This window comes from Amaranthus tricolor, chromosome 1, assembly GCF_026212465.1.
Source record: "Amaranthus tricolor cultivar Red isolate AtriRed21 chromosome 1, ASM2621246v1, whole genome shotgun sequence".
Lineage (NCBI taxonomy): Eukaryota > Viridiplantae > Streptophyta > Magnoliopsida > Caryophyllales > Amaranthaceae > Amaranthus > Amaranthus tricolor.
In genome coordinates, this window is record NC_080047.1 from 40,389,108 (window position 1) to 40,461,196 (window position 72,089).

Consider the following 72,089-nt stretch of genomic DNA (forward strand, 5'->3'; position numbering starts at 1 on the left):
TTTGCCATCAGGGTTGAACTGTTTGCAGAACGGATTCCCTTGTAACACTGGTGTTGAATGTTGTAAGTATATATTTAGTTCTTTTTTGGCCTTTGGTTTGCCTGTTGTTTGTTGGGAAATTTAAAAAACTTTATGTAGTGACTAAAGCTTATCAGGCATAGACACTAGACTGTAAGAAGAAACATTTCTAATTCAGCCGGCGGACACAAATTTATCTGTTTTCACTTATAATTAATGTCTTAGGCATCAATGAGATATTGAGGTAGCAGCTGCTCTTGATATATTTCTAATCTTATATTCTTATGAAGACGGGTTTCAGAAGAGAATAAGCCACTTATTTTTTGTGCCAAGCAGTACTAAGTGGGCTGTCAGCAATGTTGGATTCCCAGCATCAAACAACAATGTCACTTATACATTAGACATTCCGCGCCAATTTGCTAGCCAAGACTCTGAATTATTTCAACAGCTAGACTGTCAGCTGGATCCCTACGGTATTATGGACTTGGGCTTCAGTCTGGTAATTACAGCGTGCTCCTACAGTTTGCAGAGAATCAAATTGAAGACAATGGTACATGGAAAAGTCTTGGAAGGCGTGTGTTTGATATCCTTATTCAGGTAACAGTTAGAACTTGTGTTTTAAGAGATTGTTCTGATGACATTGTTTGTGCAGCTTACTACTGTTTCTTGTAGCCTAACTTATTGTTGTTGTAAACCAGGGAAATCGGGTGGAAAGAGATTTTGACATACGCAAGGCGGGTGGGGGTCGTTCGTATAAACCTGTTCAGAGAAACTATACTGCTCGGGTGACTGGAAAGTTTCTTGAAATACATCTTTTCTGGGCTGGAAAAGGAACATGCTGCATACCTGTCCAGGGAGCTTATGGACCTTTGATATCAGCTCTCAGCGTTACTACATGTAATTTAATGTTCATTTGGTAGGATAGTATTTCTATCTGTTTATTTCAATTTTCATGAAGTAATCAACTACCTTCTGATTTGCAGTGTTTCAACCAAGACCTATAAGCTGGTATGTCTTATAGGTCTTTTAAAAGAAAAAAGAGATTGCGTGCAGCACAAGATGGTATGTCTAGTATAATTTTTATTTTACTAATATATCTCTTTATAACAATGCCAATCATATGAACCTTGAAGTAAGTTATTACTCTAGAATCAACTTTCCAAGCTAAAGAGTCCAAAATAATGTCCATATGATTTTATATAACTTGCATTGGCCAAAACATCTGCAATCACTTCTGTTAGTATTTAGTAGATTAACAAGGAAATCCATTTGCAGAGTTGGCAGGCATCGATGCCAAAGCATATAGTTATGCTGAACTGAAGTCAGCAACTGGAGATTTCGACCCTTCAAACAAGCTTGGTGAAGGAGGCTTTGGATGTGTCTATAAGGTAAACTAATGTACCTGTTAATAAACTTGTGCTATGTCTGTAATTACAGGGAATCCTGAATGGAAATGTAGTTGCAGTCAAACAGTTGGCTGTAACATCTCATCAAAGTGAAAGACCAATTTGTAACAGAAATAGCTACGATATCTGCAGTACAGCACTGAAATCTTGTAAAGTTAAATGGATGTTGCATTGATGGGCAAAAGCGTTTTGGCTTTATACAAATTTTAGTAAATCCTTAAGCCTCATATGGGCAAGATTAAGTTCTATTGCTAGTAAATGTTTCACTAAAAACAATTTACAGGTGTTTCTGATTCTGATCATTATGAAGAATTAAAGATAATCATTACTAAAGGTATGTTCTAGTATGTAGTATGCAGTAGTTATACTAGTCAACTTCACACTTTTTAGGATTGTCGATCAGATGAACATGAGCAACTTTCTTCTTAGATAATAAAAGTGTGAAATTTCTTGTAGTTTCTCAAGAACAAGAATTGCTTATCCTTTGTAATGTAACTAATTTCTAACAGCAACATTACATTCTTGTATCAGCCAAAGTGAATATAAAAGATTAAATTCTAATGTAAATCTTAAACTAAAGATTAAAGTTATTTGGATATGTTTAATATTTGATATTTTATTTGAATAAATAATATGAAGAGAATTTATATAAATATTAATAATGTAATATTTTTATTATCAACTGTAAATTTTCCTTATTGATTTTCCCATATATTTTAAGTATATTAAGATATAAAAGTCTAGTTATACTAATATTTAATTCCATGAAAAAAAAAATAACAAGTACTATGAAAATAGTAGGACTATAAGAACTATAAACACTCAGCTGGTCTTGGGAGCGACCGTTTCATACTGAGACCGCCCATTTCTCTCCCAAGCCCAATACCATTTACAAATTAAAAAAACAAAAGGAAATATAGAATAACGGCCATATTTGAAAACGTTATTCATGGAAATGTTTTTAAAACCGCCAAAAACTTCAAGCTCGACAATTATCTTCACAAATCTCTATAGATCTTCAAGAAACTATTAAGAACATCGACATTTCATCTGTAAAACTTCATAAATCTCTGCAATTGAGGATTTAATGAATGAATTCGACATAGAAATGATTTACAGAAATTACGAAAAGATGCATACGAAATTGAAGGTAATATCATGAAATATCGTATATAAAATATGATAATGTTCAAATGATATGTAAATTGACAATTTACTGATATACAGAGTTAAGGATTGATAGTGATCAAATGATGGAGGTTTATAACGTTGATGGTGAAATCGAAGAAGATAAATTCACGAAAAATAATGATTGATACAGGTACTTCGCAAAACACTATCTTCAATTCTATTATTATAGTATTCAGTTGTATGCATATAGTATTCAATAAGTCTTTGTTATTATATGTTCAAAAATGAATTAATCATAAAATTTCAAAATGTCAATTTAAATATCACAATTTTAATTCTAACATATTCAATTTGAACAAATATGTTGCAATATCTCTATTCAATAGGCATATTTATTTTTAAATCAATAATTAAAGATTATAAGTTCAAAATTGAGTTAGATTATAAAACATCAATGTCAAATTATATGTCACACATTTCCTATTAAGATGTTAAATTGGAACTAAATGATATACAATTGTAATTTTATATGTCACACTTTAACTTTATATGTTAAATTGAGAAATATCAATTGTAATTTTATATGTCACATTTTAACTTTTAACAAATTCAATTTGAACAAAATCGTATACAATATCTTTATAGACTTTGAATGGATATACTTATACTAAGATTAAATTAATCAATTAGAAAAAAATAATAAAACTAATTGTAACACTCCAAATTTTAAGGAATATAAATAATGATATTTTATTTAATTCTAATTTATATTGGATATTATAAAAATATTAATAATAAAAATAATGATAGTAATAATTATAATTTAAGTAATATAGATAACTATAAAGAAAGATATTATATAAATAATGGTAAAGAGTAAATAGGTAGTATTAAACTACCTCCTATTCAATTCATTAGTCCCATTTAGTTTTTCACACTTGTTGAGGCAACATTTTAACTTTTAATATCTCTAATTATTCTAAATTAAAAGTTATAAAAAATTGATATTAAGAATCTTTGTATTGAGACGAATTAAACAAGATCTTACATGACTATGTATTAACTAATAGACTAAGAATAAAATACAAATTAAGAATGATAAGTAAATAGTGAAAAAAAAATGGAACTAATAGGTAGAATAGGGGGGAGTATTAAAAAAAAAATACAAAACAAAAGCTAATGAAACACGGTTATATGGCATCTCCTTCACCGCCATTTTCTTATTTCCTCTTCCTACACAGTTATCTTCTCTCATTCTTTTCCTTCTTCATTTTACATCTTCAATCTTTATCTTTTATAATTAGTTTTGTGATCTTACTAGTATAATACTTCACATCTTCAAAGAGGCTAGAAAAAAAGTTTCTAAACTTGCGATCTTGGTGCGTTTGGGGCTACTTCAAGAGACGATTTTTCCCGAACTTTGATAGTTTTTAATCATCTTTGGTGTGGATACCGATTTCATTGAGGAGCCGTATTGATTGTGCTAGTTGGGTTGCTGTAATTTAAAAGTTTAGATTTCTTACTCGAATATTTATTAGTTACGAGAAAAGAGTACAAAGGTATGTATCTTTCTCTTTAGCTGAGATTGGTTTAAGGACAAGGAGATGCTCTTCTTAATATAGAAAGTGGTTTGAATAGTTTTAGAAAAGTTATAGATTGTTTAATGTCTTTAAATGGTTGGGATTACCTTTGTGGTGTCTCAAGGAATTGGAACCTCGTCGGGATAATCTTGACGCTACATAATAGTTGGGGTACGTTGATCAGTACCTCGGACTTAGATCTTCTGCTACGGTTTGGCCGTTTGTGGGGTCACACTAGGGATCTTTGACTAATAGTTATCCGGAGGGCCTAGCTAGCCCAATGGAAATAAAATTCGTTCCATTTCATAGATTTGATTGGTGATTCGAAGATTTTGAAAGGAAATGATTTATTAAAGAAAAAAGGAACAGTGTTTGATTTATGAAAACAAAAAACGAAGGAAAAGTGATTTTATAATGTATTTTTTTTATAGTATTGTGTTTGCAAAAGTAAATGATTTGTAATATACATGTAATGTATCCTATCTATATATATGTTTTGGATTCACAGTATGGAAACTAGCTCAGCCTGTTTGGCTGATATTACATGTCATTATACGCAGGTACCTAAAGATTAGAGTCGGGATACGAGCAGAGAGCTACGTCCATTCATTTTGTGTATAAAGTTATAATATTTCTTTCCGCCTTAGTTTTATGTATAATTAGTATTTTAATTTTTAAGACTTAAAGATGTAAATATTTATCTGCGCTAAATCTTTTCGGTTAGGTTGTAATAATTTAACTTAAGTTATGATTTAAATGCTGGATAGATAAGTTCCTTAGCGATTATTCTTAAAATAATCGTGGGATGACATGCTTGAAATTTCGAGTTAGGAGATGCGTTAGCAATTGAGCTATGTGGAGTTGAAAATTTGAAATATGGAATGAATATTTTGTTAAAACAAATTTATATTTTGAAGGTCAATCCTAAATTAGTAGAATTATTATATAATATAATATAGTTTAGTTATTCGAAATTGAGTGGTGTTACACTAATCAAATAGAAAAATAAATAAATTATAAACTCATAAACTAGTTCAATCTTTCTCCCTCTTTCCCTGTCTCTTCTCTCACTTCAATTTTTCCCTCAAAACCCCTTTCTGTATCTCACAAATCCACCTCTCTGCTGCACTCTCGCGGCTCCCTAACCACCGTCGTCCGCTGGTATGTACTCTTGTCTTGTCGTTTATTTTAATTTTTTTTTGATTATTGTAGGATTTGTTAAGGTTAAACAATTTTATTACTCTATGTTTCAAGATTTTTGAATTTTGGGGATGTTTGATTTTTAAGGTTTTGTTTTGGGAATGTTTTATTTTCCTGTTTAAACAAAAGCAAGAACAGAACACTCGAATTCCCTGATTCCCTCTCAATTCCTTCTCTTTCACTCTAACCCTAAAAACTCTACACAACTTTTCCTCCACCTCCACCGTCGCTGCCGCACTCCCGCACCACGCCACCGCCGGTTGCTCCTCCATCACAGACGAACACTCGAACTTGGTGCTGCGTTGCTGCTGCTGCTCCTAAAAATCGAAATTTTTGATTTTGTTTAAGGTATTTTCACTCTTTTATCCTAAATCCTAATATTAATCTTGTTCTAATCTTTAATCTTAGTGTTAATCTTAAATTCTTAATCTTGTTGACTTGTGGGTTGATTGCTGGAGTTGCTGGGTATTTTTAAATCTTGATTGTGGGTTGCTGGGTTCTTTTTGATTTTCAAATATATTTGATTTCAATTCAATAAGTTACTTGAAGACTTTGAAACTGAACAAAGAGACGCATTCAATAAATGATAGTCTTGGATTGTAAATCTGTGCTTTCAAGAAATTATTGACTTTGTTGAACAAACTATTACAGCTCTGTGCATTCAAGAAATGATTCACTATATTTGATTTCAATTCAATAAGTTACTTGACTTTGTTGAAAAAATCATGTGGTTTGCTTTGTTCTATCATTCATGAAATCTGATTATGTAGCTAAGAGGTTGTACCAGCAAGTATTATGCAGCTAGAAATGCACAGCAACTGTTTGTTCATATGCATCTTCATTTTTAGCATTTTTTTTAATGTGTTTGTAATTTGATTTTTAAATTTTTAATTGTGGTTTTTTGAATTTGAAGAGTTCAATCATGTCTAGTAGTGGGGCCAGTGGCTCTGATTCATGCAATATTAGTGGTGATGCTACAAATGAAGAGGGTGATTTCAATTCTTATCCTTTGTGGAAATATGTTGTTAAAGGGAACAAAATGAGTGGGGGTGGGGGTAATTATACTTGGCAATGCAACTTTTGCAAACAAATAAAGAGTGGTTCATATACTAGAGTTAAAGCACATTTGATGGGTCTTGCAAAAGGTGGAACTAATCAATGTCCTAATGTAACAAATGAGGATAGAATGCAAATGAGAAACTTAGAAAGACAAGTTGAGCAATATAAAGAATCCAGACAACCAATAAGACCACCACTTCCTAGTCAATCTTTGTTTTCTGAAACTTCTCTTTCACCAACTTCATATGGCAAGAATAGAAAATCTGATAACCCAATCACCAAAGCTTTTGATATACAAGCTCGAAACAATTTGGATGCTGAGATAGCAAGGATGTTTTTTACTGGAGGATTGTCTTTCAACCTTTGTCGAAACCCTTACTATATTAGTTCATACAGCTATGCTGCCACAAATAATATTCCTGGTTACAATAAAATGAGAACCACTTTGTTAGATAGAGAGAAAGATAATGTTGAAAAGCTTTTAGAACCAACAAAGGCTACTTGGAGGGAAAAAGGGTTAAGTATAGTGAGTGATGGGTGGAGTGATCCACAAAGGAGACTTTTAATTAACCTCATGGTGGCTTGTGTACATTCATAACAATCTTCGTTTGCTTTCAAGGACGGGTGAGGCTTATAACAAGGGAAGAACAAGGTTGTGGGATGTTGGAGGAGATGACTTTGGAAATCTAGAAGATTCTATTTGTCTTGGCATGGCGGATCTTTCTCTTGATGAGCCCGAGTTGGAAACTACTTTTGTATCGGAGGATGATGATGGGTGTCATATGGATGATGTGTGATGATCAAACTTAAATTTACCTATTTATTTGGTTTTCTTTGATTTGGTTTGTATGACTTATTTTAAATACTCATGTTGTTTATTTGGTACTTATTTGCATTTTATGTGATTTTTATGTTTTTAAAGTGTTTATTTACAAATATCAAATGAAAGATTGTAAAATTATCTTTAATTTGATATATTTATTATATTACCATTTTCGTGTCCCCGTGTTCGCCATTTTTAAGTTGGCGTTTTCCCGTACCCGTGTCGTGTCCGTGTCCGTGTCCGTGTCCGTGTCCCTTTTAGTGCAACCTTGCTCTTGTCTTGTCGTTTATTTTAATTTTTTATTGATTATTGTAGGATTTGTTAAGGTTATACAATTTTATTCCTCTATGTTTCAAGATTTTTGAATTTTGGGGATGTTTGATTTTTAAGGTTTTGTTTTGGGGATGTTTGATTTGATTTTTGCTATTTAGATGGTGATTGCTGTATGAGAGTGCTGTTTGTCCAAAGAACTATTTTGGCATAGTTGTTTAGATGATGAATATTATGTTAGTTTGATCTGAATTTAAGTTAATAGTTTGAGACAATGATATTTAACTTTTAAAGATCTTGATTTCATGGTAAGTAATGGTGCACTCTTAAAGTTGTGCTTGTTCATAATGGACTCCTTATTTCTATTCTATTGACCTGTGTTCTTTTTTAAAAAGGTGCTTTTTCCACGTTTCGGTGTCTCTCGAGTGCTCATTAGTGATAATGGGACCCACTTTATTGAGCACAAATTCGAGGCCCTTCTACGGAAATATGGTGTGCGACAGAGGTATGCTCTTTCCTACCATTCGCAAACTAGTGGTCGAGGTATCGAATCGTGAACATAAGTCCATACTTGAGAAAACGGTGGACAAGTCTGGAAAGAATTGGTCTGACAAGCCTGATGATGCCTTATGAGCTTATAGAACAACTTTTAAGACTTGTATCGAGACTACACCGTTTCGTTTGGTCTACGGGAAGCATTGTCACCTTCCCGTAGAGCTTGAGCATCGTGTTCACTGGGCGATTCGAACCCTCAACTATGATTTGAAAGACGCGGTGAAAGTGAAACATGGCTTCCTGATTTAAATGAGCTTGATGAGATTCGCCTAGATGCTTACGAGAATGCCAGAGTCTAGAAACAAAAGACAAAAAAATGCCTAGGCGTGAGTTTAGGGTAGGCGAGAAGGTTCTTGTTTACGATTCTTGCTAAAGACTATTTCTTGGCAATTTTTGGAACAAAACTATTTCTTTTTAATTTTAATCTTTCACGTATGGATTCTCCAAGTCTCATACATACCGGTTGAAAAATAAACAAGTCCCTTTTACATAGGAGCTCAAATAGCTAGTAAAAAGGATTAATTACCCATTACATCCTTATTCCTAAGATTAAGGAAAATTAAGTAAATCTCTAATCCTTATTCTTATGATATAAACAATCTCAATGTAGTTCACACATAAGAATTATACAAAATCTCCTCAATGACTTACTACTGCAAAGTGCAAACAACATTTTCCTCCTTGGAGATTTGGTTAAATGAGGGACTTGGGATAGTTATAAAATATCCACACATTTGTCAGAAAAACAGTAGACGGCTATAAAATATCTACACATTTATCAGAAAAATAATTATGATATAGGAATCAATCAAGCAAACAGGTCCAAAAGTATCATTTTCACTAAATATTAGGATAAATTAGAAAGTACCTGTTGACTAAGAGTTTAAGAACGTGTTGAACATGCACATCCCACAATATATATTCAGTAGGACTTTACAAAAAATCTCTGATAACACCCATTCGACATGTCGGAGTTCCAAATAATTTCCTCCCGGGGCGTGACGATAGTGATTAAAGACATTTCTAATAAATCTCAGCATGTCTATCACTTCGGCATCGATATACTTGATATAATCGCTAGCGTCTTGGACAGTTGGATATCTCAAAATGTGATCAAACACAGAACCCCGGGATATCTTGGCTTGCCATGATAACAGAACGCCTAAACGAAAATGGAATGCAGCTTTGAAACAACTAGTCAACTCCACCTTCATCAAGTCATCATTGACATACCGGTGATAAAGGTTGACATAAAATGCAACCCTTTCCTCCGCATCTCATAACGCCGGATAATTGCGTAAAACTAACGCTTTCAAACCTTTAGCATTGATTAGGGTAGCTCGTAACATTTTAGGCAACTCTAGCAACTCAGCATCGGGAGTACCACATTCGATATAAAGTCCTCCATGTCTTGGCTTAATCCAGCTGCACCCTCCTTTGGATTTATCAATTCCACCCAAAATTTAACTTTTTTGGAACCGACATGGTTTTCAACAAACTGAGAAATCTTATAATTTCTAAAATCATTCAACCCTCCATGAGGCTTATCACCAATTATATGATCAAGAATACAATTAACAAGTGCTTGTACAATTGCTAATGATTCTCTTGTTAATTTGTATGCATTCCAAGACCTATAATTGGGCAGATATCTCAATTCTACAGATTTGTGATTTTTATACCAAAAAGCTAATGAAAAAACTCCCTCGTAAAAATCAATTTCATCGCCCTTGATAAACTTTGGAAAATCATTTAAAACAGTAAGATTATCAATCACATTGGAACCGAAAACGACGGAAAATGGGTTATAAAAACGACATGTAAAGAAATCATCCCCATCCCAAATTACACCCTCCTCACCCACTTCAGCCACATCCTCTTCGATCGCCACACCCTCACCCTCCTCAGCCACTTCATCCTCCCTCTCCTCAGCCACTTCATCCTCCCTTTCCTCAGCCACTTCATCCTCACCCTTTTCTACTTCGTTCCCTTCCCATTCACTTTCATCATCCTCCCATACCTTAGACCAATCCACTAGATATTGTTCGTTTTCGGCCTTATTCTGCGCATATAACCATTTCTTATACATGGTTATACGCTGATTTTTTCTCACAACCTCAGTCATCCTCTTTCTATAGGAGGATTGTTTCTCAGCTGAAAAAGTGGAATAATAGTAAACATTCTCATCACTAAAATCAACCTTGTCTTTCAAAATTTCATTCAGTGCATTACCCCATTCCCCAACGCTAATTAACAAATATCTGTTCAACCATTCATGGGAAGAAGGCTTAACTAAAGGGACAGGAATATTTAATGTATCTAAAGTCTCATCAGAAGGAATTTCACAAGTAAAGTTTGCTATCTCAGCATCAGATACAGAGTCAATAAGCTTTGTTACCTGAGCCACCTTCTTCTACTTCGCTTTAGACTGCCTGTTTTTACCCATGATTAGTAGTTCGCGACTGAGCAGCGATTTTTAATAAAGATCAATGCTGTTGAGGATGAACGATGATGATGATGATGATTGTTGATGGTATTTGGTAAGGCGTGAAGCAGCAAAAAATCGAAGATTAATTTCTGCTAAATTAAATATCGGTTATGGGATTTGGGTTTTAATTTAGATGAGTGAGATGGGGTGAGAGAAAAGGGGGAATAACGGGTGTGCGGTGGACTGTGGGGGTGGTGTCGTTCGGTACCTGACGCACTAACGGTGAGTCGAGTACCGCTGGTGGTGGGAGTTTGTCGAGTGAGAGGTGAAAGGGAGGACAGAGAAACGGAAATAGGGTAATGCACTGAATGAAATTTTGAAAGAAGACAAGGTTGATTTTAGTGATGAGAATGTTTAGTTTTATTCCACTTTTTCAAATGAGAAACAATCCTCCTATAGAAAGAGGATGACTGAGGTTGTGAGGAAAAATCAGCGTATAACCATGTATAAGAAATGGTTATATGCGCAGAATAAGGCCGAAAACGAACAATATCTAGTGGATTGGCCTAAGGTATGGGAGGATGATGAAAGTGAATGGGAAGGGAACGAAGTAGAAAAGGGTGAGGATGAAGTAGCTGAGGAAAGGGAGGATGAAGTGGCTGAGGAGGGTGACGGTGTGGCGGTCGAAGAGGATGTGGCCGAAGTGGGTGAGGAGGGTGTAATTTGGGATGGGAATGATTTCTTTACTCGTCGTTTTTATAACCCATTTTCCGCCTTTTTCGGTTCCAGTGTGATTTATAATCATATTGTTTTAAATGATTTTCCAAAGTTTATCAACGGCGATGAAATTGATTTTTACGAGGGAGTTTTTTCATTAGCTTTTTGGTATAAAAATCACAAATCTGTAGAATTGAGATATCTGCCCAATTATAGGTCTTGGAATGCATACAAATTAACAAGAGAATCATTAGCAATTGTACAAGCACTTGTTAATTGTATTCTTGATCATATAATTGGTGATAAGCCTCATGGAGGGTTGAATGATTTTAGAAATTATAAGATTTCTCAGTTTGTTGAAAACCATGTCGGTTCCAAAAAAGTTAAATTTTGGGTGGATTTGATAAATCCAAAGGAGGGTGCAGCTGGATTAAGCCAAGACATGGAGGACTTTATAGATGTTTTGGACAAGTTATTCGAATGTGGTACTCCCGATGCTGAGTTGCTAGAGTTGCCTAAAATGTTACGAGCTACCCTAATTAATGCTAAAGGTTGGGAAGCGTTAGTTTTACGCAATTATCTGGCGTTATGGGATGCGGAGGAAAGGGTTGCATTTTATGTCAACCTTTATCACCGGTATGTCAATGATGACTTGATGAAGGTGGAGTTGACTAGTTGTTTCAAAGCTGCATTCCATTTTCGTTTAGGCGTTCTGTTATCTTGGCAAGCCAAGATATCCCGGGGTTCTGTGTTTGATCACATTTTGAGATATCCAATTGTCCAAGACGCTAGCGATTATATCAAGTATATCGATGCCGAAGTGATAGACATGCTGAGATTTATTAGAAATGTCTTTCATCACTATCGTCACGCCCCGGGAGGAAATTATTTGGAACTCCGACATGTCGAATGGGTGTTATCAGAGATTTTTTGTAAAGTCCTACTGAACATATATTGTGGGATGTGCATGTTCAACACGTTCTTAAACTCTTAGTCAACAGGTACTTTCTAATTTATCCTAATATTTAGTGAAAATGATACTTTTGGACCTGTTTGCTTGATTGATTCCTATATCATAATTGTTTTTCTGATAAATGTGTAGATATTTTATAGCCATCTACTGTTTTTTTTATAGCTATCCCAAGTCCCTCATTTAACCAAATCTCCAAGGAGGAAAATGTTGTTTGCACTTTGTCGTAGTAAGTCATTGAGGAGATTTTGTATAATGCTTATGTGTGAACTACATTGAGATTGTTTATAAATTGCAGTTGAAGAAGAAATCAGGCAGCTGGTAGCCGAGTCGGGAAAACTTAAAGAGCTTGTGAAGATGCATGATAAAAGCTGTTCCATGGTCCATCTCCGTGGTGGCTTTTAAGTTCTATGGTGCTATTTAGATGGTGATTGCTGTATGAGAGTGCTGTTTGTCCAAAGAACTATTTTGGCATAGTTGTTTAAATGATGAATATTATGTTAGTTTGATCTGAATTTAAGTTAATAGTTTGAGACAATGATATTTAACTTTTAAAGATCTTGATTTCATGGTAAGTAATGGTGCACTCTTAAAGTTGTGCTTGTTCATAATGGACTCCTTATTTCTATTCTATTGACCTGTGTTCTTTTTTAAAAAGGTGCTTTTTCCACGTTTCGGTGTCTCTCGAGTGCTCATTAGTGATAATGGGACCCACTTTATTGAGCACAAATTCGAGGCCCTTCTACGGAAATATGGTGTGCGACAGAGGTATGCTCTTTCCTACCATTCGCAAACTAGTGGTCGAGGTATCGAATCGTGAACATAAGTCCATACTTGAGAAAACGGTGGACAAGTCTGGAAAGAATTGGTCTGACAAGCCTGATGATGCCTTATGAGCTTATAGAACAACTTTTAAGACTTGTATCGAGACTACACCGTTTCGTTTGGTCTACGGGAAGCATTGTCACCTTCCCGTAGAGCTTGAGCATCGTGTTCACTGGGCGATTCGAACCCTCAACTATGATTTGAAAGACGCGGTGAAAGTGAAACATGGCTTCCTGATTTAAATGAGCTTGATGAGATTCGCCTAGATGCTTACGAGAATGCCAGAGTCTAGAAACAAAAGACAAAAAAATGCCTAGGCGTGAGTTTAGGGTAGGCGAGAAGGTTCTTGTTTACGATTCTTGCTAAAGACTATTTCTTGGCAATTTTTGGAACAAAACTATTTCTTTTTAATTTTAATCTTTCACGTATGGATTCTCCAAGTCTCATACATACCGGTTGAAAAATAAACAAGTCCCTTTTACATAGGAGCTCAAATAGCTAGTAAAAAGGATTAATTACCCATTACATCCTTATTCCTAAGATTAAGGAAAATTAAGTAAATCTCTAATCCTTATTCTTATGATATAAACAATCTCAATGTAGTTCACACATAAGAATTATACAAAATCTCCTCAATGACTTACTACTGCAAAGTGCAAACAACATTTTCCTCCTTGGAGATTTGGTTAAATGAGGGACTTGGGATAGTTATAAAATATCCACACATTTGTCAGAAAAACAGTAGACGGCTATAAAATATCTACACATTTATCAGAAAAATAATTATGATATAGGAATCAATCAAGCAAACAGGTCCAAAAGTATCATTTTCACTAAATATTAGGATAAATTAGAAAGTACCTGTTGACTAAGAGTTTAAGAACGTGTTGAACATGCACATCCCACAATATATATTCAGTAGGACTTTACAAAAAATCTCTGATAACACCCATTCGACATGTCGGAGTTCCAAATAATTTCCTCCCGGGGCGTGACGATAGTGATTAAAGACATTTCTAATAAATCTCAGCATGTCTATCACTTCGGCATCGATATACTTGATATAATCGCTAGCGTCTTGGACAGTTGGATATCTCAAAATGTGATCAAACACAGAACCCCGGGATATCTTGGCTTGCCATGATAACAGAACGCCTAAACGAAAATGGAATGCAGCTTTGAAACAACTAGTCAACTCCACCTTCATCAAGTCATCATTGACATACCGGTGATAAAGGTTGACATAAAATGCAACCCTTTCCTCCGCATCTCATAACGCCGGATAATTGCGTAAAACTAACGCTTTCAAACCTTTAGCATTGATTAGGGTAGCTCGTAACATTTTAGGCAACTCTAGCAACTCAGCATCGGGAGTACCACATTCGATATAAAGTCCTCCATGTCTTGGCTTAATCCAGCTGCACCCTCCTTTGGATTTATCAATTCCACCCAAAATTTAACTTTTTTGGAACCGACATGGTTTTCAACAAACTGAGAAATCTTATAATTTCTAAAATCATTCAACCCTCCATGAGGCTTATCACCAATTATATGATCAAGAATACAATTAACAAGTGCTTGTACAATTGCTAATGATTCTCTTGTTAATTTGTATGCATTCCAAGACCTATAATTGGGCAGATATCTCAATTCTACAGATTTGTGATTTTTATACCAAAAAGCTAATGAAAAAACTCCCTCGTAAAAATCAATTTCATCGCCCTTGATAAACTTTGGAAAATCATTTAAAACAGTAAGATTATCAATCACATTGGAACCGAAAACGACGGAAAATGGGTTATAAAAACGACATGTAAAGAAATCATCCCCATCCCAAATTACACCCTCCTCACCCACTTCAGCCACATCCTCTTCGATCGCCACACCCTCACCCTCCTCAGCCACTTCATCCTCCCTCTCCTCAGCCACTTCATCCTCCCTCTCTTCAGCCACTTCATCCTCACCCTTTTCTACTTCGTTCCCTTCCCATTCACTTTCATCATCCTCCCATGCCTTAGACCAATCCACTAGATATTGTTCGTTTTCGGCCTTATTTTGCGCATATAACCATTTCTTATACATGGTTATACGCTGATTTTTCCTCACAACCTCAGTCATCCTCTTTCTATAGGAGGATTGTTTCTCAGCTGAAAAAGTGGAATAATAGTAAACATTCTCATCACTAAAATCAACCTTGTCTTTCAAAATTTCATTCAGTGCATTACCCCATTCCCCAACGCTAATTAACAAATATCTGTTCAACCATTCATGGGAAGAAGGCTTAACTAAAGGGACAGGAATATTTAATGTATCTAAAGTCTCATCAGAAGGAATTTCACAAGTAAAGTTTGCTATCTCAGCATCAGATACAGAGTCAATAAGCTTTGTTACATGAGCCACCTTCTTCTTCTTCGCTTTAGACTGCCTGTTTTTACCCATGATTAGTAGTTCGCGACTGAGCAGCGATTTTTAATAAAGATCAATGCTGTTGAGGATGAACGATGATGATGATGATGATTGTTGATGGTATTTGGTAAGGCGTGAAGCAGCAAAAAATCGAAGATTAATTTCTGCTAAATTAAATATCGGTTATGGGATTTGGGTTTTAATTTAGATGAGTGAGATGGGGTGAGAGAAAAGGGGGAATAACGGGTGTGCGGTGGACTGTGGGGGTGGTGTCGTTCGGTACCTGACGCACTAACGGTGAGTCGAGTACCGCTGGTGGTGGGAGTTTGTCGAGTGAGAGGTGAAAGGGAGGACAGAGAAACGGAAATAGGGTAATGCACTGAATGAAATTTTGAAAGAAGACAAGGTTGATTTTAGTGATGAGAATGTTTAGTTTTATTCCACTTTTTCAAATGAGAAACAATCCTCCTATAGAAAGAGGATGACTGAGGTTGTGAGGAAAAATCAGCGTATAACCATGTATAAGAAATGGTTATATGCGCAGAATAAGGCCGAAAACGAACAATATCTAGTGGATTGGTCTAAGGTATGGGAGGATGATGAAAGTGAATGGGAAGGGAACGAAGTAGAAAAGGGTGAGGATGAAGTGGCTGAGGAAAGGGAGGATGAAGTGGCTGAGGAGGGTGACGGTGTGGCGGTCGAAGAGGATGTGGCCGAAGTGGGTGAGGAGGGTGTAATTTGGGATGGGAATGATTTCTTTACTCGTCGTTTTTATAACCCATTTTCCGCCTTTTTCGGTTCCAGTGTGATTTATAATCATATTGTTTTAAATGATTTTCCAAAGTTTATCAACGGCGATGAAATTGATTTTTACGAGGGAGTTTTTTCATTAGCTTTTTGGTATAAAAATCACAAATCTGTAGAATTGAGATATCTGCCCAATTATAGGTCTTGGAATGCATACAAATTAACAAGAGAATCATTAGCAATTGTACAAGCACTTGTTAATTGTATTCTTGATCATATAATTGGTGATAAGCCTCATGGAGGGTTGAATGATTTTAGAAATTATAAGATTTCTCAGTTTGTTGAAAACCATGTCGGTTCCAAAAAAGTTAAATTTTGGGTGGATTTGATAAATCCAAAGGAGGGTGCAGCTGGATTAAGCCAAGACATGGAGGACTTTATAGATGTTTTGGACAAGTTATTCGAATGTGGTACTCCCGATGCTGAGTTGCTAGAGTTGCCTAAAATGTTACGAGCTACCCTAATTAATGCTAAAGGTTGGGAAGCGTTAGTTTTACGCAATTATCTGGCGTTATGGGATGCGGAGGAAAGGGTTGCATTTTATGTCAACCTTTATCACCGGTATGTCAATGATGACTTGATGAAGGTGGAGTTGACTAGTTGTTTCAAAGCTGCATTCCATTTTCGTTTAGGCGTTCTGTTATCTTGGCAAGCCAAGATATCCCGGGGTTCTGTGTTTGATCACATTTTGAGATATCCAATTGTCCAAGACGCTAGCGATTATATCAAGTATATCGATGCCGAAGTGATAGACATGCTGAGATTTATTAGAAATGTCTTTCATCACTATCGTCACGCCCCGGGAGGAAATTATTTGGAACTCCGACATGTCGAATGGGTGTTATCAGAGATTTTTTGTAAAGTCCTACTGAACATATATTGTGGGATGTGCATGTTCAACACGTTCTTAAACTCTTAGTCAACAGGTACTTTCTAATTTATCCTAATATTTAGTGAAAATGATACTTTTGGACCTGTTTGCTTGATTGATTCCTATATCATAATTGTTTTTCTGATAAATGTGTAGATATTTTATAGCCATCTACTGTTTTTTTTATAGCTATCCCAAGTCCCTCATTTAACCAAATCTCCAAGGAGGAAAATGTTGTTTGCACTTTGTCGTAGTAAGTCATTGAGGAGATTTTGTATAATGCTTATGTGTGAACTACATTGAGATTGTTTATAAATTGCAGTTGTAGAAGAAATCAGGCAGCTGGTAGCCGAGTCGGGAAAACTTAAAGAGCTTGTGAAGATGCATGATAAAAGCTGTTCCATGGTCCATCTCCGTGGTGGCTTTTAAGTTCTATGGTGCTATTTAGATGGTGATTGCTGTATGAGAGTCCTGTTTGTCCAAAGAACTATTTTGGCATAGTTGTTTAGATGATGAATATTATGTTAGTTTGATCTGAATTTAAGTTAATAGTTTGAGACAATGATATTTAACTTTTAAAGATCTTGATTTCATGGTAAGTAATGGTGCACTCTTAAAGTTGTGCTTGTTCATAATGGACTCCTTATTTCTATTCTATTGACCTGTGTTCTTTTTTAAAAAGGTGCTTTTTCCACGTATCGGTGTCTCCCGAGTGCTCATTAGTGATAATGGGACTCACTTTATTGAGCACAAATTCGAGGGTGTCCATTACATATACAAGGTTGAAGATACAAGACGACAACGTAAGGTTAAACCCCCTTTCTGTATCTCTCAAATCCACCTCTCTGCTACACTCTCGCGGCTCCACTAACCACCGTCGTCCGCGGTATGTACTCTTGTCTTGTCGTTTATTTTTTTTATATATTATTGTAGGATTTGTTAAGGTTAAACAATTTTATTACTCTATGTTTCAAGATCTTTGAATTTTGGGGATGTTTGATTTTTAAGGTTTTGTTTTGGGAATTTTTATTTTTCCTGTTTAAATTTCGGAGATTTTTGATTTTTTGGGTTTACATTTTTAAGATTTTTTGTGTTTAGGGTTTACATTTTGAGAATTTTTGATTTTTAGGGTTTATAACTTTAAATTTAAATATATAGTTTAGCTGAATCCAATTCACTTTTTATTTGAGATAAAGAAAAGAAAATTATGAGATTATTGAATCAAATATTCCTAAAATTACGAGATAATTGAATATGAAATTAGATCTCTTTGATTCAATTAAATCTGCCTCAGGGACTGGTTTACGTTTAGGGACATGGAGCAGCAGGCGCCGACAATTTACTTGCTGGTGGACCATGCGTTACCAGAGGTGGCACATGCACTATACAAGATTGAACTGCCACTTGATTTATCACACTACGACCAGATGATAGATTCTGACGGCTTCATGACTGATTCTAAAAACATTTCTCCTGTCGTAACCTTCAAAGAGCCAGGCCTTATGCCTGCCTGCGCCTCGGTCACTCTTGGCTCCAAAATCTACTATTTTGGAGGTGTCCATTACACGGTTGAATATACAAGACGGCAACGTAAGGTTCAGTTTTTCGATACTCAACACCCAGAACTAGGAGTGCACACTGTGTCACCCTTGAATGTTCCCAAGTTGCTTCCTTGCGTGTTTGTTGCTGATGGCATGATCTATGCCCTTGGTGCTTATCTAGCTCCGATTTCGGCTGAGAGGACGCCCCTTCCCGGTTGTAAGGGTACTGGTTATTTCGAACATTACAATCCTACTTTGGACCAGTGGCAAGTCCTGTCTGACCCTCCGCTTCCAAATTCTGTGTGGGCAAATGCTTTTTTTTCAGAACGTGCCACCGTGGTAGGTCGTCGGGTTTTCATAGGTGGTCCATATCTCTATGTCGTCTTCAACTTGGATGACCAGGATTGGGAACAGCTTCCGCCTCCACAACTGGCTCGTAGATTCTATTGTGCCTCCTTCTTTGTGCAGGACTCTGCTTCCCTTTACCACCTTCATCATAGGAAACCTGTGCTATATGGCTGACAAGGATGATCGTATGCGGGAGATCGATGTACCTGAAAGATTGCGGGTAAATATCCGTGCACCTTGCTCAACAATCTCTTGTAGTTTCTGGTTTTTGTACTAGAAATGTATTTTTCTGCTGTTGTTGGCATCTGCTGAAATGACGGGTGACTTATTTTGCTACGCTGAAAGATATTCGAGGAGAGCACAGGTCCTCCTCCTACTGATGCTGAATTCATTGAAGCTGAGACCAAGTGGATCAAAAAGCAGCTAGAATCTGGTCAAATTCCTGGGCTTGCAAATGTAACATTTGGAGAAGTAGAAGGTCATATTAGAAATTTTCTGAACTTGACACATGTGCAGAAACTTGATGGGAGTATTGGCTTGCTGCATGCTGTATATTTAGGAAAGGTAGTGTTTTCATTCTTGTCTGGTTGGTCTTATCATTTCTTAATTTGTTTGAATTTTTTCCAGCTTCCTTATATTGCTATGTACCGCAAGGAGGACATTTACAGTTTGTTGAAAGACCCCGAAACAGGTGAAGATGTCAGTCATAATAAGCCTGCTTTAAGAAGGCACAAGGTAACCATGCTTGAAATATAAACCTTTTGTGGTATGAGAATGAGTTTAACTTTCATTTTGGTTTAAATATCTTTTGGATATTTTTGGTGACTTTAGATTTTTGACTGTGGCAAAGAGAAAAGAATTGCAATCATTATGTTGTGAAAACATATTTTTTTATGAAAATGAATGGCTAGCTCTCTCCTCTCCTCACATTACATAATATGTCCCGAGTTCCTTGACTTTATTGAAAATATCACGTCTCTTAAAAGAGATTGTAGAAAATAATGGTGAGTGGACAAGTCAGGTCACTGTGGTGAAAATCAAGTTACTCATTAGCGTAAAACAACACCATTAGCATCTTAGGAGGTTAAAATAACACGCTCCACTAAAATGAATTTGGTAAACATTCAACTTTAAATTTTTGTTTAGTAATGTGCGTATTGTGTTTGTGTTTGTTTGTTTCTTCTTAAATAATTTTGATAATTTATTGTGGCATTCGATCTTCATGGCCTTTTCTTGTTGCCTAGACAGGACATGCTATATGCTTACTTGATAGATAAGTTTTTTGAGACAGATTTGCCTATGCAGGTGCTTTGGGTTGTCTATGACTCAGGTAGAAAATGGTTGCTTCTTCAAAAGCGAAAGAGTGCTCTTCATGGATATTACAATAAAAGATTCGAGGAAGAGTCTCGCAGAGTATATGACAAGACTAGGTTTAAATCGACAGCTTTTTGAATCAATTATTGAAGCCTTGAGACTTGCTGAATCTGAAAGGGATGATGTTGACGCAAAATTTAATTTGCATTTCCCTCCTGGTGAGGCTGGTGTGGATGAGGGGCAGTATAGAAGACCGAAGCGTAAATCACTTTATAGCATTTGCAGCAAAGCTGGTTTATGGGAGGTAGGCAGCAAATTTGGCTATAGTTCTGAGCAGCTTGTCAGGCTGATCTCTTTGAGGTAATGATATTTTTGTGTAACTTTTTTTTGTTTTTGTATTAATATTTGGTAACCTATCAATTTAACTTTCTATCTTCTTAACTTGTAGACAAAAATGGATGAACCTGAAGATCCAAAGGAGACACCTGAGGATGTTGCCTCAAACTTTACATGTGCGATGTTTGATTCACCTCAAGCTGTTCTAAAAGGTGCTAGACACATGGTATGTGCTTGAAAAATTAGGAATATATTGTGCCTGGATTGTTATAGCTGCTTTATGAATGGTTTGTGGTTATTTTCAGGCATCAGTTGAGATAAGTTGCGAGCCTCGTGTGAAAAAGCATTTTCGCAGTATATATTTTGACAATGCAGTGGTTTCAACATGTCCTGCCTCTGATGGAAATGTCATCATAGATGCTTTTCATCAATTTTCTGGTGTCAAATGGTTACGCAATAAGCCATTAAACAAATTTGAGGATCAGTATGTTAGCTGTGGTGTTAGTAAGCTAGCACAGTTGTGGAATGAGCAGAGAAAATTGATATTGCAGGATGCAATTTTTAATTTATATTGCCAACACTGGAGAAGGAAGCTAGAATGTGGTTGACTAGCAGGGCTAAGACCTGGTTGCTCATGGACTATGGCGAACATCTTTGGAATAAAGTTTCTGTGGCTCCGTACCAGCGGAAGAAAAGTGATATGAACTCAAGAGGATGAGGCAGCACCAAGGGTCATGGCATGCTGTTGGGGTCCTGGAAAGCCACCAACCACTTTTGTCATGTTGGACTCATTTGGTGAGGTTATTGATGTCTTAGAGGCTGGGTCAATCAGCCTGAGGTCTCAAAATGTTTCTGATCAGCATCGTAAAAAGCATGATCAGATGAATCTTTTGAAGTTCATGACCGAGCATCAGCCACAGGTCGTAGTCCTGGGGGCTGTGAGTTTGTCTTGTACCCGGCTTAAGGATGATATTTATGCGGTATCCCTCTTATCTGAACTTCGACTTATTGAACTATAGTTTGTAGATTTGAAGATTGCAGTTGCTACTTATATTTTTTATAGCCCTTCTTTTATTGTACTTTCAAAAATTAACTGATTTGCTATCGAAAATTGGCTAAGGTTGATGAAGCTATCAAACTCGTGTAATTGATGTAGTCTGTGTGATTATAGTAAATCTGTATTGTCAGCTAGCAAATGCATGATTATTGATAGATATAAAACCAAATATCCTCTTTTAATAATTAATTAACAATCGTTATGGAAAGTAGATCAATAGTGTAACTAGTAAAAGAATGGTAAACCTGAAAGCGCAATTCAATTTTTGTAGTGCAACAAAAAAGAAAGTTATGATGAGATATTTCTTGTTTGGTTGGAGGAAAATTACATAAGGGAATATCGACTAAGATTTCCTTGGAAGTTTATGCATGATGACATGTTGTTTGGTTGAATAGATTAAATGTGGGACATGAGCCTCCTTGGGAAGTAGAATATGTAATTTACTTGAATGAATATATAAAAGTAGTATATACTACCATTATTTTCATACCTAATACAAAATCCAAAAGAGTATCAAATTTACTTGAATGAATCTTCTGGGAAATGATTTTAACACTCTTTTTGGGTCAATCACAAATTTTGAAGATAAACTTTTAGAGCAAATTGGAGATGATTTTGGGCATTGCTTTGTGAATGGTGTTCCTGGGTCTTTTTATGGCAGACTTTTCCCTACCAATACCTTGAATTTTGTCTACTCCTCCACTACCCTTCACTGGCCATCTCAGGTGATGATCAACTAGTTTGAATTTAGTGTCAATTATTACTGACAACTAATTCTTAATAAATTATTCCTTAAAGTTGTTTTTATAAGAAATGTTCATGAAAATTAACAAAAATAGAATCTTTTAGACGGTAATAGATTGTTTTATTGAATAATAAAATTTAAATGAGGAAAGATGGAGATCAGAAGCATTAAAAAAAATATTAAATATAGACCTATCATTGGCGGATACATGAAAGGGCTAGCTTGGAAGTGTTATGCCCACTATAAAATATAAATTGTTGTGATTTTCTTAAGAAAATCGTAAAAAAAAATCATGTTGGATATCCTACCTAAAAAATAACACTGTCCCTGCATTTTTTGTTTATTTATAATCAACTGCTATGATCTCCTTAGTTAAAATTCTCGGCAAAAGCAAAAATAGAAAACAAGAGAAACATTTACATGTCAAAGACAAGTCCTCCTAGTGTCCTCAAAGCCTATTATGAGTAATTTGAAAAGGACTTCTTGAAGTTTCTCCATTGTCGAGCCATGGAAATGGTGGATGGTGGGAAAATGGTTCTAATATTACTAGGAACACACAATAATCAACATTGTTATGCCAAGAAATCGAGTTACTTGTTTGATTTCCTCTCTAATGTTCTCAATGATACGGTGTCTAAAGTACGTACAAGCCTGTCATACCTAGCTTGTTCTAATATGTAAATTTCAAAGCAAGTACGATATTTCAATTATAAGAGCATGCAAGTATTACTTGCACATATAAACAATCTTTTTATAATAAAAAATGGGTGTTGCTATTTTTCGCCACCCCTTTTCATTTTTTCGCCACCCCCTCCAAAATTACTTAATTGCCCCTGGATTTAAAAGAATTACAAAAATGCCATTGGAGTTGAAAAATAAGTAATAAATGTAAATCACGCTTAATAAATGTAAATCACGCTTAATAACACTATTAAGAATTTAATGAGGATGATTTGTCTATATATATCGAACTCTGAGATGCGTTTGAAATACGAATTGAAACACGGTACTATCTCACTAAAAACTGGTACTATCTCTCTAAAAAGTGTTAATGAAGTTGTAAGGCGTAGTTGGTTGAATATGGCTAACGAAAGCGACTATGAGTCGGATGCGGTACGTAAAATTGCCGTTCGAAGGAAAAAAAAAAAAAAAAAAAAAAAAGTCGCACAAATCTGGGCGACTGAATCATGGTTTAGTCGCCCAGTTTTGTGCGACTGGTCCATGGGTCAGTCGCCCAGATCTGTGCGACTGCTATTTTCTTTTTTTTTTTTTTAAATTTACGTATTAATGTATTTTTAAATTATTTTTATAATTATTGTTAGTATTATTATTGTTGTTGTCATTATTTTAATTTTTATTGTTGATATTTTTATTTTTTAAATTTTTTAATATTTTAATTTACGTAATTTATTTATTTATTATTGTTATAATTATTATTATTATTGTTGTATTTGTTGTTATTATTATTATTATTATTGTTATAACTATTATTTATTTATTTATTTATTATTGTTATAATTATTTATTTATTTATTATTGTTATAACTATTATTATTATTGTTATTATTTTTCTTGTCATTATTTATTTATTTTAAATGTTTTTAAATTTTTTTTGTTAACGTAATGTTTTTATTATTATTAAAATTATTATTATTATTATTATTGTTGTTGTTGTTGTTATTATTAATCCAAATATTATTATTATAGTCATTAATGTACTTAATTTATATCATTTCAAATGTGCAGGAGTTTGAAAATTTTGGAGACAACGTAGACTACTCCGGTCGCTTTGTTACGGATAGGGAATTTATCTCCATAGATGAGTTACATAGTTGGGCCGATGCAATAGCAATTACAATCGGTTTTCTATTTACACGTGCTTCTTATAAAAAGAAAGAAGGACGTTCCAGAGTTAGTTGTTATTTAAGATGTCACCGCTATGGTAAACTTAGGGGTGATGTAGATAATGTAGATAATGCTGCCCGACCTGGTTCTAAAAGTAGGAGTTGTGGGTGTAAATTTATGATTGTAGGAAGTAGTCGTAAACCAGGAGAAAGACCTTGGACGGTAAGGGTGTGTCCTGGTGTAAAGGGAAAACATAACCACCCGTTCTTGGTGTACAGAGATGGTCATGTAAGGGCGAGGATTAATGTAGATATTCGGGAGCACATACGACAGCTTAGTGCAACCGGAATGCAACCGGCCTTTATTATGAATTCTATTAGAGATAATTTTCCTGGTTTTTATGCTAGTATGAATCAGATATATAATATTAGCCAATCAATAAGGAGAGATGAAATGGAGGGCAGGACTCCCCTTCAACACTGTCTTCATATGGCCACAGAACATAATTATGTGGTCTGGACAGAGTTGGATAATGACGGGCACTTGAGCAGACTTTTAATTGCAAATCCTACTTCAATCCAAATGATACGTACGTGGCCGTATGTTGTGCTGATAGATACAACGTACAAAACGAACAAATCAAAGTGGCCACTATGTGAAGTCATCGGAATGACGCCAACAAATCACAACTTCTTGGTTGCGTTTTGTTTGATGCGAGATGAGGCGGCTGTGTCGTACTCGTGGGTGCTGCAGGGATTGAGAGATATTTTCGGCAGTGCTCAGACTCCTAGCGTCATTGTAACCGATCGTGACGAAGGTTTATCTGCAGCTATTCGTGACGTCTTCCCAGGTAAAAACGCTTTGTGAGTTCATTATTGTGGTTATATCTATTGATAATGTCTTAATTACGTTCACTGTTTTGTTTAATGTAGATGTACGTCATTTGTTATGCACCTGGCATATTGGCAACGATGTTGAGAACATGGTGGACAAGTTGTGCGGCGGCAAGAAAAATCAACAAGGGCAGATATTTAGGAAAAGTAGATGGAACCCCTTGGTTGAAAGTGCTACAATCCGGGAATATGAAAAGAGATGGGAAGGGATCGTCAGTACGTGGTCGGTTAGGAACCGAAGGGTCGTTCGGTATTTGACTGGAACATGGATTCCACTTAGAGAGAAATTTGTGCGTGCGTGGACGAATGATTGTTTACACTTGGGTAACCATACTACCAGCAGAGTGGAAAGCCAACACTCGTCTTTTAAGTATTACCTTGGTAGCGGTAATAGCTCATTCGATACCCTTTTCAAAAGGGCGCACGCACAGATTACAAATCAACAAGCTAAAATCCGACAATCGCTACAGGAATCCATGACTTCTGTACCAAGAACGCTACGACAGTATTTCTTTAGACCTCTATATCGCCACGTGTCTCTCTATGCCTTGGAGCAGATCCAGAATGAGTTCAACCGCATGTTAGAACTGGGTGATTTTGCATTGAACAAATGCGGTTGTGTACTTCTAAAAACCCATGGATTGCCGTGTGCATGTTATTTACAAATAAAAATTGGATCACATGGTGCTTTGTACTTGGATGACATTCATGAATTCTGGAGTACTTTGTGGTACACAGAGGTAGGAGACGAACCCAATGAAGAAGTACGAAACGCGAACGCCAATGACAAAGAGTACTTTCAATCTCTGGTCGATGAAGTCCTTAAATCTGATCCCGCTTTTGTTCGCCGAATGGCTGAGGTACTTGAATATGAATTACACCCAGATGGTGCGGATATACCTGAGCCTTACGCTAGTCCACCGAGAAAGGGAAGACCAAGCACTAGTAAAACCATGAGAAGGAGAAAAAGTTCATTTGAATATAGCCGATCATCTTCTCGTGGTCGAGGGTCTAGATCTTCTTCCCGCGGGAGATCAAGTGGCAGATCTAGTGGCCGAGAGACGCAATCTTCAGTAGGAATTAAGTTCAGTTTCAACTTATCCGGTAATTGAATTAATTTTTAGTTTTTTTCATTAATTATTTGTTATTGTGGTTATATTAACTTGATTTACATTTATTGTAGATGATCCAGGAGGTCGTGATTTCTCACAGTTTCCATGGCCTGATTACATCCCATTCATGCTTCCTCCTTATTTATTCGACTGGATTGATGTGTTAGGTGATGGTAACTGTGGATTTAGAGCAATTGCTGTCACAGAGCTGGGAGGCGAGGAAGCATGGCCTATTTTAAGACGTGCTATGAGTATGGAAATGCAAATGAACAGAGCGCAATACCTAACTTTGTATCTATCTCATGAGTCACTAGACGAGTCAATATTCAGAGTAGGTTCACACACCGATGGACCTGCTCCTTTCATGCACTGGTTCGATGCACCGATGGCTTTCTACTCTGCAGCAACGTTTCTTAACATTACCATTGCTTTTTATGGTTCTTCTAACGGTGATTCATTAAACAACTGTTTGATTCTTCCTTTAAGAAAATCACAGGCCGCGAGAAGTGTAAATAAACTAATACATATACTTTGGGTTAATCGAAATCATTTTGTTCAACTTTTTATGAACGACGATTCATCCCCTCTGCCGCCGATCCACCCACGTTGGAAACAAGCAGCTGACAATTTCGCGAAAGATCTTGACACAAATTTCACTACGAGGATTATGCAGTGGAATAATCTACGCGGGGCACCCCCACCAACAAATAACACCGCTGACGATGCTGTAAATTTAGATACTCCATAGAATTTATACTACAGTGTGTGCTGTTAAGAATTTATTTATTTCTTTGATTAATAGGAGGAATTTATAATGCTGGTAGACAAATATACATGTATTTGTGTGATGTGGGTTAGTGTGTATATTTATGTAAATTAAATGCAATCATTGACGAAATTAAATGCAATAAATAATGTAAAATAGTTTCAGTACAGACTATTCAGTATGCCATTGATCATATAATTCTCTACAATCATTAAGGTATAATTCTCTACAATCATTTAGCTATGTGCCCGCCATAGCTAGGGATCAGTCGCGTATCTGTCGGCCCCCCGGGCTGGGGTGATGTCACTAACCAGTCTGTGTTAGTGGACTGTGAGGGCCTGCCCCGTGGCGGCTCATTATCGACAAAACTTCCTCCTGCACGCTCAGATGCGGCGGAAGAACTAGGGCCGCCACGGGCAAATCTGCCTTCGGGGCCACGAACTATAGTCCAGTCCAATGGGGCAGGCTCAGGACCTTGGAACTGAACATCATCAGCATCATTATCATCATCACTATAAACCCCCCAACTACTCTGGAGGCTATCACCCTGGTCATCAAAATGAGTACGCACTTGGTTCAGCGTACTCGACCTTTGGGCCTCACTGTGTCTGGCCGCCTCTTCCTGCCTAGCCCTCCTAGCAGAACCCGTGACCCCTCTCTCATGCGGGTCCCCTCTGAGTAAGGTAGGCCTAGAACTATTACCTCTCAACAATTGCCTAAAAAAACCCTTTCCTTTTCCTTGATTACCAGCCATTTTCTACAATTTTTTACGGTTTCATTCAATATTATAAATAATAATATTTCTAAATACATAATAATCATAAATAAAATATGGAAAAAAATAACAAAAAACAAACAAAAAATTATTAACATTTAATTAAAAAAAATATATACAAAACATAAACATATATTTAATAATAAATAAAAATAACAATAACAATAATAATAATAAAATTAATAATAACAACATTAACATATATTTAATAATACAAAATTAACAATCACAATAATAATAATAATAATAATAATATTAATAATAATAACATTAATATATATTTAATATTAACAAAAATAACAATAATAATTAAATTAATAATAATAAAATTAATAAAATACATACGGAAAAAATAAAAAAAAATAAAAAAAATTAAGGGAGTCGCCCAGATCTGGGCGGCTCGACCCCGGTTCAGTCGCCTAAAATTAGGCGACTGAACCGGGGTCCAGTCGCCTAAAATTAGGCGACTGAACCGGGGTCCAGTCGCCCAGATCTGGGCGACTCCATTAATTTTTTTTTTTTTCGTGATTAAATTTAAATATAAGGAAAAAATTAAAAAACAAAAATTTTTATATATACAAAACATAAACATTTATTTAATAATAAATAAAAAAAAAATAATAATAATAGGAGTCGCCCAAATCTGGGCGGCTCGACCCCGGTTCAGTCGCCTAAAATTAGGCGACTGAACCGGGGTCCAGTCGCCCAGATCTGGGCGACTCCTATAATATTTTTTTTTTTTCCGTGATTAAATTTAATTACAAATAACTTACCTCGATTGATAAATTCCGGATTGAACTTAATTTTTGCTCCCAAATTTTGCTTTTGTATGTTGGTTTTTAGTTGTAGTGAAAGTATTTTTAGTGTGATTGTGGTTTATATAGAAAATTTTAGCTTCAATGGCATAATTGTAATTTTTTCAAAAACCAAGGGCAATATGGTAATTTACTAGGGGGTGGCGAAAAAATGAAAAGGGTGGCGAATTATAAGGATTGGGTAAAAAATTTTGTTCCTGATTTTTAGGGGTCTGTTGTCTTATAATATGGGTAATCTGCTATGAGAAACGGGTCTTATCTCAGTTTGAACAAGTACGGTTTTTTTTAAATGAGGTACTAAGATCGAATCTTACTTATTAACTCTCTCTATTTATGAGGCCTACCCTATGATAAAAAAATAGACCCTATTTATGATGGAAAGGTAAGTTGGTAAAGGAAAGTGAGAGAGAAGCACTTATTATATATATCCATATTATAATATTATATATTAACCCATATCTTGTAAATTAATGGATATATTAGACTATATTAATACACTTAAAACTTAATTTAGAACTCAAAAGTTTACTAAAATTCTATCCCAAATCTTAAATTATAAAATTTTAATTAACGCAAAAAATTGATTAAATATTATAACTTCTAAAATTCTAAAAATATTACATCATTTTTAGCTCTATAGTAGTCAAAATTTCATATCAGGTTAAAAGTCGACAAGTGTAATTTCAACATATACAAAGCCTCATAATAGTTGATTGCCCTATGAAAATGATAGATTGATTTTGTAATCGATAACACTTCATTTCACCCTTGTGATAAGAATGCAATTCTCACTAAAATTAATTCTCTTTCCCGTCTCTTGGCGGTAGGGTCCTTACCGTATAATAATGTGCAGGGTAACATAGATGAAGCAAGGCTAAACGCATTTAATATCGCGGTATACACACCATCACCATTAGAACTTGAGTTTCTAGTGAAAAAAGAAGGGTATTTTAATGTGAATCTAGTTCATGTTTTTCAAGTCAGTTGGGATTGTAATGATTACAAGTATGGCAGCACTTTAGACATAGCTTCTAATCAATATGACTTCACAATATGTATAAGATCTGTGCTTGAGCCTTTGATTATTGCTCATTTTGGCCAATATATCGTAGCCGTGCGGCGCGCCTCTCCACCCCTCTTCTACATCTTTGTTTCATATGCCCGAGTAAAAAGAAACATTTATTTTGGTATGAGTTAAATCACCTCTTTATTTACCGATTAGATAATACTCATTATAGTGTAAATATTTTGGTATGAACAACAAACGAAGTCATCTTTTGAAGCGAAGGTTGATAGCTCTTTATAACTTGCAATAATTTGCTAGACATTAATGTTGGACGTCGAGTAATTAACAATTCAAGTAATCGATTAATCTTTAATGAACAATTTAAATTTAAATAAAATAATTTATTTTTAATTAACAATTCCTGTAATCGAGATGATATTTCATGCAACAATTTATCAAAATTCTTTAACATGACAATGTCGTTTTAATGTTTATGATATATAAATTAGGTCTTTTAAATCATGCAACAAAAAATAAAGTTTCCAAATTACTAACTATTCACCATATAAACTAATAAGCCATTTTGAATTAAGGAATTATCACACTTATGTTAACTCTTACTTTTACATTTGAGCTTATATCGAGTCGTGTAAGTAACTCAATAATCTTGTTTGAAAACAATTCACATAGCACAAGTCTAAACTATAAACTAAATCTGACTAAATCATAAAATGCTTTGCGATCCCAAAATTACAATTTTGAAAGCAAAAATGTAAAATCTGAATCAACGAAATGGTAGAAGAATTGACAGTTATGTCTTTTTACAAGTTTGTACTTCATATATTTGTATGTGAAGGCTTACATGGAGGCTGACACACTAAAATGACAGATATAAAACGACACACTAAAATGAGCTTAAACAGATATAAATTGGTGGGGCTGCTGGCTGCAATACAACCTGCAGAAGCTGCTGTGTCCACTGATGTGCTGACTGATGGGGTGATTGCTGTTGGGTCTGCTGGTGTGCTGCTGCTGTGGGTGGTAGTCTGGTGCTGAGGGGGTTGCTGCTATGTCTGGTGGTGTTGTGGCTGTGCAGGGGTTGGATGGTGGTTCGTTGGATTGTTGTGGTTGCTAGTTTGTCTATTAGTCTAGGTGGGTGTTGGGTTGTTTTGTATCGTTTTTGTATTGAGATGGTGTTTTGATGTTGATGGTTTTTTGGTGTATGTTTGCGTTTGCACCTCAGCATAGTCCACTCCAATGTTGTTTGGTTGGCCTTGTCTCGGCTTTTACAGTGTTTTGTTTTTTCTTTTCCTTTTATTATATACATCGAAATTTTCAAAAAAAATCTTTGAATCCAAGTTCATTAGCGAGAAATTAGAAGAACACTCAAGAAACGCATACAACAAACAATCAATTAAACATAAGGAGTTAAATAGGCAAAAATACTTGACTCTTTAGAGTTAAGTGGATTTCTTCAGCAAATAAAATCACAAACCTTACATACAAACATTAATCCATCAATAAACAAACAACACACCAAAAAGCCAAATTCAACGACAAAAATATCATCAAAAAACAAAAGTAAAACAAACCAGGAGAAAAGTCATTCAGAAACCTCCACCAAAATCATTAGAAACCACTATTGACAAATTTTCTTATCAAAAACAAAATGTTGATAAATTTTAAATTCGTTCTACATACCTGAATGCCCTTGTTCAGGGATCATGCAAATATTAAATAAAACAACATCAGTATATTGTAATAGGAGTAAAAGAACAAAAAACAAAGTCGAACTGTCAAGATTTTCAAAGAACACAAAATCCCAATTTGTTGATCATCCCAAACTTAAAAATTTCCAAATAGATGTGAATCAGTGAATGCATTGCAATTTTGTGTATATACTTAAAGGTTCCAAAACACTAAAACATGGGCACTCTGAATATGTGTGACAATATAAATCAGCTACTTACTTTGGCAACCACAACAATATTGTAATGACTCTTCATTGAGTATCTCCTTGTACATAGACCTCACTTAGGCTGCCAAATTTTACTTTGAATTTATCATCAAGTAGTATGTTTCTTGCTTGTACATCCCTGTTAAGTTATCAATGATAAGTCATGAACAGATCAATGGGATTATATGGCTATGTTGCATTATGATGCAAAAATGACAAACAAGGGAGATGAAAGATCCATTATTACCGGGGGTGGAGCAGAGGCAAATGTGCGATATTGGTTTGCTTCTTGTAATAAAAATGGTTATTGATTTAAGAAAGTGAACAACTGGTAATGGATTTACTTTCTTGATTCTGTTTAGAATCTTAATTAATAGCAAAACAACCATGCTCAAGTACTATTTGTTACTCCTACAAGTGACTACAGCCCCATGACATTGATGAAAAGAACAAAACAATATGAATCAATATAATCATTAGACAATAGTCCTCGACCACAAAACATATTGATGTAACAAAATGCAACATGAAAAAGGAAAATATGAAGAAAAGAATACGTTATTTTACCATAACTAAGCTAAAGTTTTCTAACATATCTTGTGGGAAGAAGTAATTTCAAAAATTGTATCTTCCATATCTAAAAGCATCACCAAGCTATGAAAATTAAAAATAAAGTTAACACTTCAATTAAATTTGGGCATTTGCAATTATGAATGAAATTTCATAAATATAGTGCAAGAAAATACAAACCAACATCAAAAAATCCACAAAAGGAAGAGCACAAAACCAATTTGTTGGAAGGTTAAGCTGCCAACACTCAACAACATGAGGTTCTTGCCTAGCAGAAACAAATACAAAGAAAATAATGGGATCTTAACAAGCAACAAGATTAAAAAAGCAATTAACTCACACCAAATCATCAACATTCAGAAGGAGCAATATATTATGATCTAAAAATCACTCTAAATCACAAAAATAAAGCAAAATGAAACTCACATTTCAGCCTTCCAAAAACCTTTAATTAACCCTCCTCTACAATAATGCCGCAACAAATACACGAAATAATTAAGCGCAACAACAGCTAACAAATGCTTAAAACATAACAAACCTACAAAAACTCATTATACTGAAAATGCATATGATCAACAATCATCAATCCAGGCAACCAAAAACCATATCAATCTCCTCTTTGTTGAATCCAAATGTCAAGTAATACTCAATATATATATATAATGAAGAACAAATCAGAGACCATAACAGTGATTCTTTAAAAATAAATTAGGGAATCATCTTTGTAATTGAGACCTTTATGAAGATTAACAACAGTGGGATGAATTTTAGAGGCAAAATAGGAGAGAAAGAGCTAAAATTTATGCAGATGCGATATATAGAAGGATGTTTGCTGCAATGAAGACCATATAATACCTTGACATTTTCATCAGTATAAAACCCTTAAACTGTCCAACCTTAGCATGAAGGACCAATTTGGTCGTCATTACCTGATTTCGCTCAATAATTTCACAATCAGAACCTGAAACGAACATCAAAGAAATGAGAAAGAACATCAGATTTTTAAGAGAGAACATAAAATGAGAGACAACAGAAAGAAATGGCAAAATTAGACGGCGAAAATGAGGAAGCAAATTGGAAACTCAACCTGATTTCATGAAGAAAAACGGTTTTAGGAATTAAAACATCAACATTTAGAATTAAAACATCTCGTAAACAATTAGCCTCTCAAGAGCAAGTAGAGCTGGTCTTGTCTAAAAAGAAAAATGTCAGCCTCCATATAAGCCTTCACATACAAATATATGAAGTAAAAACTTGTAAAAAAGACAAAACTGTCAATTCTTCTACCATTTCGTTGATTCAAATCCCTCAACAAAGCAACCAAAACAGGAAAAAATAGAAAAGTCACAAAATAACCTACTGTTTAAATAAGAATTGGCGAAAGCTGAGCGAAATCATTCAGTCCAAATACATCAATATGCAACAAGTAAACCCAAAAATTAACCACATTCATCAATCACCCATAATTAACAAAACACCAAATTGGATAGAAATAAAACTGGGCAAATCAACAAGGTTGCCAATCTTCTTTACAGAAGCAGACCAAGAAAAGCTAAGACCCAAGAAAAACAATGAAAAAAAAGGAACCCCAAAAGTTCCCAATCTGCACTTGGAAGATAAAACAAAAGCAGATTGAGAGACTAAAATTGTCCGCAAATTCATAAACAGGATTTTGCTTTAATTGTAGTTTTTCCTTCTACATTTCAAAACTCAAATTAACAAAAGAAAAAGAAAGAAATCATAACTACATACCCATTTTCACAGCAAAACCTGCAAATGAACAATATTAAGTCTTTAAAAAAATTGGAATATCAATGTGTTGCAAAGGTATGAAGGATGTAAGGACTGTGGGTGTATGTTGGGGTGTCAATGTATTGTTGATGTGCCATTGGTGCAAAGAGCTGGTGGATGGGTTGGAATGGGATGTGATCTATTGAAGATGGTTGGTGTGTTATTTAACGTGAGCATGTGGACACCATTATTGATGGATTGCTAAGTTGTTTAAACGGGTAGTGGTTGAGCAGTATATGACTATTGTGGACGTTGCTGTTATGATGAGATCGAAAAAATAATCAAACAAATATATACTTTGGCATTGCCATAAACTCACTTGATGTTTTCATAAAACCCAAATGAGCAGATAAGAAAAAGACCAAGTATATGCTTATAATTTATAAGCTTGCAGAAACTACATTTCATAAACTAAATGACAAACGTTATCCTAAATTAATAAACCACTTACAATTCCCCAAAAATAAAAGAAAATTCCATCACAAAATTGAAACTTCATAGTTGATAAGAGATGAGAAATCACTAATCATCCATGAAAAATGGTAACCTCCTCCCTCCAAAAACTGAAAATTGACTTTCTTTATATATACTGCAAGTAGGAGAATCGAAGAGAAAAACGGAAGGCAGCAGGTCATAGCTTGGTCGAAGCTGAGATGAGTTTCGGTCGAAGCTTCATTCGGCCAACATCAGAGACTTGGGTGCAGCAGCATTTTAACCGAATTGCATCCGTCTCGGTCAAAGTTAGTTAGTCTCGACCGAAATGTGTTAGTCTCGACCGAACTTAACTCAAAGAAGGTATCATATCATTTTGTACAGCCAAGCTTCGACCGAAATTAAGGGATAGATTTCCATAGCTAAGCAAGGAAAAAAAAATAGTAGAAGAGTCCAACTAATTCCTTTAGCTTAGATTAAAATAAACCTCTCATTTGATTCAAATTGTGCAAATCACAAAAAAAGTCAAGACACCAGATATTCAGAGCCTAAGGCACTCTAGTGCATTGTTATCTATTTTCGCAAAAACACAATTTTCTTGACCAATCAGCTAAAACATAGGAGTGCAATGATGGGTAGTAGCTTTGTAGGTGCTAGCATTTACTATCAAACTGTAATAAATATAGTAAGGTTGACAATTTAGTTCGGTTTGATTTGTAGTTTAGACCAAATACTAAAATTACGATTTTATTTGGTTTGATATGCGGTTTAGACCAATTTTAATTAGTTCTATAATCATCAAGAATTAGCTTCACCACATTCAAAATTATAGACAGTGTGAACTGACCCCAATGATCATGTTGAATAATGATTAATAAGTAAAATCATGCAAAGGCCAGATATTGGTATCCCCACCAATTAGCATCATCATTTACAAACAAAATTAAATTTTTACCAAAAAAAATGCAATAACTTAAGTATTTAGCACAACTACAGTCTACAAGGCTACTTAACAGTGTTCCTTTCATGGCTTGAAGCCTCAAAATATTATCTGAACCGATATTAGACAAACCTAATAAATTAGAAGTATATCTTTGATTGTTTGTTTAACCATTTAAAGTGACTATATATATTCTGTTTGAATTCCCCTTCAACATTCTACATAGAAAGTAATAGTATATAAACAACAAATATCATGAAATGAAATTAACCTTTACATTAGAACCCCTAACACATGAAAATTAAACTTGAGCAGAAAAAAAAATCAATATATATTGGAAATAGATGAAACTTGCTGACCTTTTTATATAGTTTATGATTTATGATATATCCATGCAAAGTAGCTATAAAAAGATTGATTCCAACTAAGTTAGTCAGGTTAAGTCGTTCAAGATCTTCTTTGGTAGATAACTTTCAATCATCATACATAGTTGTCTCAGGATTCTCTTCCCGCTCTTCCTGCAAAGTTAATGTAAAACGCAGTTAAAGATTATCAAGGAATGTATTTATATTTAAAAGGAACACCACAAAACAACTCAAGGAACACTGATCAATTTATAGAAGGATCAAAACTATTGCTACTTACTAAAAAGGACTACCTAGGTATATAGTTTGACCATAGCACAGAAAGTACCTTTTCTCATCAATAGATCTGGACTTTCTGCAAGTCAATTTATCAAGCTTTGATTTTAGGCTACATAAATTTGTTGCAGATAGCTTCATCTAATCCCTATTTCTAGATTTCTATGTATGCTAGCATATTCCATGATCATTCTGGACTTCTTAGTCGTGCTATGTCTATCATGTTTGATAGTAGCCTTCTCCTTGGATTTTGACTTTCCTTTTTTTTTTTTATGTTTTTTTAGTGCTGAGTTGAAGCTTGCTTTTATTGGGATTAAGACTTCGACATGGTTGAGACTTCTCATGTACTTTTGTTACTTATTTTGGTTCCCGTTTTCAAAATTATGAAGGTGTCAACATCTGCCTGCCCTTCTCAAGATCTATTTTCCCTTAAACTTTTCTGATTTCCTTAGTTTCAGAAAATTGTCCTGATGAGTTCTTAGCGATTAGTGCATACAAGATAAATTGGTAAGAAAAGAAGCATGCCCCTGGATGCAGATGTGTGTGATGTGCAAAAGGAATGGGATGAGGCTTTGTGCTACATCTGCATAGACCATCCCCATAATGTTGTTCTACTTCTGTGTACCTCACATTCCAAAGGATGTAGATCTTATATCTGTGATAATACTCAACAAGTGGCGGGCAGTTCTGCTGCCACTACTGTGCTTGCACACCACAAGGAATATCTAAAATCAATAAAACCACATCACAATCAATTACATTGATAATTGCATCCCAACAACCTTAACTTAATATGGGAAATTCAATCAGTAAACATCAATATCATACAACATACGCATGTAAACTCAACATCCAGATCTAATAGATATGCATGCATTAAATACTTCCCCTGCCAATTTAACATATTATTGCAGCCCATCATAATTGAATAAAAATCAAGAAAATATCATCAAATTAATAAGAAAAACAATTTAAAATCAAAAATCAACCTTAATAATTCAATAATCGACCTATAAATGATTCAGATTCTTTTTTAAGTCTTAATTAATTAACTGTTGATGTTTATGGTTTATTGATTTTTTTGTTATTTTTATGGAATGGGATGTTAAGGTTACCCTTCACCAGATCAGAATTACCTATTTATCAAAACAAAGTTGTTCAGCAGCTAATTGGCCTATATAAAGAGCTTTATCAAAAATGAGAACGTTTTCCAAAACCGATACGATGCTAAGAACAATACAAACAACAATGAACAAAACAACGTTTGACAATGTAAGCTAATCAAAAAGACACAAGGATTTGAGGAGGTTCACCCAATGATGGCTACGTCCTCCGTGGTGTGTAGTTTCTGTTTATTATATCAAGAATGAGTATAAACAACACTTCTCAAAGAAGAATTACAATTGAGTAAGAGATATAAACAAAAGGCTATGTGTTTGGCTTAGGGGTTGTGTTTGATGTATTTGATGTGTGAGTATGAGAGCTCTATATATAGTACTAGGTACATGAATATCAATAGCTCACTTGAATATATAGTTAATATTGAGTAATGAATAATATGAAATAACTCCAAGAACTTGAAAGGTCGAAAACTAGCCTCCCATGCATGTCAGAACATCCGCTCGACCGAAACAGGGAGCTCGCTCGGTCGAGCGGCTCGGTCGAGCGAGAATCAGCAGCATTCTGGAGCATTCTGTCTGACCGCTCGACCTACCAAAATAACTCGCTCGGTCGAGCGGGTAGGTCGAGCGACCTTTCTGATCCTTCTATCAGAATTCGATCGAGCTACCATAAATCAAGTCCCTTCTTCTTCATTAATCTTCATTAACACCCATAATTCATCATGAATACTCACCACATAATTACATCCATTTACATTCCACAAACCAAGAGTCACAAACATGATTACACACATTAACTTGTGCACTCAAGTCACACATACCATACATAACAAAAAAGGTAAAGAAGCAAGTTGGAAACCTTTGGATCATCGGGAGGATCATACTGGACAATCCAATCCTACAACAAATTCAAGAAAAAGAACAGATCAATCAACTGTAAAAGCTGTTGTTAAACTGTTAAACTTGAAACCACCTATAAACAAATGAAGTCACACAACATTTTCCATCTTATTAACCTTCAAGTAATTAATAATTGCAAATTACAATTGATTCTATATTTCTGTGTAAATTAATTTATAGGAGTATTAATCTGAATGTTGCCTTGTTCAAAAAATCAAAAATCAAACAATATTCAAGCCACAAACACAGAGTTGTGTATAGCATAAAGGGGCAGAAACTCATCTAGAGTTTAACATTGTAATAAATAGCAAAAGAAGATAGTGATCAAGAAGCGCCCATCAAAAAATTTGTTGCCTTTGTTGAGATGCTGATCTGATTACTGAGATGGACCAAAAATTTGTTTGCGAAGAGCGCACGCATCATCTTGTGGAAGACGAGCATATTTATTATTTACTCGGGCTACGTACCGGAACAATTGAGGATCATCCATGTCCCTTTCAATGTAATCTCTTGTAATCAAATCCTCTATCCTCTTCTTGATTAGCTTAAAAACAGGCTGAAAAAAGAGACGGTGAAAGAACATCAAATCAAATATCAAATAAAGATTAAATAGCCGAAAAGAAACAGCAAGATCACATACCTTGAAACTGCGAGTTAGCTGCTCAACACACTCGGCGACCAATTACTGATACCCCAACACCTTCCTACTTTTCATTATTTTCATTTGTTGATTGTTACTTATATGGTTATACCAGTTGATGGCAGTGTATTCATTTTCTGATTATTACTCATACAAGTTAATAGCTATGTAGTTGCACAATAAGTTGCTATCAAGCTCCAAAGATGGAACAAAGAGAGAGACCATCCCATTAACATATAGGGTGAGGAAATTACATTAATTAAATTGAGTTTACAATAGACGAAATAATAGTAAAGTCACATGAATATTAATGGCATAAAAAGTCTTTACACAATACCAGTTAAGGTCGTTAATAACATTTACCTTAAAGCTATTACAACGACTGAGGATAAAAATTGTATTTCCAAGTAATTAGAATTTGGTGATATAAGGGATTTGGGATAACTATAAAATATCCATACATTTGTCATAGCTATAAAATATATTCACATTTGTCAGAATATAAGAATCAATCAAACAAACAGGTTCAAAAAAATCACTCAGACTAAATATTAGGATAAATTAAAAAGTAGTTGTCGATTAAGAGTTTAAGAACGTGTGGAAAATGCACATCCCACCATATATGTTCAGGAAGAAAATTCACTAAATATCTCGGATAACTTCAATTCAACTTGTCAGAGTTCTAAATAATATCCTCCCGAGGCCAAATATCAGCATGTTTACCTTATTGGCATCGCTATACTTGATAGAATCGCTAATGTTTTAGACAGTTGAATATCTCAAAATGTAATATTTTCTGACAAAACATCAGAAATTGATGCAATCATGAAACTTTTAATGTTGGTGTATAAAAACCAAACTGAATTTCATTAAATCAATTTTCAAGAACATGTTGGGGACGTCTTATATTTGATGATAAGTAGATGCACGCATAAAATTTTACAAGCTCAATAGAGTGAGAAATTCTGACACTCTGTTATACTTTGTTTAAGCTAATATGACAATTAACAAATGGATCATAGCATCAGTGTTTTCTTGTGTTTCAGAATCTCAGACAATTAAAAAAAACATAAAATACTTGCCGCCAATAAATGATATGAATATATATACAACAAAACTACCAATGCAAATCTACAAAGAATAACAAATTATTAGCTATGCAAGAGAATCACCCAAAACATTAAACGATAATGACAAATGTTTATAGAATAAGAAATACAAGGACTTAAGAGCCCGGTAGTCAGCACTCACAACTTCTTCCACTTAACGAGGAGTTACTATACTTGGCATCTGCGAGTTGGTAAGACCCAGCAATGATGTCCATTATAAGACTGTCAGTAGAGACATCAACACTGATGGATCAATCCCAGAATCCATCAACCCTCTAGCTCTTTCAAATGTCTCTGCACTATTGGATGACATAGCCAACTCCAAGACTTCCTGTAGTTAATCATCTGAAATAACTCCCACTTGTAGCATGAAACGTCAACAAAAATAAAGAAATAAATAAATAAACCTTAAATTCAAAAGAACCCTCATGCCTTGATTCTGGTCTGATATATAGTCATATTGAAAAAACACCTCATGTACCCTAGCTATTAGACGTATAGTTTTAAAAGATAATGCAGACAAATCAGTAAGGAATGCAAGACAGTAAACTTACAAGTTCATTTACATGAGCAGTGGTAATTCGTTTCCCAAGCAAACTCAACTGGTCTAGCATAGTTTCTGCATCTCGAAGTGAGCCATCAGCTTTTAAAGCAATCAAATCCAAGGCATCAGAATCAACCTCGAGATTCTCTTCAGCTGCTATATTTCTTAGTCTACTAACAATATCACCATCTTTAATTTTGTTGAAGAGATACTTCTTACATCATGACAGCACAGTGCGTGGTACATTTTCAAGATCAGTAGTAACAAATATGAATACAACTCGAGGCAGTGGGTCTTCAAGAAACTTCAGAAACACTGACCAAGTCTTAGATGGGAGCATGTGGGATTCATCAATTAACAAAATTTTGTACCGTTGGGAAGCTGATGAGGGTGTAGCCAACAAGCTTTTCAAAATATGTCGCACTCGGTCAACAGCCTTTTTATTTGAGCCATCAACCTCCACTAAACCCTTACTCCTGCCAGAGATATAATCAGAACAATCCCTAAAGATTCCACAGGGTTTTGTTCCTTCAGTGGCCAAACAGTTCAATGCAGCTGCAAATATTTTTGCTGATGATGTTTTTCCAGTTCCACGAGGACCTTGGAACAGATAAACAGGGGCAAGTCTTCCCTTTGATATAAAATTCATACGGGACTGGACTACAATATTTTGCCCAATCAACTCATCCAAAAAGATAGACCGATATCTCTGACTTAAGCTCCTAATATTTTCTGTTGAGCTTTCCTCTTCACCTTCCCCACTGGCACCACAACTAACAGCAGCAAGTCACCAGCAGAAAAACACCTGCTGCTGCACAACCAAACATCAACAACGCAACAACACCAGAAAACACCACCCTTCCCAAGCTGTCTGCTGCACTCTAACACAGCAGCAGCAGCAGCAACAAGCACCAAACTAAAACCAACAGTAGCTGCACACACAACCTACACCAGAAAGTACTATAAATCATTATCTTTGATAAGACATGATTTATGAAACAGGAAGCGAGTTGCTGGCATACTGCCATATAAAAGTCGATCAACTCTTCAAATCTAGTGTAGAACTAATAAATCAGAACACTGTTGAGCAAAATGTTTTGATCATTGGAGGATCATGAATCGATTTAGAATAGATCGCATTCTCAATTCTTACTGAAGTTGTCAAAGGAAATATCATTACTAGCCTCAAACTAATGAGTAACTAAAGCTAAGTAACTAACACTGGATGACCAAGATGATCAATTTAATCTATGGTGTTGGTACCTGAGGAGTTTGCATTTCCCAAAGAGTTTTCACAACAAGAGCGGACATCAAAGGAAATTGATCATCACAATTCACCAACCAGTTAAGAGTGTGTTAAATCTGTTGTTGTTGATTGCTGAACTGAAGGAATATTGGGCAAGTGACTTGTAATAGCTCTAATCATCAAAGGGTCTTCTAAATTAAGACTGTCTGCTATTTACATCAATACGGAAAGTCACTGGATATCAATAAAGAATGCAAACAGAACTACAAATGTCAAAGAATAGTTTTAGGCATAAGAAATGTCCAGGGTTATTAGTTCTGATGAGAAATAATTTGAAACAACATTCTTGCTTCAGAATTCCAGATCTAGCATCAAAATTAAATACAGTGGATTCTATCAAGGACGTGCATGAAAAGAAAAGGCTAGTCACATAATCACTTGATAACCTGCAAAAAAACAATTTTAGAGCATGATCAATTTTTGACGATCCTGAGTTCATTGAAATTTCACTTGTACTGTAATAGATTGATCCAGGTGTAGGGAGAATATAAGGAATGTAAATAAAAATTTGTTACGAGGTAGCTTGGGAATAAATTTCCAGGTAGTCAGAGTAGAGAGGGAGGTAAAGGAAGCAGATGATCTATATATAGAGGAGATCAGTGAGATTTTTTCTTTGCTATAGCTTGTAGTTGGGAATGTCCAGCCACTCGGAGGCATGGAACTCTAGGATTGCATGCTAAATTTATGTATTGAATTACATCAGCACTACAATTAACTTTCATCAAAAATTCAATCTATCATTTGAAGTTATGATGATCATTACAGATATTTTCCAGCAAGGCTATAACTTACCTCCTTGATTGTAGCTTTGACAGGCACACCAAATACAGCTGCCCCATGCAGCCAGCCATCTTTAAGAACCTACAAATAGAAATTTTAACAATTAAAGGTATCTCAGCAGAAATCTAAACTGCCACAACCATTAAATAAGTATAAAAATGACAAAAGAGAAGCGAGTATGTTCATTTGGTTAAATTGAAGAAAAAACACAATAGGGAGAGATTGCTTACAAAATCAAAATCTCCTCAATGACTTACTACTGCAAAGTGCAAACAACATTTTCCTCCTTGGAGATTTGGTTAAATGAGAAACTTGGGATAGCTATAAAATATCCACAAATTTGTCAGAAAAACAGTGGATGGCTATAAAATATCTACACATTTATCAGAAAAACAATTGTGATATAGGAATCAATCAAGCAAACAGGTACAAAAGTATCATTTTCACTAAATATTAGGATAAATTATAAAGTACTTGTCGACTAAGAGTTTACAAACGTGTTGAACATGCACATTCTACAATATATGTTCAGTAGGATTTCACAAAATATCTCTGACAACACCCATTCGACATGTCAGAGTTCCAAATAATTTCCTCCCGAGGCGTGACGATAGTGATGAAAGACATTTCTAATAAATTTCAGCATTTCTATTGCTTTGGCATCGATATACTTGATAGAATCGCTAGCGTCTTGGACAGTTGGATATCTCAAAATGTGATCAAACACAGAACCCCGGGATATCTTGGCTTGCCAAGATAACGGAACGCCTAAATGAAAATGGAATGCAGCTTTGAAACAACTAGTTAACTCTGCCTTCATCAAGTCATCATTGACATACCGGTTATAAAGGTTGACATAAAATGCAACCCTTTCCTCCGCATCCCATAACGCCGGATGATTGCGTAAAACTAACGCCACCCAACCTTTAGCATTGATTAGGGTAGATCGTAACATTTTAGGCAACTCTAGCAACTCAGCATCGAGAGTACCACCCTCGAATAACTTGTCTAAAACATTTATAAAATCCTCCATGTCTTGGCTTAATCCAACTGCACCTTGGATTTATCAATTCCACCTAAAATTTAACTTTTTTGGAACCGACATGGTTTTCAACGAACTGAGAATTCTTATAATTTCTAAAATCATTCAATCCTCCATGAGGCTTATCACTAATTATATGATCAAGAATACAATTAACAAGTGCTTATACAATTGCTAATGATTCTCTTGTTAATTTGTATGCATTCCAAGACCTATAATTGGGCAGATATCTCAGTTCTACAGATTTGTGATTTTTATACCCAAAAGCTAATGAAAAAACTCCCTTGTAAAAATCACTTTCATCGCTGTTGATAAACTTTGGAAAATCATTCAAAACAGTAAGATTATCAATCACATTGGAACCAAAAACGGCGGAAAATGGGTTATAAAAACAACAAGTAAAGAAATCATCCCCATCCCAAATTACACCCTCCTAGCCCACTTCAGCCACATCCTCTTCGACCGTTACACCCTCACCCTCTTCAACTGCCACACCCTCACCCTCCTCAGCCACTTCATCCTCCCCCTCCGCCACTTCATCCTCCCCCTCCTCAGCCAAGAACTGCCAAGAACTGTCTCGATACCTTTCCAGCAAATCCACTTGCTTTCAAGTGGGTACATCTAGTCAACCGTTTGTGTATCTCTCAAGCAGCTGATTGATTTTCATCAGCTTATTACCGTTGGTCAACGCTTTACCTCTCTTTCAAAAACATCTTCGAGGTACCGTCTCTCCCATTTGCAACTCTTTCGAGCTTTTTACCGTCTATATATAAATTGTATTGAATAATGAATTCACCCACCACATACATGCCACAGTCTAGAACAGTAGTCAGTCGGTCTCCTAGTACGGCTGAGTCTAGGACTAAGGGTGCCACCTGGGGGTGTTTGGACTACCCTTGCTCTTCTCGAATCTAACCGTCTCTGTGCATGTGCAGGACATTATGGCTCGAACGAAGCGGACGACAATTGACCCACATTATAGATCAAACGGCTCAGTTGAGGCGTCGGCTGACATAGAATACTACAATCCTCCAAGTGATGATATTTTGGAGGACTCTGACAGCTGACATAGAATACTACAATCCTCCGTCTAATTGGAGTAACTGAAAAGCAAGTTCTTATTTGTTTCCTCCCCATCCAAACGTTTAAATTGTCTCCTTTATCATTACAATAAGGAGTCGACTCTCTTGGGGAAATAGTGTGCCCTTCCGCGTGTTCCTGAGGAGGCTTGGGCACAAATAAGAGAATCGGAATTTTCCAAGAGGACCACCATGCCTCTGGATGATGGCTCTGAAAAAATTGTTCCAAGAATTGGGTACCCTGTCTGGACTGGCTCATGGATGAGGCTTACCTCTCTGTTTGTGGCCTTAGTGCCTTTTTAGTAGACATACGTAGACCACCTGATCGACACTTTAATGCCGCCTCTATGATCCTGTGACTTGTTTTGTATTTAACCAATCGGTTTTCCTTTTGCAAAAAAAGGTCTATAAATGGTTATGCCTGAAAAGACGCCTCCAGGTCATCAACCCAAATCCGAAAGGATCAACTTGAAAAGAAAAGGGCTCAATTGGCATCCAAGGATGATGGGGTAAGCTCTAGTTGTGTCCTTAAATTTGTTAAACGACTTTTAATCGACTGTGACCCTTGTGTTGGGATAAATAAATTAGGGTTGAGGGTTTGTTTTATACACGATTGGTATTTTACGGTTAGTTATTTGTGCTTTGAGATCTTTTAAAATGCTTGTAGCTTTGTACCTCATATCTTCTAATTTCTTAATATGAACTCGTATTGTATTATTAACAAGTAATTGAGGTTTATAGTTTATTTGATTCATGATTGGTGTTTTAGAGTTTGTCATTTGTGATTTGATATCTTTATAAATACTGGTAGCTATGTACCACGTGTCTTTTAATTTGTTAATATCTACTTGTGTTGTGTTATTAACAAGTAAATTAGGGTTTGTTGTTTGTTTTATGAATGATTGGAGTTTTAAGTTTTGTCGTTTCTGATTTGGATTCTGTAAATGCTTGTAGCCTTCTACCTCATGTCTTTTAATCCGTTAATATGTACTTGTGTTATGAAAAATAAATTAGGGTTTAGGGTTTGTTTTATGCATGATTGGTGTTGTAGGGTTTGTCATTTGTGATTCGAAATTTGTTTAAATGCACATAGCTCTGTACTTCTTATTTTTTAATTTTTAAATACGAACAAGTGTTGTCTTATTAACAAGTAAATTAGGGTTTAGAGTTTGTTTTATGCATGATTTAGCTTTGTCCCTCTTATCTTCAAATTTATTAATATGAACTCGTGTAGTGTTATTAACAAGTAAACTTAGGTTTATATAGTTTGTTTTATTCATAATGGTGTTTTAGGGTTTATCATTTGTGATTTGAAATCTATTAAATACTGGTAGCTTTATACCTCATGTCCTTTAACCTGTTAATATGTACTTGTGTTGTGTTATAAACAAGTTAATATGCACCTGAGTCCTGCATAATCCTCAATTTTGGAAAAAGGGAAATTTTGAACTAGCAGCGTCTAAAAACTTACTCCTACATTAATTACCTATGACCTACAGTACATAGAAGTATATTGAAAAAACAGTAGGGAAAAAAGAATTTTCACTTCTCAAAGCAATCCTCTCCTTCTCTTATAGTCACCAACTGAAAGAGTCATTGCATGTGTTCTCCCATCATCTACTGGAACTTGGCAACCTATACTCGCCTCAATCTTTTGTTTTCTGGCCAAAAAAGCGGTTGTCGCTCCATAGACACCTCCAAACCTATTTAGTAGCTTCAGTGAAATAGGTAGATCAAAATCATGTAGTGTGTTTGACTCCGTTCCCTTGTCTACTGGTGCTCTTGTATCGACTAATTTGCCTGCTCCAGCTGCAGCCTCCAAAGCTTCAGCTGTAGCAGTAAACCCGGCATTTGCACTAGCCTTGGGATCACTACTATCGCCATCAGTAACTCCACCTCCTTTAGCAGCTTCCTCCGTCGATGCAGTCTTGTCTTCCTTGATTGCCGCAAAGTAGTTTGTAGACCTAGTCCACCGTCTAGAAAAAGGATCATAGCCAGCATCTCCGGGATTCAAACTTCGGTCTACTGCTCTCATAGAGGAAACTCGAAAGTTCTCAGCTCGGTTCTTTTTGTTCATCTCTGCAAGCTTAAGGGCCTTCAAATCCCTTTCTTGGCCTTGTCGAGCTTTTTCAAGTTCTTGTAACCTGGCTTTGATTCTTTCAACCTCGGCTACTTCCCCTCTGTACACTGCAACGTCCAACTCTCTCCTCAGCTTTTCCTTTTCAGCTGCAATGTTCATCGGTCTGGCTGAGATTGATTTCTTTTCCTGCAACATTTGTTTAACGGTCTCAGCTGAGTAAACAAAACTATTTATTTTACTGATAGCCTCCTCCTTCTCCTGAACTTCACTACTGTGTGGCATTCGGCCACCAGATCGTTCCACCTCTCGTCTCCACTCATTAAACTCTTCCAAAGTAGGTGGAGCGTCAGATATCCGAGCCATCTGCCACCGTGCAGCAGAACGATCACTGCCCCACACACAATTCAGATACTTGTGGGTAGTCTTATTCTGGAGCTGGTACCTTTTGTTTGGATCAGATGCATCAACATTTTGAACCATACATAACCTGTAAATACTTTGACCATCCTTCATTCCGATACCCACCCTGACAAAGCAACCAATAATCAACTTCTCGAAAAATGGTTCCATGAACCACTTTGCCAATTTTGACCTCATGATAGTGATGCTCTTTATTTGTTCGTATGTAGGAAGGTTGGAGCTGGTCTTGTCTCTCTCTTCATCGCTATAATCCATTCCTCCACTTCTGGTTGATCCTTCATCATCACTTTGGGAGTCACTTCCATTTTCACTCTCACTAGAACTCCCTGAGCTAAGAACACCAACGCCTTTCCTCTTCTTTGGAGAGTATTCCCGGGAAACGTGATGTTCACTGATTGATCCCAGCTTCCCCTCAGGATCCCGCTTCATTCGTCTCGCTTTCAACTCTTTTAAGGCATCAGCCTTGGCTGCTGCACGGTCAGCAGATCTAGCAGAAGAACGCACACCGCGAGAAGCAGTAGGAGGTGACATGTGTTTTATAGACTGGGTCTTTTTCTCACTGATCAATCTTGATCGCATCTGTTTGTGCAATTTTTTATCGTCTCTCTTTGCGGCCCTATCGGACAGAATCATTTCCCTCTCAAGCTCTGTCAACTTCGAGAGCTCTTCCCTATCATCTTCATCCTTGTATAGGTCACTTCCAGTGTCAGAATCATCACTGCTGTAAGCTTCACGATCAGATGTCCAATCTTTGTTACCCATATCATCATCACTTCCTTGACCATCATCTTTTTTTGATCTTTTCTTCAAAGGAACTTGAGACCCAGATAACTTTCTATTTGCATGTCCATGGTTATCATCAGAGTTATCATCCTTTGAATCACTTCCATTGTCAGAATATGAACCCTTGTGCCGCCTTTTAGAAGGTGGATGTGAGTTGTTTTTTCTCCTGGATGCACCTGTTCTTCCTGCTGCCTCCAAAAGCATGTTCTCTAAATCTGCCCCCGACATGACTGCAATGTTATAAGGATTTGCTAAGCCGTAACTCTGAGACAACCTGATCAAGAGCTGTAAACTGCAAATGCCCAAACATAAATCCATACAAAAATAAGTTACAATACAGTACACAAAATCAGTAAATATGGATCAAAATGACAGATGGATCAGTGGCACATCTGTAACATAAAAGAATTATGCAGGTGAGTGGAATAGGAGCACACCTCTAGCACAATACAGAAACCAAGTTACAAAGTTAAAAGAAGTACAGAATATTTAAACAAGGAATTACTATTATATTCCACTCGTCCACATAAAAACTCATGACCTTCAATCGAAAAATTTGATCACCTTCAGTCATGTGACAAAAACCCCAATTCTAAAGATACTATACACTATGGCAGCTCCTTCCCTTTCTCTCCGCACCTAACAAAAAGCCAAACCCCAAATTATAATCCCCAAAAAGTCTTTCTCCCTATCACTCAAGGAGCTCATTTTTGCTCAATTTCAAGCACATCCACTAAAAAGCCAAAACCTACTATTATGCATAACAAGCCTAACAGGAAATCATATGTGAAGCTTGAAAAGGTATTCTGCCTACAATTTTTATCATGTGTCCAATCATTCAAATCTAAACCCAATGAGAGATAAAAACTTAAAACCTACTATTATGCAGACCCTACTAGGCCATAAGATCCGGATACGATGAACTGAAGTATGATAGATGCATACATTCAAAACTTGTGAGCAGCATTTAAGGCCCATACTTAGTAAAACATACGTTTCATTTCCAATAATAGTAACCTCGCTTTGCTTTCAACAAGATAGTATAAGTTCAAAGATTTAAAAATCCATTTTGATCGATTTACACAGAAACACATACACGAAGACACCAAATATCATCAACTAAGAATTATTGATCCAACTAAGGAATTAAATTACAAAGAACTTCCAATAGTGTAATATGTAAAAGAATTAATGAGTTTCCTGACTGTCCTCTATTTTAAGATAGTCGCCTAGGGTTCTTTACAAGTTTCCTCAGTTTTATGATAGTGGGCTAGGGTTTTTTAAACCGCAGCAAACCCATTTTTTAGCTTTTTAAAAAGTTGGCCCATTTTTTAGTTATTTAAGCCATGAAATGACATTTCCTGAAATCGATAAAATCGTACTAAAATCGTGATTCCACCGATTTCATCCGATTCCAACGATTCTGTCATCGATTTTTATCAAGGTCCGATTTTATTAGCGAGTCACTCGATAGGTGTATTTGGGATCGTAAAGCACGATTTTACGATCCAAATCGCGATTTTAACAACATTGGGTACAAAAAGCACCCACTGCAGATTGTTATCAACCAGTGATGGAGTCATCAAAATAGGGAAAAGGAGCAACAACATTGTAAGGTATTTAAGACAACGCCATTCAACACAAATACCAATTGAATTCACGAGTCACCAAAACTTCAAATTTACAATATAATCGCAAAATCACCAATCATATCGACGCATATAATCAATCCAAAAAGTGCCAAATTCAGTAGAAGATTTCACAAGTCACCAATAGTCCATAAGTCAAATATGACATTGACACAATACAAAAGTCCACGCTATCTCAAATACAGAAAATCAGCACCGTTTCTTTATTTTCCATACAATTTCAAATTGATTTTTAACTCATGTTCATCATCTATACATGGAATTTTCATCATATTTTTAGATAATAAGTGTATAATTGCTTATAGAAGAGAAAACCCATAAAGAAATAAATTTTTAAAATTTTATTGTTTTTCTTTTTTACAAATTTTTAAGCAAACATAGTAAAATAATGATCATAAATGAAAAAACCCACAAAAACATTCATTTTCATCTAATTGGAAGAAAAAAAAACTGGGTGAAAAGAAGCAATCTTTTATTACTATATTGCTCAAATTTAGTATATATTTAGAATAATCATTTAATATTTCTAATAATTACAATAATGAATGAAGTAAATTAAAATTTGGTGATAAAATTACCAAATCAATTGCATCTTCTTGGTGGCTAGATCGCTGGCTAGATCGAACTGCTTTCGCAAAATACACAAACTTTGTTGAACTTTTGGTTTTATGATCTCTTCCATTATTATTATTTTATTATTAATATTATTTTCTTGTATAAAAGTTGATATTAATTAACAAAAACATCAAAATTAGAAACTGAAATTTTCATACCCAATTCTCAAAATCATCGTAAACAAAAGTTAAAGATAAAACTCATTTGAATTTAACATCTAGAACAAGTACAACTGAAATTTATTATTGGTGGGAGTATACCTTAATATGGAGGAGAAGATAATGGTGAAGGATGAATGCTTCGTGTAGTTGCTCAGGAGGGCGTGGCTAGCTTCAGGCGCCGCTAGGGCTAGTGCGACTGTTGGTTAGCCGGTGCTGTCGGCGGCTGCTCGGTTGAGGCTAAGACGATGAGACAAGGAACAGAGAAAGAGATTTGAAACTTGAAATAAAAACAAAACCCTAACTTTTGGGAATTTCAAAAATCAAAATAATACCTAAATTTAATTGAAGGTTGGTTGGTTTGATGGTGGGCCGTCGGCGTTGATGGGCCTGGTGGCCTCGATTTCACGTTCAACGGTTCACGACAACAGAAGTAGCGTCCAGCAGAGAGGGGTGGCGACTGGCGGGAGACGCCGGCGAGGGTGGCCGTGGGAAACTGGGTTTTAGGGTTTTTGTTTGTGGGTGGGTAATGGTGAATCTGAGAAGAGAGGAGGGAGAGAAGTCGAGAACGCACGATTAATTTTCTTTTTTGTTTTTTTTATAAAAAAAAATTTTAATTGAGTAGAGGCACGTGCCCCCTCTTGCCCCTATTTAAATGAGATTTACAAGGTAAATATGGTAAATTACTTTCAACAATTCTTACTTGAAACCGTCTTTTCTATATTGTTATAACCTCATATATATTATGTTATAACCTCAAATATATATATTGTCATAATTTCAAATATATTATGTTATAATCTCAAATAAAATATATTATAATCATCAAATATATGTTGGTATTACACCAAATACGTTATGTTATAACCCTAAATAAATGTAGTTATAACTCCAAATATATTACGTGACTTTCACATTACACTTACACGCACGCGTCAGTTTTTTTTTTTAAATTAACATGATGGATTGGGCTTTTGAGAACCGTCTTTAAAAAAGACGGTCTCACAAGAGAGAGGCCGAATTACTTTTAGGTGGGTGACAAGTATTTATTGGTTTATGACTTTAACCATTTTGTTTCTTTTTTTTATTTTGATTTTGATTATTTTATTATTATTTTTATCTTTTTATGTGATTTACAAATAACCGTGATTAACTTAGATTTTCTACATTTGAATCCACCTCATTTAATCATTTCCAATCAACAATATAAGAATACATGGAGGAATTTACATTCTCCAATTTTTCAAACGGGTAAATTGTTAATAATAAACTAGTTTTTATTTCATCAAAGTTTTTTTTTTGAATTAAATATTAGGAATGAACAATAGTTGAGTTTATTTCAACAATTATACTAAATATATGTGTTTATTTAAAAATAAACAATAGTTGAATTTATTTTCAACAGATCAAGTAAAAATTGATTTATTTTTTTACAATTTTCACTTTCCAAAATAACAGGTCTACTCACAACTAACTAATAATGCAAGTTTTCACCAAATTTCCAACAATTAGATTATACCATTAATCAAGTTTATGGACTTCTCTTTCTAAATGATTAATATAACGAAGTACAATTTTATCAATATATACTTGATGGGCTCACCTGAACTCAACGTGAACACGATACAACCTTATTCAAAATTAATTCATTTTAAAAATAATCTGACTTGAAATTCACCCGAACAATTATTTTGACTGGTCACAAATACATGTATTTAGTAGGTAATTTTTGACAAAATAAATAGGATAAATTAATTTTAAAAACACAAATTCTTAAATGAGACTATCTTTATTAGGCAGATCCACGACACTATGTATATTTAGTCTATTATAAGATCACTTACAATTTACAATGATTGATTAGAGAAATGAGTTAATTATATGACTGCATCTCATGATAAGACGATCTCATACATCACTCATATTATTTTAGAAAAAATATCAATTTTAAAATATTATATAAAAATCTCAACTTTTAAAACAAATTTTTAAAAAATATATATAGATGGATCAATAAATCGATGTCACATGATTTTTTTTTCTTTTTAGATAAAAATCACAAAGTTGTTGGAATTTTATAAACGGAGCGCCTTAAATAAGAATTTTAAAATATGTTTTTCAAAATATTATATTAGTTAATTTTAGACAAAAATTTCAAATTTTTAGGTAGTTTTCAACAAATTTTTCCTTATAATTAACAAATTTAGTATATTATTAATATAAATGTAATTAAATTTTGAATAGTTAAATTCTTTGGTTTTTTTGTTTTATCATCATTTTTTTTTTGTTTTATCTATTTATATTTTTCACTATTTTAAAGTTAATTTTTGAATTTCAAGATCTCTAAATACTTATTATTCATCATAAAATTATAAAAAAAATATAATAAAATTTATACTTCAAGTTTCTTAAAAGCCTATTTTTATGAGGAATATTTCAAATAAAAAAAAAAACAACCTAGAGAATATTTCGTAAATTTAATGAGTATTTTAAAAAAATTTGACTAGTTAAAATTATATCTTTCCATCTATTTAGGAAATTAGTTAAGAATCTTCGTTTATAACCAACATCTCCTAACATTCATCAAATTATTACTCAAACTTTCTCTCTCTACAGCCGCTCTTCTCTCTAACTTTCTCTGTTTCCCACTTCCCACAGAATCACTAAGCAACAACAATGGCTGCCCAACTCACAAAATACCAGTTAATTTCAAATAACACCATTATTAATGACTTTAAAGGTCACTTTTCTCCCTTCAAAACTAGAAAAAGCACTGTTTTTATTTATGGGGTTGTCTTTGTTTTCCTTACCTTTTTTGCTTTCTTAACTTTCTCCCCTTCTTCTTCTTCCTCTTCTTGGTTCATCAATTTTTTTTCACTTAATAATACTTCTCCTTCTATTTCATCTATTGATTCTTCTAGATCTCATGATTCACAGAATTTGATTGAAACCCAAGTTCCTCCTGATAAAAATGAACAATTTCAGTTTAATCATACTGATTTTGTTTACCCTAACCCTAAAATTGATCCTCAAAGTTCTCCATCAATTAAAGTGGGAAATTTTAGTCTTAATGACACTAAAACTGATACAATTACACCCCAAATCTCCCCAAATAGTACCAATTACCCACGAAATAAGAACAATAATCAGACTAGTGTAGTTCTAGTTCTTCCCCAAATTACCCCAGAAGTTTCCTCTAATTCAACTGTTAGGGCAAATTCAACACAGAAAGAAGATAAAGGGGTAAAAGAGAATGAAGGGCAAATTCAACCCACAAAGAAGCAGGATAATAGCAGATCAAACGGCACCGTTTCAGGGAAAAGTTTGATTGATTCATTGATTGGTTGTGATTTGTATGATGGAGAATGGGTTAGAGATGATTCATATCCTTTATATAAACCAGGATCATGTAAATTAATTGATGAACAATTCAATTGTTTTGTTAATGGTAGACCTGATAATGATTATATGAAGCTTAAATGGAAGCCTAAAGGTTGCACACTACCTAGGTAATTCTACTTGTCTTGTTTGTTTACATCATTTTTGCTAATTTTGTGCAATATTTTTATCATTTTAAATGATAGCGAACTCGTATTGGTCTGCCTTCTTTCCCGTTCTCCCCAAACCCCGCCTTAGGCGAGACTTGTTCGGAATGATGACGAGGGTATTGGTTTGCCTTTTTTCTGCCCTCCCCAGACCCTTACTTAGGCGGTACCCATTGGAATGATGATGATTACTTAGGCAGGACCCATTGAAATGATGATGATCAGTTGAGAAAGTTCTCACATGAATTTACTAATATTGTAATTTTAATTGGGTGAAATATTGCTTAATTTAGTGTGATTTCTTTTCCTAGTTTCCATAAAAGTGTACCTATTTTTATTGTTGATCTTAAATTAAGGCAATTGTAAACATGGTTTAGAATCTATTGAAAGATTTTAAGAATTAAAATTGTTTCAGATTCCTTTCTTATGGAACAAAAGAAAAAATCTCACTGGTGATATGAACTAGGGTTACCAATATATACTTCATGAACTATTTGCATGCATGATGGGAATTTTTTTTAATTAAATTTAACTTAATATGGTATCTCCATCTGTATTAGCAAGCAAATTTATAATCTTTCAGATCAATTATCAATCTAATTAATAAAACTATGATCGTTGTAGATGATATTTGACACTTATGCCTACCCTCGCGTTATGAATCGGTTCAATAGTCCAACCCCGATATCTTGGTTTCTGGTGGCAATGCACCGTGAACCTATATATGGGGTGTTTCGATTTGATCTATATGAAGTAGAATCGAATTTGATACAATTTTTTGGTAGATTCGAACCCATGACCTCTTGTCACGTTGGCTTCTGATACCATGTCAACGAACCAACTCAACCAAAGGTTTAAGGCCAAGGATATGTTATATACTCAAACAGCGGAAAATTAAAATCATCACATTAAACTCTCATATCTCATATCTAGAGACATAAAAGTCCGATAAAGGAAAGTTTAGTTTTGATGAAACTTTGAATAACTTGTAAGATCTTCTCTTGATGTTATTTGAATCAAAATAAAGTCTTAGTCTAAGTATAGTTTTTTGTTACTTGTATTTGTTGGCTATGCTGTCATTCCTTGCATCATAGTTTATATTGATTGCATTTATATTTCTTTAGCTTGAATTAATTAATCATTCAAATAAAATCAACTATTTTATGCTTCATGGGAAAGTCTAGCTTTAATGAACATTTGAATATCTTGTATTGATTCACATTCTTTTGTAGGTTAAACGGAAAGCAAATGTTGAAATTATTGAAGGGGAAGCGGCTTGTTTTTGTTGGAGATTCATTGAATCGAAATATGTGGGAATCTCTGGTTTGCATTCTAAAGAACTCGGTTAAAAATCCGAAGAATGTATATGAGGCCCATGGTAAACGCCACTTTCGGACTGAAGCTTCATACTCGTTTGTATTTAAAGTAAGATATGTACCTATACATACGATATTTAGTCTTCGTGTGCACAATTTAATGTTTAATCAACTAAATTTGCTTCCTTTTTGGTGCTCGAGTAGGATTATGGTTGTACCATTGAGTTCTTTGTAGCCCCATTCTTGGTTCAACCATGGGATGTCAAAAACCCGGACGGAACTACCAATGAAACTCTTCGACTTGATATTGTGGTTGAAGAATCTGAACGATTTAAGAGCGCTGATGTATTAGTTTATAATACCGGTCATTGGTGGACACATGAAAAGACATCGAAAGGGTGCGTAATTTGCACTTATTGTTATCATCATATATCTTCGTACATTGTCACGCATGAAAAGACATCGAACGCTAAATTGTGTGTTTTTGTATGACAGGGAGGATTATTATCAAGAAGGTAGTAATGTTTACAAACAATTGGATGTTAAGGAAGCTTTTCGAAAGGCCATAACGACTTGGGGGAGATGGGTTGACGCCAATATTAATCCTCAGAGGACGCATATCTTCTTCCGTGGCTATTCCAATACGCATTTCAGGTCCGTATGAACTGAACTTTAACGTTTTTAATGGTGTTGCTGAAACTTATTTGTTGCGCTCATTTTTATACATTGAAGGGAATTATACTTCAAATAGCCTTTACTTGAATCTTTAGTCATCATTACATGGATTATTTATGTATTCCAATTAGAAAAGATGTGCGTTGACAAATCTGGATCACTAACTTGCTATTGTGGATCTTACCTTGGATCCGGTCATCCGAATATAGAGAAATCTAGATAAATCATTGCCACGTAAGCCACATACGTACATCTGCATAATACGGTAACAATTGCGATCGCGGTAATGGACACGGTGATGTAGTATTGTGAATTATGTAGTATCCCAACGCTAAATTTTGGCCGAAAACCTGAGATCTCCCTCGACAGCCTAATATACGGACTTTTACACATTTAGAACACGAGAATTATCGGATCACTTTTTCTGAAAATGAGGCCGATGCAAGGAAGGCTTGCATTAAAATAGTATAGTCATTGTTTATTGCTAGCATTGACAAATATAGATCACTAACTTGCTATTGTGGATCTTACCTTGGATCCGGATATATAAAGTAATCTAGATAAATTGTTCCCACGTATGCCACATACTTGCATCTGCATAATACGGTAACAGTTGTGATCGCAGTAACGGACATGGTGATGCACTTATCCCAACACTAAATTTTGGCCAAAGGTCAAAGATCTCCCTTGAAACAGCCTAAAATACGGATTTTTACACTTTTACATCTCTTTTTCTGAAAACCTGTACAATGCGGCACTTACATTAGTCGTATAGTCATTGTTTTTTAGTGAATTATTAAGAATTTATGCAAATTCTAACCTATTCATTACTTTTCTATCTTACAGAGGAGGGCAATGGAATTCTGGGGGCCAATGCGACAGCGAGACGGAACCGATTAGGAATGAGGCTTACCTAACAAAATATCCATGGAAAATGAGAACTCTCGAGAAGGTAATGAAGGGTATGAAAACACCTATTTCCTTTCTTAATATCACGAGAATGACAGATTACCGCAAGGATGCGCACCCATCAGTGTACCGAAAGCTACATGTATACGGAGAAGAGAAAAGTTCGCCATTAAAGTTTCAAGACTGCAGTCATTGGTGTCTTCCCGGAGTTCCCGATTTTTGGAACGAGCTTTTGTTTGCCGAAATGCTAAGAAAACAGTACCAGGAGCGACATCAAAACACTAAATCATAAGCCAAAACGAACACCCACTTGCTCGCTACATTCTTGTGCAACAGTCTTGACGACACAATTTTACCTATTCATTTTCACAGAATGTAAATTCAATGTGATTGGATTTTATTTTAGGTTTTTTATATATATTTAATTTTTAAGTTTAAATCTAGGAAAGTAAATAGGATTCTTTCTAGAGATTATATATTCGGTTTAGTTTAATTTGATTTTAGTTTAGACCGTCGGTTCAGTCCAATTTTGCAGAACTAGTGTTGCAAGGCATTTTGAATTGGAAATATAATCTCTTTTGAAATTTAGTGTCGGTGATGAAAAATGGAGTCGGCAAATTTGGTGATATTGACATTTTTTGTAATTTTCCTTTCAAGTACATACATGAAGACAATGAAAAAATTCAGTTGACCGGTGGATAAATTATTTATTATTAATAAATAAATTTATTATATTTATTTGTGTGTCGGATTTAGTATTTATTAATAATGATTAATTTCTCTTGTGGTTAGATTAAACAACCATGACGAAAGTGGATGTGAGTTGTATTTATTGACGTCATACGTGATACGTTGGTGGGGATTGGTGAAAGCCCATGTGATTATAGAACATGAATGGCATGTATCAAGACTTTGGAAGATCTAAAAGTATTGGATTTCCTGATTTCATAATTTTTTTCAAACTCTCGTTATAATATTCTTATGAATGATATATTGGATATAATGATGATTGAAGTGACTTTTTCATGATTGAAACTCAAAACTATGGTTTCGTTTTAGATACTTCTTTTAAGTATATTGGTCAATTAGCGTGTAAAAAATGGTTTAAACACATAGCCTCATCATTATAGGGGGCCCAAATATCCATTTTTATACTTCTAAACTTGTATAATATTCTGCGATGTTATCTCTTTTTTAAAAATCTCACTTTTGATTAAAAAATAATATATTAAGTAGCTGGATAATAAGTTCAATTAATGGAGAGCTTTTATCATATACTAATATTTTAATTTTTTTTTCTTAATTGTAAGGGTCTATAATTTTTAAATGGCTCAAGGTCTTAAATCTAAGAGACGACCCTACTTATAAATTGTAATATATTTCGGTTGTATATTTGTAATAAAATAATATACCTCTTTTGTTCCTAAAAATTTGTCCATATTAAAATATTCTATTTAAGGAGGGAAAAACTTAAACATGGTTTTTTGTGATTACATATAGGTTTAAAAATATTTATGTAAGATTTTGCTAAGTTCATCTTGATGTAAGGAATTTTTTTAATTTAATGTATATTTTTTATGATTTTTTATGAAATATTTTAAAGATATTGAGGCTTTAAATACCTTTAAACCCTGCCTTAAATGAGATAAACTTTCAGATGGAGTAAAAATTTGTAATTGGAGAATAAGGCAAAATAAAATAAATGTAGTATAGTGTTAACTGTTTATTCACGACATCACGCAAGTGACTTGGGTATGATCACTATCATCAGTGTGTTTTAGACTTTTATAAGCAAGATATATTTAGTATGATGATGATGAATGGGAGAATAAGATAGAACCAAAAAAAAGAGTAAGAAATAAGTGAATGAGATAGCCAAGATAGTACAAACCAAATGAAACTAGACAAACTACAACATTTTTCATGCGAGGAAAAGACTCTAGTTCAAGACTTCAAGTTCATGAATCATTAATTCATTATCATAAATGTTGCAAATCAAGGTCCATAAATATTTCAAAATTAGGAGGAAATTTTATTCATGGCTTGTTTTATCCAAAGACATCAACAACATCATACAAGGGCGGCTTTCGTGTGGATTATATCAAGCCATCACTCAATCTTATTTGCAATGTTCATCCTCAACAATGTTGGCATGGGCGCACCTTCCTCATAGAACAAGCAATCTTTCAATTCACCCTTCAAAGACCATCTCTAATTCAAGTCTTTATCTAGCTTTTAATTTTATTTACTAACTTTAAGTTTGTTTATATTTGAGTCGAACTTTCTGTGTTTAAGTTAGATGTTTAGTTGTTTAGTTTGAAGTCAGGAACTTTTAATCTTCATTTTACTTTAAGTATTTTTAGAAGTCATTAGGCATGTATGTAAGCACAAGATCTCGAAAGCAAACAAATTCAAAGCTCAAGTAAAGGCGTGCAAACACACAAAGAAATTCAGTCCAAAATGTGATCCATTTATGGCGCCAAAGCAGCTCATCATCAAGGAAGAATTAATTGTTCTAATCATGCACGGAAAAGGGTCGAAAATTCTAGTCGAGTTTCAAGCATCTTGGCGTGTGAAATATTTGCTTAAAATCATCATCTTCAAGTCCAGTTTAGTCCAATTTAGCTAAGGTAGTTATTTGCAGAATTAGTGATAGTTTCTAGAAGTTAAAGTTAGTTTCTAGTAGTTATTTATGGTTATTTGTGGTAGGAAATCATGGGCGGTAGTTATGTACGGAGTTACACATTATGGGAAGTTATTTTCCACAAATGGAGTAAGTGGAATGGCGGTTACCAAGCGGTTACCAACCGGCCACTTTTGGTAACCACCAAACGGTTGTGGCCGGTTACTCCTCACGGTTTCCTTAGAAGTTTTAGAAGTAATTTTTTTCGTTTTTAATTTTCCTATATATAACTTGTACTTCATTTACGGTAGTGAATTTGTTGTTAATGGTGACTCAAACTAGCAAGCACCATTGAAGAAGATGAGTATGGGTCAAAGATGAGGTCTGCGGGGCACGGAGAAGTCGCTGCCTCAGTCCGCAGAGCGCGAAGTGCGTTCTGTCTCCATTTCGCGGCTCACGTAGTTGTACACCGCTCGCGAAATGGCGGTTTCTTTTCACGAGAGGTGTCTTTTGGGACGGTTACTTTGTGTTTATTATGTAATAACTTCCTTTTATTGGGCATTAGCATATAAACTCCCATTTTAGGATTAATATATGATGATTCACAAAAATTGAGAGAGATCACAAGAGAGCCATTAATTTGTGAGTGTGATTGAGATTCATCTTGTAACTCTTTGCGATCATAGTGAAATTATTTGATTTTGGTGCCGGTGGATGTAGCTATCACATTGATAGTGAACCAAGTTAAATCCCTCTTGTCAATTTCTTATTTTGCATTGAATTTTCTTATTGTTTCATTATTGTTCAACGAACTTGCTTCTGCTGTCGCACAACAATTGACATCAAGAGCTCAGGTTTAAGTCCTTGGAGAGTTTTTTTAGTGGAACAATGGTTGGAGATTCTACAATAAGAATTGAGAAATATACCGGGAAAAATAGCTTCGGGCTATGGCAAATAAAGATGAAGGCTCTATTGAAACAATAGCAAATCTGGCATCAGTTGGCTTCAAAGAGTACTACTGTGGGGTCGGAAGACGGGTTAACTGACGGGCAAGTAGCAGTAATGGAGGAAAAGGCTCATTCTACCATTTTCCTAAGTTTGGATGATCATATCATCACGGAGGTCGCTGATCAGGCTACAGCGGCGGAACTATGGATGAAATTGGAGTCATTGTAATTGACTAAGTCCCTGACCAACAAATTATTGCTGAAGCAGCGGTTGTTCAGCCTCCGAATGCAGTTAGGTACTCCCTTACGGGAACATCTTGAAAAACTTAACTCTATTTTACTAGATTTTCGTAACTTAGATGTTAAAATAGATGAAGAGAATGCAGCGTTGATTTTACTTGTGTCTCTACCGTCTAACTATGAGAATTTTGTTGAGTCTTTTGTTGTTGGTAAAGACTCACTGACCTTAGAAGAAGTGAAGGCAGCACTTCATACTAGGGAACTTCGTCAGAAAGTTATAGGTGATAACGGGAAGAGTGGCAGTGGGTTGTTTGTTAAGTCCAGAAAGTCTAAAAAGAAAAAGGGGGTTAACAAGGGCAACAATACTGGGTCGAGTGCTGGAAACGGCAATGAGGGATTTGGTAAGACTGCGGGGAAGGCCTGTTATTACTACAAGGAACCGGGTCACTTTAAGGCTAATTTTCCAGTGAGGAAGGGCAAGTCCAAAGCTGCTGTAGTTGAGGAAAAATCGAAGGAGAACTATAATTCGGAGGAAGACTTGGCGTTAGTGAGTTCTGCTAACTCTGGGGATCTTTCTGATGATTGGGTTCTAGATTCGGGGTGTTCGTTCCATATGAGTCCGCGTCGAGATTGGTTTGACACGTATGAGTCTTGCAATGGGGGTAAAGTTATTGTAGGTAACAACGCACCTTGTAAGATTACGGGTATTGGGTCCATGAGATTGAGGACTAGTGATGGGCAAAAGATGACATTGACTAGAGTGCGGCATGTCCCTGCTTTTGGGAAGAATCTGATTTCATTAGGAAACCTTGGATGATTTGGGGTACAACGGAGTGTTTTCGGATGGGGAGTTGTCCATTTACCGAGGTTCGGAATTGGTACTTAAGGGTATCAAGAGGAACACCCTCTATGTCTTTGAGGGTGTTACACTGTCCAGTTCTGCGGTTTGCGCATCGGCGTCTCACCAGGAGATGACCAAGATTTGGCACATGAGGCTTGGTCATATAGGGGAGAAGGGGATGCAGCTATTGTCTAAGAGGGGTCTACTATCTGGAATCAAGGTTGCCAACCTTGAATTTTGTGAGCATTGTGTGTTTGGGAAGAAACACAGGTCAAAGTTCTGCAAGGGTGCTAACATTACTGATGAAGTGCTCGATTATATCCATTCAGATTGCTGGGGTCCATCTAGGGTTGAAGGTATGGGAGGTTTCCGCTATTTTGTATCATTTGTAGATGACAAATCCCCATACACATGGCTTAGGTTGCTTAAGTCAAAGGATGAGGCCTTCAAAGCTTTTAAACAATGGAAAGCTTTGGTGGAGAATCGATAGGGTAGGAAGATCAAGAAGCTATGAACAAACAATGGGCTAGAGTTTTGCAAAGAGGAGTTTAATCAGTTCTGTGTAGATGAGGGTATTGGTCGGCATCATACCGTCAGAATGACACCACAGTAGAACGGTGATGCAGAGCTTGGGAGGGCTTGGGAGGAGGTATTGGAGTGAAGCTGTGATGACAGCTTGTTATATCATCAATAGGGGTCTTCATTCGGGAATTGACTTCAAAATCCCGTTTGAGATCTGGAGTGGTAAGTTGCCTACTTTCTCTAATTTGAAGATTTTTGGCTGTGTTACTTATTATCATGTGAGTGAGGGTAAGCTGGATCCACGAGCCAAGAGGGCGTGTTTTGTTGGGTACGGTGATGGTGTGAAAGGGTTTAGGATCTATTCACCTTCAGAGGGTCGGGTCATTCTTAGTAGGGATGTCACTTTTGATGAAAGCACCATGTATTCCAAGAAGAGCTCGGAGTCTTCTGATCTGAGAAAGGAAGGGAAGAACTTGCTGTAAACAGATGGAGTACTTGAGGTACATCAGTCATCCATTTTTGATTTACCTCGAGTGCAATTTATTGATGATGATGCTGAGGTTCCAGTGCCGAATACTCCTGAACCTGAGGTTGTTCCATCTCCTCCTAACTCTAGGGAGGAGGTGGAGTCGTCTAATCAGGGGTCATCTAGTCAATCTGACACTATTCTTGAGAAACCTAGATGAGTCATCAAGAAGCCTGTTAGATTGATTGAAGAAATGGAAGGAAGAAACTGCTTTGTTGAGAATTTGACAGGTTATGCATTGAGTGTAGCTGATGATGTAGAATCATATGAAACTGCCACGTATATACAAGCAATTATTTGTAGTGAGTCGGCGCAATGGCTTGCTGCAATGGGTGAAGAGATGCAGTCTCTTTACAAGAATAGAGTGTGGGAACTTGTGAAGGTATCAGAGGGGAGAAAGCTTATAGGGTACAAGTGGATTTTTAAGAAGAAAGAAGGATCATCTAAATCTGAGAAAGTTCATTTTAAGGCTAGGCTAGTTGCAAAGGGGTTCAGTCAGGTAGAAGGGGTTGACTTCGTGGAGATATTCTCACCAGTGGTTCGACATAGTTCTATTCGTGTGCTATTGTCGATTGTAGCACATTTTGACCTTGAGCTGGAGCAGTTGGATGTTAAGACGACTTTCCTTCATGGCGATTTGGAGGAGGAGATTTTGATGAAGCAGTCCGAGGGATTCGAGATCCCAGGGAAAGAGCACTATGCATGCATATTGCTAAAGTCGTTTTATGGACTTAAGCAATCCCCTCGGCAGTGGTACAAGAGGTTTGATTCTTTTATGGTTTCACATGGTTTTGATAGGAACTCGTATGTTTGCTGTGTGTATCATAGTAAGTTGGATGACGGTTCCATGATTTATTTGTTGTTATATGTTGATGACATGCTTGTTGCCACAAAGAATAAATCGGATGTTGCTAGACTTAAAGAATTGCTTAGATCGGAATTTGACATGAAAGATTTGGGTCCAGCTAAGAATATTTTGGGTATGGAGATCTATAGGAATCGGGCTAGAGGTAAGCTTTTCTTGACTCAGAAAAGTTACATCGAAAAGATTTTATCTCGTTTTGGGATGGAGAAGTCGAAGCCTATAAGTACACCAACATCTGTGAGCTGCAAATTGTCTTTGTTTATGTCACCTCAAACTGAGGAGGAGTTGGCGTATATATCTAGTGTCCCTTATCCCAACGTTGTTGGTTGTTTGATGTATACTATGGTCTGTACTAGGCCGGATATTGCGCACGCTATTAGTGTTGTGAGTAGGTTCATGGCTTGACCTGGGAGAGAGCACTGGCAGGGGGTGAAAAAGATTTTTCATTATTTAAGAGGGACAACTGATATTGGTCTTGTGTATGGGAATGGTAAGGAGTGTTTGGTAACTGGATATATTGATTCTAATTATGCAGCTGATATGGATACCAGGAGGTCGGTGACTGGGTATGTGTTTACTTTGGGTGGTTCTGTGGTTAGTTGGAAATCTACATTGATGTCTTCGGTTACGTTGTCTACTACTAAAGCTGAGTACATGGCTTTAACTTCTGCAGCTAAGGAGTCCTTATGGCTCAAAGGCCTTGTAGGTGAACTAGGTATCACACAGGATTTTGCTACAGTGAATTGTGATAGTCTAAGTGCCATTTGCTTAGCTAAAGACCACGTACGCCATGATCGGACCAAGCACATTGATGTCAGGTATCATTTCTTGCGTACTGACAAGAGGGTAAAGGTAAAGAAGATCGGGACCGCTGACAACCCAGCTAATTTCTTTACTAAGTCTGTTCCATTTAGTAAGTTTAAACATTGCTTAGACTTTCTAAATATTGATTACAATGTGATGTAGTAGGCCCTTAGGGGCGATGTTGGGGAGCTCCTGTTGTAGGCATGTTGGCCTTAAGGTGGAGCTTGCCCGGGGCTTGTGATGCAGGTGGAGCATTATGAGTTGTTATACTTGGTGACAAGTATGTGATAGGTATTGATTGGAGACTTGTCGGGATGAGTCTTGGTTGAAGACTTATCGGGATGTACGACTTATGCATGAGCTTTACATCGGGTTTGAACTTGAGATATGTTCACTTTGTGTTGATGAGATCGTTTGCTGAATACGAGTTTTCGTCAAGGTGGAGATTGTTGTTAATGGTGACTCAAACTAGCAAGCACCATTGAAGAAGATGAGTATGGGTCAAAGATGAGGTCCGCGGGGCACGGAGAAGCTGCTGCCTCAGTCCGCGGAGCGCGGAGTGCGTTCTGTCTCCATTTCGTGGCTCGCGTAGTTGTACAGGGCTCGCGAAATGGCGGTTTCTTTTCACGGGAGGTGTCTTTTGGGACGGTTACTTTGTGTTTATTATGTAATAACTTCCTTTTATTGGGCATTAGCATATAAACTCCTATTTTAGGATTGATATATGATGATTCACAAAAATTGAGAGAGATCACAAGAGAGCCATTAATTTGTGAGTGTGATTGAGATTCATCTTGTAAGTCTTTGCGATCATAGTGAAATTATTTGATCTTGGTGCAGGTGGATGTAGCTATCACATTGATAGTGAACCACGTTAAATCTCTCGTGTCAATTTCTTATTTTGCATTGAATTTTCTTATTGTTTCATTATTGTTCAACGAACTTGCTTCCGCTGTCGCACAATAGAATTAATGATAAAGAAAAATCCAAAACAACTTTGTTTCAAATTCTTATTGTTTGTATGATTTTTGAATTAGAATAATATTTGCAAAAGTTCTTATGCTTAGTGTAAGTGGCGACTACACTTGTGCCTTAAGAGCCTCCTTACTTGCTACATGGATTATAGTGAGTATTCAGTTAGCCATTTATCTTGCTTTTGCTTTTTGTTTTCGAAAACAACATAAAAACAACAAAAAAAATCTTGTTCTTTTCCTTTCAACAATTCATTCCTCTCATCCCTTTCATTGTTCTTTCCTTTGTTCTTTGTTGAGAGTAGGCATGGCCACGGTCAGGGTTGGGCCGGTTCCGATCCGGTTTCGGTTCCACCCGGTTCCGGTTCCATTTGGAACCTGTCGCGACCGGTTCCGGTTCCAGGCGGTTCCAAACGGTTCCTTGGTGGTTCATGAGGCGGTTCCAGCGGTTCCAACTCACGGTTCCATTTTTATTTTTTCTTTAATTATTTATATAATGAAGAAATACTATAACATTGCGGACGTACCTTTGATGATTACTTGATTATTAGCGAAATTCATTGCTTGTCATTGCTTGTCAAGTTGTCATCGTTATTAAAATATTTACTAAAAAGAATGAAAAAAATAAATTAATAAGAAACGAATCAATGATAATGTCGATAATGATGATTAATAAAAAAAGAGGGAGAAAATGGACTTGAACCTAGTACCCAAAGGAATACTAAGCTGCCTACGTATCCCGAAGGAATCAAAGCCCATGTAGTTCTTTGTCATACCGTTTATTTATAGTTGTTGAATGTTGATTTATCGTTGTCCGATTGATCCTATTCGTCTTCGTCTTCGTCATCATCATCTGGTTGGTTAGATGCTTCCGCTGACTCTCCTCCTGACGATGATGCAGATGTATCCATCATCATCCATGGATCATCATCATCGTCTTGATCATCATTATTCCTTAGTCCTTGTGTTCGAATCTCCGCTTGATCCCAATCTTTCTTGCAAACACATATTTGAATACTATGTGGAGCAACACCAGATCTCTTTTCGTCTAAAACTCTTCTACCTGCACTAAAAGGAGACTCCGACGCAATTGTTGACGCAGGAATTGCAAGGATATCCTTTGCAATTCTTGATAAAATGGGAAATTTTACAGATTTTTCTTTCCACCACTCTAAAATATTATAGCTACCTTGGTTAATTTTAAAGTGGTGTTTAAGATAACTATCTAGTTCTAAATATGAGGTGGAGGGTGAAGAAGAAGATGATCCTACAAAACGATCATCTTGACTCATTATATTAGCTATTACCGAATTATAATAAGAGGGACGTGCCGAAACGCTAGCACGCCTAGACGTATCGCGTTTTGGGTTATATACACTAGCATAATAATCATAGAGTTCTGCTAAATATTTTTTACATGTTCCAACATAATTATGTACATCAGTAGGCGGGCGATCTAACGATTGGTAGTAAAATCCAATTACTTTAGTAAGGACTTCAGTTTTAAAACATGTGTCTAAAATGGTTGCAATTCCATAAATATAAGGAAAATCGGAAAAATATGTCTTCCATTTATCCATCATATCTGCAAGAATCGGCTTCAAATATGGGTTAGTATCATCATGCGTATGTTTAAGGAGATGATAAAAAAATAGTAATACACTCATTTATTACTAAGTGAACGTTCGGTTCATAAACATATAAAAAATCTTAGTTGCGTGGTCATACGCTTCTAATATTTTATGTACACCTATAGCTAATTCCCATGTGTCATCAGCTATATAGCTATCTGTACACTCACTATACAGTTGTGTTATAACTGGACGATAAACAATCGCCTTTCTTAATAAATCGTTGGTTGAGCCCCTACGTGTAGGAATATCTAATGACCAATACACTTTTTTTAGTTGATATTGGTCACATAATTGTTTATATCGTCTCTTTATCTTTTCAATCCTAAGCCCCTTCACTATATCTCTAATTGGATCTAATAAATCGCTTAATTGTTTTATACATGCTTGGCAAGATAAGTTAACTATATGAGCACAACAACGTATGTGTAATAAGCTACCCCCAAGGATAAAAGTAAATGCAGGTTCGTTATACAAAAGTTCTATACATTTAATGTTGCATTATCAGTAGAACAACAAAATATCTTATCTAATAAGTTCCATTCTCTACATATCTCTACTAATCTATATTTTATGTTTTCACCCGTATGTCTTTCTAGCATTGTCTCAAAAGGAATTATTCTTTTTTGAATAATCCAATTTTGATCTATCCAATGTGCTGTTACACACATATAAGATTCTAAATGTGGGGGAGCAGACCAAATGTCAGTTGTTATGCTAACCCTACCATTAAAAGATTTAAACATTTCTACTAATTCATAGCGCATTGTTTCATATAATTTAATTGTGCGTCGTTTAAGCGTGCTCCTAGGGATTGGTCTATATTGTGGTTGCAAAGTTTTTCTTGTGAAACGCTCGTGTGCCCTACTTTCACCATGGTTAAATGGCAATTCATCACAAATTACATACTTAGAAAATTCATCAATCATATCATTACGATTATATTTAAAAGGCATACCTGTGCTGGGAATGTCCCATTGTCGGCTTCCACTTGTGGTCCCGTTGCCGCTTGCTGCATGAGTTTCTTTTGTGATTCCATGCTTCTTTGCCAAATGTTTGTTAAAAGATCCCGTACCACCACCTAACACGTATTCACAAAACACAATAAATAAATTTTTATAAAATATGAATATATAATGTATCATATGTATGTATAAAAAACTTAAAAAGTATTTACGTTTGGCGAAACTGTATGCAACTAAGTAGGGATGCAAACGGGGCGGGGCGGGGCGGGTATTGGCGTTACCATCCCCATCCCCGCGGTGGGTATAATTTTTTTCCCCGTCCCCGCCCCGATGGGTTTGTACCTAATACCATCCCCATCCCCATCCCCATCTGGGTATCCATCCCCGTCTAATACCCATTTTACCCGCCCCACCACCCGTCAAATCCCCGCTTAATACCCATCTGTGTCACATATTTATTTTCAAATCCCCATCTAATCATCACTTAATATCGCCTACCTCTACACAACTCGTAATGAATATAAACAAATTTTATTGAGAAAAAAGGATAAAAAATAGACAAAACATGATTATAAACCTTACTCTAAAAAACATGATCTTAGACCTTAAAAGAAATATAAAAACGGGGTTTTTAAAGTTTTTAAAAAAATTTGAAAATAATTCAAGGTTTTCAGAAATTTGAAAAATAATTTAGGGCATTCCAATTCTCAAAATTTGTACATTTCGTTAGGCGGGGCGGGGCGGGGCGGGGATGGGGCGGGTATCACCTAAAACCCATCCCCATCCCCATCCCCGCGATGGGTATGAATTTTATACCCGTACCCGCCCCATGACCCATCAAACCGGGATCCATCCCCGCCCCGATGGGGCGGGGATGGGGCGGGTCTCCTATTAGACCCGCCCCGCCTGCATCCCTACGACTAAGGGCTTTACTCCTTGACTTTCACAAATTTGACAAGTGCATAAGAAAACATTTGGATTGTCGGTTGGTTCTTTTGTAAAATACGACCACACATGTGAAACAGCTCTACCACCAGGAGGTGGCATTGCCGGAAAAGGTTGTCTTACTGGTTCATCTTCATCTAAATAAATAATTTAAAATTATAAAACTATAATTAAATAAATAAATAATTTAATATTTAATTAATTTGAAGAATAAAATTACAAAACTAACCGATAGTTTGGAAATTGACTCGTTTACCACGAGCTTGTCTTTGTTGTTGTTCTTGTTGTTGTTCTTCATGTGATCTTGTTGATGACTGTCGAGATACATGTATCCCAATAGAGGTCGTTGGTTCCTCTTCTTGTTCTTCTTCTTCATCAATTTGTATTTCTCTTTCCACTTCTTCTGCATAATTATGTAATTCTGGGTCGTACCCTTCTGGATAATTTGGTTCATAATTATAATTACTAATCGAAGGTGTTGTTGATACCGACGGAGTAGAAGTGGCGTTTCTTTTGGAGGAGCTAGAACCTCCCAATGATTTTGCCACTTTAGTAACTTTTTTTGAGGCTTTTTTCAAAAAAGAAGACATGATTGATAATATTGAAATAATAATAGAATTAAGAAATAAATAATTAATTAATAGACTAATTATGTAATTAACTAAATTAAGAAATAATTAAAAGACTAATAATGTAATTAAGAGAATAATTGCGTAATTAAGTAATTAAGTAGAGAAAGTAGGAGAAGAGATGAGTTGTGAATGAAAATGAATGAAAGTGGTGGGTATTTATAGAAAAATCCCAACGGCTATAAACGATTAGTTTCCAACGGCTCTTTTCACGGTTTCAAGGAACCGGTGGGCCGGTTCACCCGGACCGGTCCCGGTTCCGGTTCCATGGAACCGTTGGACCGGTTCAACCGGACCGTTTCCGGTTCCAACCCGCGGTTCTTAGGTCCGGTTCATACAGTTTTTTTCCGGCGGTTTCACTGTTCCGGCAACTTTTTTCCTGCGGTTTCACGGTTCCGCGGTTCAGAACCTGTCGCAAACGGTTCCGGTTCCGGATCCGGTTCCAAGCGGTTCGGGACCGGTTCGGTTCCGAGTAACCCGCCCCGTGGCCATCACTAGTTGAGAGCTTATAAGAACCCCTAAGTTATAGGCGATCTTACAAGAATAAAGGATGATATATTTCCATGAGTTACTCTTACATGAAAATGTCAAATTTAATAAATATTTTAAATACAAAAGTTTATTTATTGAAAAAACAAAAATTTTATTTTAATTAATTTGATATTTCACAAATGATGCAACCTATTATTTGAGAATTGGTGTATTTCCAAATAGAAAAGGGAAGAGGCCCATTTTACTGTTATAGACGTACTTCATTTGATTTTGGGAGCAGCCCATATTTAAAATGATACTTAAACTGGATTTCTAATTTCACTCTTGGCCTATAACTTATCGGCCGTTTTGTATGAGACCGTCTCACCATAAGACAGGTTCATATAATTAGCCCTTTTTTAATTGGTTACTTTAAGACCATAAATAATTGTTTTAAGGTTATAAGTAATCACTCTAAGACTACAAAAAATTAGTATTTTACAATTATAAGTGATCACTTTAATGTTATAAGTGATCACTTTAAGAGCGAAAGAATATATTGGGTCAGTCCAATAGTGATGGTCTCACCGTGAGACCGTCTCATTTAAGAATTAGCGATAACTTATTTATAGATATGATAGGCGGGTCAGATTGTATATTTAAATGGGTTTGCATCGATAAATTAAAAGTTAACATGGTGAATTAAACATTTGAGAGCAAAAATTGGATGATATCATATGGAAAAATCTTACAAAATGATGAATTAAATGGAAATTAACAAGAATTTAACGGAAAATACGATGACAGTTAGTTAGATAGTGCATAAACTGGATGCTACCATGTGGAAAAATCTTACAAATGTACTACCACTGGCGTTTCATGTAAACTAGATGCTACCATGTGGAATTTCCCTAAAAATTATAAGAACTAAATATTAATAAACTTTATGTTGAGACGAATCAAACAAGATCTCATTTGACTATATTTTAACTTATAGGTTATGAATAAAATATAAATTAAGAGTGAATGATGAATAGTGTCCAAAAACCAAATGAGACGTTTGAAAAGAAATGACAGCAATACATTAAGTATGTTATTTTCAAAGGCCCATTTCCGACCCTTATTGAACCGTATTATAGCACGCTTTATTTTAATTATAGTAAAACTTTTTTTCAGCCCGACACTTACAAAGGCCTTTTAAAAACGAGCCGAATAACGGCTCAAAATGGGGGCTCAGTCCATTGAACACTCCTAATAGTCGGTATGAGAGTCGTCAAAGTCATCTCATTAATTTTTGGGTTCAAAGCAAAGATAAAAAAAGGCCCTTAAAATTTAATGTGTTAATAGTACTTCTATAATGCTCCATTTGTTTTGTATTCGTTATATTTTGACTATTTTATAAAATGTCCTAATAACTCATATTACATAGTAAAAAATATAAATTATATATTAAAAATTTAATTCAAGTTAGTGTCAATCTTATACATGAAAATATATTTTTTAGGCGCTAAAAAATTTAAAGCCCTGGACGATAGCCTTTTTAGCCTTTGCTAATCATTAGTGACTCCTTAAGTTTATAAAGTGTCAGGCTCTATAATTTTTTTATACACACAATAATACACATTTAAGTATTTAGCCTCACATGTAAATGTCCTTAGATTATTAGCGCGCAAAATGGTTACAATTAAACATCTACTTAAAGGACTTTTAGCTAGTAGTTTCATTAAATATCTTATTTTAAAGACTAAATAACAAATTAGAGCTCTGATGTCATATTAGAATTGAAGATTTAGGCATGGACAATACAAAAAAGAAAATAAAATAAACCAATTACAAATTCAAAAAAACTTCGTTACTTAAATCAATTTATAAAATAATACACTCTCTTTTTCAAATATGAAACAGATTCACAAAAATAACTTCTAATATTATTTTATACTCACTAAAATCTCAACATGTATTAAAAAAAAGAATCTGAACATGTTGACTTCACAAATGTTATTGGGTTGTCTCAACATGTATTTTAAACCATAAATCTTTAAAATTTAACATGTAAAATACATCGTACGTAAATACGTAATTAATGTTTTGATACATTCATAAGTTAAATATAGACTTCTAGAGCGCTACACCATAGGAATTAGAGCATTGAGAAAGTTATGTATATTAATTTGATACTTTGATGATATATTGGATGAAAAACAGCTTAAAAGTCAAATGAATGAAATTAGATTAAATTATACGCGTTTTGAAATATTTGCTATATTAGACTTACTAGTACTATTTATTTTTTAATTTATTTTATACAATGTGGCTATTGTGTATGTAAAAATATAGTAAAATTAGATTTTGTTTGAATTATCTCATTGCATATTATCATAGAGAAAATTATTTAAAACTACCTTTTCTATACTCTTCTTTGCAAAAAACTACCTTTTGTAAATTTTTTTGCAAAAAACTACCTTATTTAAAGTATTCTTTGCAAAAG

The 72,089-nt window shown here is 35.4% G+C and overlaps 3 protein-coding genes, 1 long non-coding RNA gene and 1 pseudogene across 23 annotated transcripts; 4 read left to right on the forward strand and 1 right to left on the reverse strand.

Moving 5' to 3' along the window:
- Positions 1-358: 358 nt before the first annotated feature.
- Positions 359-1,799, forward strand: LOC130814856 (uncharacterized). The gene is made up of 4 exons (XR_009042506.1): positions 359-615; positions 717-915; positions 1,002-1,080; positions 1,294-1,799. It is a non-coding gene; the product is annotated as an uncharacterized LOC130814856 (long non-coding RNA).
- Positions 1,800-18,840: 17,041 nt separating this feature from the next.
- Positions 18,841-21,801, forward strand: LOC130814862 (transcription elongation factor SPT6 homolog; annotated as a pseudogene).
- Positions 21,802-24,705: 2,904 nt separating this feature from the next.
- Positions 24,706-25,740, forward strand: LOC130810756 (protein FAR-RED IMPAIRED RESPONSE 1-like). Its single transcript, XM_057676891.1, has 3 exons — positions 24,706-25,102; positions 25,185-25,680; positions 25,731-25,740. Exons 1-3 carry the CDS (start codon positions 24,706-24,708, stop codon positions 25,738-25,740), a joined length of 903 nt encoding a protein of 300 aa, XP_057532874.1.
- A 5,042-nt stretch (positions 25,741-30,782) lies between these two features.
- LOC130814872 (protein RTF1 homolog) lies at positions 30,783-50,795 on the reverse strand. 20 transcript variants are annotated; one of them, XM_057681145.1, is made up of 11 exons: positions 50,512-50,774; positions 50,279-50,416; positions 42,581-48,046; positions 42,363-42,431; positions 41,528-41,956; positions 40,275-41,209; positions 38,612-40,051; positions 37,931-38,527; positions 36,003-36,675; positions 35,669-35,827; positions 30,783-33,107 (listed from the first exon to the last, which is right to left on the reverse strand). In XM_057681145.1, exon 3 carries the CDS (start codon positions 47,980-47,982, stop codon positions 46,021-46,023), a length of 1,962 nt encoding a protein of 653 aa, XP_057537128.1. In that variant the 5' UTR covers positions 47,983-48,046; positions 50,279-50,416; positions 50,512-50,774; the 3' UTR covers positions 30,783-33,107; positions 35,669-35,827; positions 36,003-36,675; positions 37,931-38,527; positions 38,612-40,051; positions 40,275-41,209; positions 41,528-41,956; positions 42,363-42,431; positions 42,581-46,020. The 20 variants fall into 20 exon arrangements, with proteins under 20 accessions (XP_057537128.1, XP_057537171.1, XP_057537137.1 ...); XM_057681188.1 differs by having other exon boundaries at positions 38,612-40,065; XM_057681154.1 differs by having other exon boundaries at positions 38,612-40,080.
- A 1,950-nt stretch (positions 50,796-52,745) lies between these two features.
- Positions 52,746-57,205, forward strand: LOC130814965 (protein trichome birefringence-like 1). Its single transcript, XM_057681268.1, has 5 exons — positions 52,746-53,685; positions 54,954-55,146; positions 55,242-55,435; positions 55,533-55,691; positions 56,559-57,205. The coding sequence occupies exons 1-5, from the start codon at positions 52,853-52,855 to the stop codon at positions 56,911-56,913; spliced, it is 1,734 nt and encodes a 577-aa protein (XP_057537251.1). The 5' UTR covers positions 52,746-52,852; the 3' UTR covers positions 56,914-57,205.
- Positions 57,206-72,089: the final 14,884 nt, after the last annotated feature.

Excerpts from the sequence above, each read along its gene's own strand:
- LOC130814965 (XM_057681268.1), top strand. The coding sequence starts at position 52,853 with ATGGCTGCCCAACTCACAAAATACCAGTTAATTTCAAATAACACCATT. Across the intron at positions 53,686-54,953 it reads AAAGGTTGCACACTACCTAG|GTTAAACGGAAAGCAAATGT; the intron begins GTAATTCTACTT and ends ATTCTTTTGTAG. Across the intron at positions 55,147-55,241 it reads CATACTCGTTTGTATTTAAA|GATTATGGTTGTACCATTGA; the intron begins GTAAGATATGTA and ends GTGCTCGAGTAG.
- LOC130810756 (XM_057676891.1), top strand. The coding sequence starts at position 24,706 with ATGGAGGGCAGGACTCCCCTTCAACACTGTCTTCATATGGCCACAGAA. Across the intron at positions 25,103-25,184 it reads TATTCGTGACGTCTTCCCAG|ATGTACGTCATTTGTTATGC; the intron begins GTAAAAACGCTT and ends TGTTTAATGTAG.
- LOC130814872 (XM_057681261.1), bottom strand. The coding sequence starts at position 47,982 with ATGTCGGGGGCAGATTTAGAGAACATGCTTTTGGAGGCAGCAGGAAGA.